Source organism: Aegilops tauschii, chromosome 1 (genome assembly GCF_002575655.3).
Source record: "Aegilops tauschii subsp. strangulata cultivar AL8/78 chromosome 1, Aet v6.0, whole genome shotgun sequence".
NCBI lineage: Eukaryota > Viridiplantae > Streptophyta > Magnoliopsida > Poales > Poaceae > Aegilops > Aegilops tauschii.
This window is the reverse complement of record NC_053035.3, coordinates 43,477,919-43,550,007: the sequence shown is the minus strand read 5'-3', so window position 1 is coordinate 43,550,007 and position 72,089 is coordinate 43,477,919. Positions and strand designations below refer to the sequence as shown.

General features: G+C 44.0%; 4 pseudogenes; 1 reads left to right on the top strand and 3 right to left on the bottom strand.

The window, feature by feature from the left end:
- The first annotated feature begins 37,070 nt into the window (after nucleotides 1-37,070).
- On the top strand, nucleotides 37,071-39,480 carry LOC109734497 (glucan endo-1,3-beta-glucosidase 11-like; annotated as a pseudogene).
- Nucleotides 39,481-43,456: 3,976 nt separating this feature from the next.
- LOC109734499 (uncharacterized) lies at nucleotides 43,457-57,264 on the bottom strand (annotated as a pseudogene).
- LOC120968184 (uncharacterized) lies at nucleotides 53,798-60,072 on the bottom strand (annotated as a pseudogene).
- Nucleotides 60,073-67,748: 7,676 nt separating this feature from the next.
- Nucleotides 67,749-72,089, bottom strand: part of LOC109734501 (uncharacterized) — a 197,000-nt pseudogene continuing 192,659 nt past the window's right edge.

The following is a 72,089-nucleotide window of genomic DNA, read 5'->3' as shown; positions in this document are numbered from 1 at the left end:
ATATAGCATCAACTGCCACTTATATAGCATCAACACAGTTAAACACTTATATAGCATCACAACCAGTTCAACACTTATATACATCAACGGCCAGTTCAACAACCAGAAATTACAAATAACTTATGTGCTTAATATACAAGCACACCTAACAAACTACTATTTTATAACTTATATGCTGAAAATCTGTATATTTCAGCATACCTAACTAGTGCAATTGCATCTTCTTCATGCCTGCTACTACATCTTCTTCATCTTCAGTTCTTCATCTTCTGGAGGCACTTCGAGCGGCGAACCTCCATGTCAACTGCCACCTTCCTCTTCTTCCTCCTCTCTGGCTGCACTGCGATGTCCACCTGTGCTTCCAGGGCCAGGACCACCTCCACCTCCTGCTTAACAATGTCAGGAACATCTAGAAGCAGCTCAACGTCAATGGGGCGGTGCTTGTCACCTTCCCTGGTGACGGGCGTCACCATCTGGACCTCCGGCTCGGGGACGACGGGCGCCGCCACCTTGACCTCTGGCTCGTCGTCAGAGAGGACAATCACCTCAGGCTCCTCCCAGCCAGTCGACCATGACAAGTCAGCGGCGTAGCCAGAGTCGTCGTCGGAGCCAGAGTCGTACTCCGATTCGTACAAGATGTACTCGGAGACGTCGTCGCGCCCGAGGAGATCGGGCTGGTAGTGGTCCCAGTAGGCCGTGTTGACAGGCGCTGGGACGGGCAGGTCAACGCTGTGGACGCGCTTCGTTCGCGAGCCAACGCGCGACGGATCCGGCTGCCGCGGCGCGGTGGCGGACCAGTACATCCACCACCGGGCTCGCTGCCCTGGGTTGTCGGAGCGCGTCTCCTGCATCGCGAAGCGGAGGATGAGCGCAGAAGGGATACCGTTGGGGTCGGTGCAGGCGCGGTGCAGCTCATCATCGGTCATGACCTTAAGGATGCCACGCGCGTGGTGACCCAGCATCCCAATGCTGGGGAACCACTTCCCGATCTCCGTCAGGTCCGCGCGCATCGCCTTGTCGTCGCCTACGAGGTCATCGATGATCCTCTGCTAGGCGGGGCTATTTTCCATGTCGTCGGCGGCGAGGGTTTTCTTGACGGCGGAGTGGGGGTTTGGTAGCAGGTGTTGGGTAACGCAGTAATTTCAAAAAAAATCCTACGCACATGCAAGATCATGGTGATGCATAGCAACGAGAGGGGAGAGTGTAGTCCATGTACCCTCGTAGACCGTAAGCGGAAGCGTTATGACAACGCGGTTGATGTAGTCGTACGTCTTCACGATCCGACCGATCCTAGTACCAAAAGGACGGCATCTCCGCGATCTGCACACGTTCGCCTCGGTGACGTCCCACGAACTCTCGATCCAGCTGAGTGTCGAGGGAGAGCTTCATCAGCACGACAGCGTGATGACGGTGATGATGAAGCTACCAGCGCAGGGCTTCGCCTAAGCACTGCAATGATATGACCGAGGTGGATTATGGTGGAGGGGGCACCGCACACGGCTAAGAGATCAATGATCAACTTGTGTGTCCTAGGGTGCCCCCCTGCCCCCATATATAAAGGAGCAAGGGGGAGGCCGGTGATACGTCTCCGTCGTATCTACTTTTCCAAACACTTTTGCCCTTGTTTTGGACTCTAACTTGCATGATTTGAATGGAACTAACCCGGACTGACGCTGTTTTCAGCAGAATTGCCATGGTGTTATTTATGTGCAGAAACAAAAGTTCTCGGAATGACCTGAAACTCCACGGAAATTATTTTTGGAAAATATTAAAAATACTGGAAGAAGAATCCACGTCAGGGGGGCCACCACCTGTCCACGAGGGTGGGGGCGCGCCTGCCCCCCTAGGCGCGCCCCCTGCCTCGTGGGCCCCCTGTTGCTCCACCGACCTCAACTCCAACTCCATATATTCATGTTCGGGGAGAAAAAAATAAGAGACAAGGATTCATCACGTTTTACGATACGGAGCCGCCGCCAAGCCCTAAACTCTCTCGGGAGGGCTGATCTGGAGTCCGTTCGGGGCTCCGGAGAGGGGAATCCGTCGCCGTCGTCATCATCAGCCATCCTCCATCACCAATTTCATGATGCTCACCGCCGTGCGTGAGTAATTCCATCGTAGGCTTGCTGGACGGTGATGGGTTGGATGAGATTTATCATGTAATTGAGTTAGTTTTGTTATGGTTTGATCCCTAGTATCCACTATGTTCTGAGATTGATGTTGCTATGACCTTGCTATGCTTAATGCTTGTCACTAGGGCCCGAGTGCCATGATTTCAGATCTGAACCTATTATGTTTTCATGAATATATTTGAGTTCTTGATCCTATCTTGCAAGTCTATAGTCACCTACTATGTGTTATGATCCGGCAACCCCGAAGTGACAATAATCGGGACCACTCCCGGTGATGACCGTAGTTTGAGGAGTTCATGTATTCACTATGTGTTAATGCTTTGGTCTGGTACTCTATTAAAAGGAGGCCTTAATATCCCTTAGTTTCCACTAGGACCCCGCTGCCACGGGAGGGTAGGACAAAAGATGTCATGCAAGTTCTTTTCCATAAGCACGTATGACTATATTCGGAATACATGCCTACATTACATTGATGAATTGGAGCTAGTTCTGTGTCACCCTATGTTATGACTGTTACATGATGAACCGCATCCGGTATAATTTTCCATCACCGATCCAATGCCTATGAGCTTTTCACATATTGTTTTTCGCTTATTTACTTTTCCGTTGTTACTGTTACAATCACTACAAAACCTAAAAATATTACTTTTGCTACCGTTACCGTTACTTCCATATTACTTTGCTAGTAAATACTTTGTTGCAGATACTAAATTATCCAGGTGTGGTTGAATTGACAACTCAACTGCTAATACTTGAAAATATTCTTTGGCTCCCCTTGTGTCGAATCAATAAATTTGGGTTGAATACTCTACCCTCGAAAACTGTTGCGATCCCCTATACTTGTGGGTTATCAAGACAATTTTCTGGCGCTGTTGCCGGGGAGCATAGCTCCATTCTTTGAGTCACTTGGGATTTATATCTGCTGGTCACTATGAGGAACTTGAAAGATGAGAAGACAAAAATTTATCCCTCAACTACGAGGGCAGGTAAGGAACTGCCATCTAGCTCTGCACTTGATTCACCTTCTGTTTTGAGTAAGCTTGCGACACCTAAACCTGCTTCGGCTATTAATTCTGATATGTCGCATGTTATCTATGATGCCACTTCTGCTATGCATGATACTTATGATGAAACTACTTCTATGCTTGATACTACTTTGCCACTTGGTGAATTTCTTGATGAACAACTTGCTAGGGCTAGAGAGAATGGAATTATTGAAACTGATAATATTGATGATAGTGATGATGAAGACTCTCCCCCTAATAAATATGAATTACCTGTTGTGCCTGAGGGCTATGTTATGGATGAAGAGACTAAAAGAGACTTTCTTGCTTGCAATGATAGAAGTGATCTTAAGAAACTATTAGCTAAGCTTAAACAAAAAACTCTGAATGCTAGAATGAAATATGATCCTGCTTATGCTACTTCACCTATCTTTGTTACTGATAAGGATTATGAATTCTCTGTTGATCCTGATATAATTACTTTGGTTGAATCTGATCCTTTTTATGGCTATGAATCTGAAACTGTTGTGGCACATCTTACTAAATTAAATGATATAGCCACCCTGTTCACTAATGATGAGAGAACTCGCTACTTTTATATCCTTAAAATATTTCCGTTCTCATTAAAGGGTGATGCTAAGATATGGTTTAATTCTCTTGATCCTGGTTGTGTGCTTAGTCCCCAGGATATGATTTATTACTTCTCTGCTAAATATTTCCCTGCTCATAAGAAACAAGCTTCTTTAAGGGATATATATATATATATAATTTTGTGCAAATTGAAGAAGAGAGTCTCCCACAAGCTTGGGGGAGGCTTCCCCAATTACTTAATGCTTTGCCTGATCATCCTCTTAAGAAAAATGAAATACTTGATATCTTTTATAATGGACTAACCGATGCTTCCAGAGACCACCTGGATAGTTGTGCTGGTTCTGTTTTCAGGGAAAGAACACCGGATGAAGCTGAAATTCTATTGAATAATATGTTGACCAATGAAAATAATTGGACACTTCCTGAACCAACTCCTAAGCCAACTCCGAAGAAGAGGGGTGTTCTATTTCTCAGTCCTGAAGATATGCAAGAGGCAAAGAAATCTATGAAAGAAAAGGGTATAAAAGCTGATGATGTTAAGAATTTACCTCCTATTGAAGAAATACATGGTCTTAATTTACCGCCTGTTGAAGAAATATATGATCCTAATCCATTACCTATTGAAGAAACTCATGGTCTCGATAACCCGACACAGGTAGTAAAGGTAAATTCTCTTTATAGATATGATAAAGCTAAAATCCCTCCTACTAAGTTTGCTAGCCAATGTTTGGATGAGTTTGATAACTTTATGGTTAAGCAAGAAGATTTTAATGCTTATTTTGGTAGACAATTAAAACAAAATGCTTATATGATTGAACACTTGGGTGATTATATGTCTAGAGTTAAAGGTGAACTTAAACTCATTAGTAAACATGCTTCTATGGTTACCACTCAAGTAGAACAAGTACTTAAGGCTCAGAATGATTTGCTCAATGAGTTAAATAGTAAGAATAATGATTATGCTGTTAGAGTGGCTACTAGAACTGGTAAAATGACTCAGGAACCTTTGTATCCTGAAGGCCATCCTAAGAGAATTGAGCAGGATTCTCAGAGAAATAATTTAGATGCACCTAGTCCTTCTAAAAAGAAGAAAAAAGAAAAAATATATGACTTTGCATGCTTCTAGTGAACCTATTGCTGAAACACCTGAGAATCCTAATGATATTTCTATTTGTGATGCTGAAACACAATCTAGTAATGAACATGAACCTAGTGATAATGTTAATGATGATGTTCATATTGATGCTCAACCTAGCAATGATAATGATGTAGAAATTGAACCTGCTGTTGATCTTGATAACCCACAATCAAAGAATCAACATTATGATAAGAGATACTTTGTTGCTAGGAAACACGGTAAAGAAAGAGAACCATGGGTTCAGAAACCCATGCCTTTTCCTCCTAAACCATCCAAGAAAAAGGATGATGAGGATTTTGAGCACTTTGCTGAAATGATTGGACCTATCTTTTTGCGTATGCGATTAACTGATATGCTCAAAATGAATCCTTATGCTAAGTACATGAAAGAAATTGTTACTAATAAAAGAAAGATACCGGAAGCTGAAATTTCCACCATGCTTGCTAATTATACTTTTAAGGGTGGAATACCTAAGAAACTAGGAGATCCAGGAGTACCCACTATACCATGCTCCATTAAAAGAAATTATGTTAAAACTGCTTTATGTGATCTTGGAGCCGGTGTTAGTGTTATGCCTCTCTCTTTATATCGTAGACTTGATTTGAATAAGTTGACACCTACTGAAATATCTTTGCAAATGGCTGATAAATCAACTGCTATACCTATTGGTATTTGTGAGGATGTGCCTGTTGTGGTTGCAAACGTTACTATTTTAACGGACTTTGTTATTCTTGATATTCACGAGGACGATAGTATGTCTATTATTCTTGGAAGACCCTTTTTGAATACTGCAGGGGATGTTATTGATTGCAACAAAGGCAATGTCACTTTTCATGTTAATGGTAATGAGCATATGGTACACTTTCCGAGGAAACAACCTCAGGTCCACAGTATCAATTCTATTGGAAAAATTCCATCGATTATTTTTGGAGGTTTTGAATTTACTCTACCTACTGTCAAGAAGAAATATGATATTCTTATTATTGGGGATGTGCATATCCCCGTTGAGGTAACATAGTGTTATTCAAAATTTCTCCGGTTTCATGCGATTCGGAATGAGTTTGTTAACAAGACCTGATGAACCTTGTTAGTGGATTCCTTTTGATGAGCATGAGATGGATGAAGTTAGGAAACACAACCTTCTGTACCCTCCTTTTACTTTCTGTTATTTAGTTCAAATAAAGTAAAAATAGTATTTTTCTTTCTGTTTTCTGAATTATCTGTGCAATATAAAAATACCCCGAAAATAAAAGTTCTCCAAATGCCCTGCCAATTTAATATGATTTTTTCTGAAATATTTGAGAATTTCTGGCACTGAGAACACAGTAGGGGGAGCAAGCACCTGGCCACGAGGGTCCAGGGCGCGCCCACCCCTACAGGGCGCGCCCCCTGCCTCGTGGGCCCACGGTGGCTCCCCTCCACTTATTCCTGCACCCACACACTTCTTCTTCCTCCCAAAAAAATCACCATCCAGCTCAAGCACGAGTTCTAGCTCATTTTGCTGCGATTTTTGATCTCCTTGCTCAAAGCACCTCTCTCAAAACTACTTTGGGGGATTGTTCCTTGGTATGTGACTCCTCCATTGGTCCAATTAGTTTTTGTTCTAGTGCTTTATTCATTGCAAATTTGTGCTGCCTAGGTGACCATGTTCTTAAGCTTGCATGTGAAATTTATATGGTTCCAAGTAGTTCTAATGCATGATATAGTCTCTAGGCACTTGTAGGAGTAGTTGCTATCAATTTTGTTGAGCTTGGTTCACTTTTGTTTGAAGTTACTAAAAATTTCAGAATTTTTCAGAAAATAATGAAGAGATTTTTGAGGGGCTCATCGAGCCGAAGCTCGAAGGAAAAGCAAAGTGAGGGAGCAGAGAGGCCCAAATATAATCTGCCTCGCACCGCGGAGGTTCGGTCGTGTGAATGGCCTTCTGATGATTTCTTGAGAGCAGCCAGGATTTATGATGATTTTTATGAATTGGCTGAGAATGCAGGCCTCACCAACTTCCTCCGTGACCAACGCGTACAGTATCTCTTACTCACCAATACTTTTGTGCAAAACTTCTACTATTATCCTAAGGAATCACCTCCTTCAGTAGAGTTTCATTTATATGATGTGGTTAAGAAGATGTCACTATATGAATTTTGCATGGTTTGCAAAATACCTTTCGAGGGTAGCTTAGAGGAACCACATCGTAAGGATGTGGACGGGTTTATTGACACTATTACTGGAGGGGAAACTAGGAAGGTTTTCGATGCAAGAATCACTAGCATACATTTTCCTGTTCTATGCTACTTTGCAATATTTGCTAGTCGTTGCTTAATTGGTCGCGGAAACTGTGGAAACTTTAGTGTTCCTGATATTATTATTTTGTTCCATGGTTTATTCTGTGATGACTCTGTTAGTATGGGCGGTATTATTGCCAAACGGTTAAGTCTGAACCGTACAAAGGGCCCCATCTTTGGAGGTGTTTATGTTTCACGCCTTCCTGCATATTATAACATACCTATTAGGCACCATGAAAAAGAAGAAAAGTTGCTGCCCACTGTTTATTTAGATTATAAGAGCATGGTAGCGCATGATTTTATTGTAAAGAATAGGGAAGGGGAGCTTAAATACAAATTGTTCTTTGATGAACATCATCCTGAGACTATTACCTTGCCTGCTCCTTCCTTGTTTGATTTATCTATAGGCCAGTATCTCGTTCCGCTGGCGGCCATTCATGCCTACTGGAACCCTACATCAGCCACAGAGCCAGAGCCGGAACCACAATTTGATCCTCCACGACAGTCTAATTACCAGTGGGATCCGGAGATGATTGCCAACCAGTGGCAATCGGAGTCCTCCTCTTCTTAGTACGACCCCAACTACAACTATGGATATCCGCCAGGCCACCCGTGGCAATAAACCAACTTAGGCCAAAAGCCTAAGCTTGGGGGAGTACGTATTTCTCACCGACGTTACATTCATGTTCACACACTCATTGCTAGTTGTCGGTGCTCATACTCTTTCACTGTAATATCCATGCTAGTTTATTTTCCTTTTTTATGTTTTCTTCTTGTATGTTTGAAAAACCTTAAGAAAAACCAAAAAAAATTAGTTGTAGCTTTTAGCTAGTTTACTTTCTTACTGTAGTAGTAATAATTAAAAGAAAACCCAGAAAGATTTCATGTTCTTCTTTTGTTTGTTGGGAGCTTTCCCGTGTAAATAGTTTTTATTTCTTTTCTTTTCTTTGGGGGTCAATAGGAGAAGACCATAATTAAATTGTTGAAGTGGCTCTTATATGCATTATTGTTGATTTAACCAAGAGCCCATATTGCCTTGTCTTCTCCTGTTTATTGAATGCTTGTAGATTCCAGCTTAGTCCAATGCACGTGCACTCTTATTATTATTCACATCGTTCGGTCGTGCAAGTGAAAGACAATTATGACGATATATGATGGACTGATTGAGATGAGAGAAGCTGGTATGAACTCGACCTCTCTTGTTTTTGTAAATATGATTAGTTCATCGTTCCTGATTCAGCCTATTATGAGTAAACATGTTTGCAATGACAATTAGAGATCATAGTTGCTCGTGCCATGCTTGATTAGCTATGAGTTATAGTGGTTTACCTTGCGTGCCAACATGCTATTAAAATGGTTGTGATGTGGTATAGTGGGGTGGTATCCTCCTTTGAATGATTTAAGTGACTCGACTTGGCACATGTTCACACATGTAGTTGAAACAAATCAACATAGCCTTCACGATATTTATGTTCATGGTGGATTATATCCTACTCATGCTTGTACTCAATGTTTATTAATTTTAATGCATGTTCATGACTGTTGTCGCTCTCTAGTTGGTCGCTTCCCAGTCTTTTGCTAGCCTTCACTTGTACTAGGCGGGAATACTGCTTGTGCGTCCAATCCCTTAAACCCCAAAGTTATTCCATATGAGTCCACTATACATTCCTATATGCGGTATCTACCTGCCGTTCCAAGTAAATTTGTATGCGCCAAACTCTAAACCTTCAAATGAAATTCTGTTTTGTATGCTCGAATAGCTCATGTATCAACTAGGGCTGTCTGTATCTTCCATGTTAGGCGGGTTATTCTCAAGAGGAGTGGACTCCGCTCCTCACTCACGAGAAAATGGCTGGTCACCGGGATGCCCAGTCCCATGCTTTATGCAAATTAAATCAAAATATTTGCAAACAAAACTCCCCCTGGGACTATTGCTAGTTGGAGGCACTCGTTGTTTCGAGCAAGCCATGGATTGATACTTGTGGAGGAGGGGGAGTATAAACTTTACCATTCTGTTTGGGAACCGCCTATAATGTGTGTAGCATGGAAGATATCGCCATCTCTTGGTTGTTATCTTGACAATGAAAGTATGTCGCTCAAAATATTATCTATCTCTGCTTTAAAACCGAGCTCTGGCACCTCTACAAATCCCTGCTTCCCTCTGCGAAGGGCCTATCTATTTACTTTTATGTTGAGTCATCACCCTCTTATTAAAAAGCACTAGCTGGAGAGCACTGCTGTCATTTGCATCCATTACTATTAATTTATATTGGGTATGACAATGACTGGATCTCTTTTACCATGAATTACAATGTTTAGTCAGTCCTTGATCTTTAAAGGTGCTCTTCATTTATGTTTTGCGGTCTCAGAAAGGGCTAGCGAGATACCATCTTGTTATATCATATCATGATTGTTTTGAGAAAGTGTTGTCATCCGAGATTTATTATTATTGCTCGCTAGTTGATTATGCCATTGATATGAGTAAACATGAGACCTAAATGTTATTGTGAATGTGGTTAGTCATAATCTTTGCTGAAAACATGAATGCTGGCTTTACAAATTTACAACAACAAGAGCAAACAGAGTTTTTAAAAGTTTTTCTTTATCACTTTCAGTTTATCAACTGAATTGCTTGAGGACAAGCAAAGGTTTAAGCTTGGGGGAGTTGATACGTCTCCGTCGTATCTACTTTTCCAAACACTTTTGCCCTTGTTTTGGACTCTAACTTGCATGATTTGAATGGAACTAACTCAGACTGACGCTGTTTTCAGCAAAATTGCCATGGTGTTATTTATGTGCAGAAACAAAAGTTCTCGGAATGACCTGAAACTCCACGGAACTTATTTTTGGAAAATATTAAAAATACTGGAAGAAGAATCCACGTCAGGGGGGCCACCACCTGTCCACGAGGGTGGGGGCGCCTGCCCCCTGGGCACGCCCCCTGGGCACGCCCCCTGCCTCATGGGCCCCTTGTTGCTCCACCGACATCAACTCCAACTCCATATATTCGTGTTCGGGGAGAAAAAATAAGAGAGAAGGATTCATCGCGTTTTACGATACGGAGCCGCCGCCAAGCCCTAAACTCTCTCGGGAGGGCTGATCTGGAGTCCATTCGGGGCTCCGGAGAGGGGAATCCGTCGCCGTCGTCATCATCAACCATCCTCCATCACCAATTTCATGATGCTCACCGCCGTGCGTGAGTAATTCCATCGTAGGCTTGCTGGACGGTGATGGGTTGGATGAGATTTATCATGTAATCGAGTTAGTTTTGTTATGGTTTGATCCCTAGTATCCACTATGTTCTGAGATTGATGTTGCTATGACCTTGCTATGCTTAATGCTTGTCACTAGGGCCCGAGTGCCATGATTTCAGATCTGAACCTATTATGTTTTCATGAATATATTTGAGTTCTTGATCCTATCTTGCAAGTCTATAGTCACCTACTATGTGTTATGATCCGGCAACCCCGAAGTGACAATAATCGGGACCACTCCCGGTGATGACCGTAGTTTGAGGAGTTCGTGTATTCACTATGTGTTAATGCTTTGGTCTGGTACTCTATTAAAAGGAGGCCTTAATATCCCTTAGTTTCCATTAGGACCCCGCTGCCACGAGAGGGTAGGACAAAAGATGTCATGCAAGTTCTTTTCCATAAGCACGTATGACTATATTCGGAATACATGCCTACATTACATTGATGAATTGGAGCTAGTTCTGTGTCACCCTATGTTATGACTGTTACATGATGAACCGCATCCGGCATAATTCTCCATCACCGATCCAATGCCTACGAGCTTTTCACATATTGTTTTTTGCTTATTTACTTTTCCGTTGTTACTGTTACAATCACTACAAAACCCAAAAATATTACTTTTGCTACCGCTACCGTTACTTCCATATTACTTTGCTACTAAATACTTTGCTGCAGATACTAAGTTATCCAGGTGTGGTTGAATTGACAACTCAACTGCTAATACTGGAGAATATTCTTTGGCTCCCCTTGTGTCGAATCAATAAATTTGGGTTGAATACTCTACCCTCGAAAACTGTTGCGATCCCCTATACTTGTGGGTTATCAGCAGGCCGGCCCTTGGGGCGCGCCAGGAGAGGAGGAGTCCTCCTCCTAGTAGGAGTAGGACTCCCCTTTCCTAGTCCTACTAGGAGGGGGAAAGGAAGGAGGAGAGGGAGAAGGAAAGGGGGCCGCCGCCCCCCTTCCCTAGTCCAATTTGGACCAGAGGGGGAGGGATTTGCGGCCTACCCTAGCTGGCCCTTTCTCTCTCCACTAAGGCCCATGTGGCCCATTATTCCCGGGGGGTTCCGGTAGCCCTCCGGCACTCCGGTTTTCTCCGAAATCACCCGGAACACTTCCGGTGTCCTAATATAGCCGTCCAATATATCAATCTTTATGTCTCAACCATTTCGAGACTCCTTGTCATGTCTGTGATCATATCCGGGACTCCGAACTACCTTCAGTACATCAAAACACATAAACTCATAATACCGATCGTCATTGGACGTTAAGCGTGCGGACCCTACGGGTTCGAGAACTATGTAGACATGACCGAGACTCATCTCCGGTCAATAACCAATAGCGGAACCTAGATGTTCATATTGGCTCCCACGTATTCTACGAAGATCTTTATCGGTCAAACCGCATAACAACATACGTTGTTCCCTTTGTCATCGGTATGTTACTTGCCCGAGATTCAATCGTCGGTATCTCAATACCTAGTTCAATCTCGTTACTGGCAAGTCTCTTTACTCGTTCCTTAATGCATCATCCCGCAACTAACTCATTAGTCACATTGCTTGCAAGGCTTATAGTGATGTGCATTAGCGAGAGGTCCCAGAGATACCTCTCCGACAATCGGAGTGACAAATCCTAATCTCGATATATCCAACTCAACAAGTACCATCGGAGACACCTGTAGAGCACCTTTATAATCACCCAGTTACGTTGTGACGTTTGGTAGCACAGAAAGTGTTTGTCCGGTATTCGGGGGTTGCATAATCTCATAGTCATAGGAACATGTATAAGTCATGAAGAAAGCAATAGCAACATACTAAAAGATCAAGTGTTAAGCTAACGGAATGGGTCAAGTCAATCACATCATTCTCTAATGATGTGATCCCGTTAATCAAATGACAACTCATGTTTATGGCTAGGAAACTTAACCATCTTTGATTCAACGAGCTAGTCAAGTAGAGGCATACTAGTGACACTCTGTTTGTCTATATATTCACACATGTACTAAGTTTCCAATTAATACAATTCTAGCATGAATAATAAACATTTATCATGATATAAGGAAATATAAATAACAACTTTATTATTGCCTCTAGGGCATATTTCCTTCAGTCTCCCACTTGCACTAGAGTCAATAATCTAGATTACACAGTAATGATTCTAACACCCATGGAGTCTTGGTGCTGATCATGTTTTGCTCATGAGAGAGGCTTAGTCAACGGGTCCGCAACATTCAGATCCGTATGTATCTTGCAAATTTCTATGTCTCCCTCCTTGACTTGATCGCAGGTGGAATTGAAGCGTCTCTTGATGTGCTTGGTTCTCTTGTGAATTGGCAAGGCAATTGCACCAGTATTGTCAAAAGATTTTCATTGGACCCGATGCACTAGGTATGACACCTAGAACGGATATGAACTCCTTCATCCAGACTCCTTCATTTGCTGCTTCCGAAGCAGCTATGTACTCCGCTTCACACGTAGATCCCGCCATGACACTTTGTTTAGAACTGCACCAACTGACAGCTCCACCGTTCAATATAAATATGTATCCGGTTTGTGACTTAGAGTCATCCGGATCAGTGTCAAAGCTTGCATCGACGTAACCATTTATGACGAGCTCTTTGTCACCTCCATAAACGAGAAACATATCCTTAAACTTTTAAGGTATTTCAGGATGTTCTTGACCGCTGTCCAGTGATCCACTCCTGGATTACTTTGGTACCTCCCTGGTAAATTAATAGCAAGGCACACATCAGGTCTGGTACACAGCATTGCATACATGATAGAGCCTATGGCTGAATCATAGGGAACAACTTTCATTTTCTCTCTATCTTCTGCAGTGGTCGGGCATTGAGTTTGACTCAACTTCACACCTTGTAACATAGGCAAGAACCCTTTCTTTGCTTGATCCATTTGAACTTCTTCAAAACTTTATCAAGGTATGTGCTTTGTGAAAGTCCAATTAAGCGTCTCGATCTATCTCTATAGATCTTGATACCCAATATATAAGCAGCTTCACCGAGGTCTTTCATTGAAAAACTCTTGTTCAAGTATCCTTTTATGCTATCCAGAAATTATATATCATTTCCAATCAACAGTATGTCAGCCACATATAATATTAGAAATGCTACAGAGCTCCCACTCACTTTCTTGTAAATACAGGCTTCTCCAAAAGTCTGTATAAAACCATATGCTTTGATCACACTATCAAAATGTTTATTCCAACTCCGAGATGCTTGCACCAGTCCATAAATGGATCGCTGGAGCTTGCACACTTTGTTAGCATGCTTTGGATCGATAAAACCTTTAGGTTGCATCATATACAACTCTTCTTCTAGAAATCCATTCAGGAATGCAGTCTTTACATCCATTTGCCAAATTTCATAATCATAAAATGCAGCAATTGCTAACATGATTTGGACGGACTTAAGTATCACTACGGGTGAGAATGTCTTATCGTAGTCAACTCCTTGAACTTGTCGAAAAGCTTTCGCAAAGTCAAGCTTTGTAGACAGTAACATTACCGTCAGCGTCAGTCTTCTTCTTGAAGATCCATTTATTCTCGATGGCTTGTCGATCATCGGGCAAGTCAACCAAAGTCCACACTTTGTTCTCATACATGGATCCCATCTCATATTTCATGGCCTCAATCCATTTCGCGGAATCTGGGCTCATCATCGCTTCCTCATAGTTCGTAGGTTCGTCATGGTCAAGTAACATGACCTCCAGAACAGGATTACCGTACCACTCTGGTGCGGATCTTACTCTGGTTGACCTACGAGGTTCAGTAGTAACTTGATCTGAAGTTACATGATCATCATCATTAGCTTCCTCACTAATTGGTGTAGTAGTCACAGGAACTGATTTCTGTGATAAACTACTTTCCAATAAGGGAGCAGGTACAGTTACCTCATCAAGTTCTACTTTCCTCCCACTCACTTCTTTCGAGAGAAACTCCTTCTCTAGAAAGGATCCATTCTTAGCAACGAATGTCTTGCCTTCGGATCTGTGATAGAAGGTGTACCCAACAGTCTCCTTTGGGTATCCTATGAAGACACATTTGTCCGATTTGGGTTCGAGCTTATCAGGTTGAAGCTTTTTCACATAAGCATCATAGCCCCAAACTTTAAGAAACGGCAACTTGGGTTTCTTGCTAAACCACGGTTCATAAGGTGTCGTCTCAACGGATTTAGATGGTGCCCTATTTAACGTGAATGCAGCCGTCTCTAAAGCATAACCCCAAAATGATAGCGGTAAATCAGTAAGAGACATCATAGATCGCACCATATCTAGTAAAGTACGATTACGATGTTCGGACACAACATTACACTGTGGTGTTCCCGGTGGCGTGAGTTGTGAAACAATTCCGCATTGTTTCAAATGAAGACCAAACTCGTAACTCAAATATTCTCCTCCACGATCAGATCGTAGAAACTTTATTTTCTTATTACGATGATTTTCCACTTCACTCTGAAATTCTTTGAACTTTTCAAATGTTTCAGACTTATGCTTCATCAAGTAGATATACCCATATCTGCTCAAATCATCTGTGAAGGTGAGAAAATAACGATACCCGTCGCGAGCCTCAACATTCACCGGACCATATACATCAGTATGTATGATTTCCAACAAATCTGTTGCTCGCTCCATTGTTCCGGACAACGGCGTTTTAGTCATCTTGCCCATGAGGCATGGTTTGCAAGTACCAAGTGATTCATAATCAAGTGATTCCAAAAGTCCATCAGAATGGAGTTTCTTCATGCGCTTTACACCAATATGACCTAAATGGCAGTGCCACAGATATGTGGCACTATCATTATCAACTCTGCATCTTTTGGCTTCAACATTAAGAATATGTGTGTCACTACTATCGAGACTCAACAAAAATAGACCACTCTTCAAGGGTGCATGACCATAAAAGATATTACTCATATAAATAGAACAACCATTATTCCCTAATTTAAATGAATAGCCGTCTCGCATCAAACAAGATCCAGATATAATGTTCATGCTTAACGTTGGTACCAAATAACAATTATTCAGGTCTAAAACTAATCCCGAAGGTAGATGTAGAGGTAGCGTGCCGATTGCGATCACATCGAATTTGGAACCATTTCCCACGTGCATCGTCACCTCGTCCTTGGCCAATCTTCGCTTAATCCATAGCCCCTATTTCGAGTTGCAAATATGAGCAACAGAACCAGTATCAAATACCCAGGCGCTACTGCGAGCATTAGTTAAGTACACATCAATAACATGTATATCAAATATACCTTTCACTTTGCCATCCTTCTTATCCGCCAAATACTTGGAACAGTTCCGCTTCCAGTGACCAGTCCCTTTGCAGTAGAAGCACTCAGTCTCAGGCTTAGGTCCAGACTTGGGCTTCTTCACTTGAGCAGCAACTTGCTTGCCGTTCTTCTTGAAGTTCCCCTTCTTCCCTTTACCCTCTTTCTTGAAACTGGTGGTCTTGTTGACCATCAACACTTGATGCTCTTTCTTGATTTCTATCTCCGCAACCTTTAGCATTGTGAAGAGCTCGGGAATTGTCTTATCCATCCCTTGCATATTATAGTTCATCACGAAGCTCTTGTAGCTTGGTGGCAGTGATTGAAGAATTCTGTCAATGACACTATCATCAGGAAGATTAACTCCCAGTTGAATCAAGTGATTGTTATACCCAGACATTTTGAGTATATGCTCACTGACAGAACTATTCTCCTCCATTTTGCAGCTGTAGAACTTATTGGAGACTTCATATCTCTCAATCCGGGCATTTGCTTGAAATATTAACTTCAACTCCTGGAACATCTCATATGCTCCATGACGTTCAAAACGTCGTTGAAGTCCCGGTTCTAAGCCGTAAAGCATGACACACTGAACTATTGAGTAGTCATCAGCTTTGCTCTGCCAGACGTTCATAACATCTGGCGTTGCTCCTGCAGCGGGTTTGGCACCGAGCGGTGCTTCCAGGACGTAATTCTTCTATGCAGCAATGAGGATAATCCTCAAGTTACGGACCCAGTCCATGTAGTTGCTACCATCATCTTTCAACTTAGCTTTCTCTAGGAACGCATTAAAATTCAGCGGAACAACAGCACGGGCCATCTATCTACAACAACATAGACATGCAAAATACTATCAGGTACTAAGTTCATGATAAATTAAAGTTTAATTAATCAAATTACTTAAGAACTCCCACTTAGATAGACATCCCTCTAATGATCTAAGTGATCACGTGATCCATATCAACTAAACCATGTCCGATCATCACGTGAGATGGAGTAGTTTTCAGTGGTGAACATCACTATGTTGATCATATCTACTATATGATTCACGCTCGACCTTTCGGTCTTAGTGTTCCGAGGCCATATATGCATATGCTAGGCTTGTCAAGTTTAACCCGAGTATTATGCGTGTGCAAAACTGGCTTGCACCCATTGTATATGAACGTAGAGCTTATCACACCCGATCATCACGTGGTGTCTCGGTACGACAAACTTTCGCAACGGTGCATACTCAGGGAGAACACTTGTACCTTGAAATTTAGTGAGAGATCATCTTATAATGCTACCGTCGAACTATGAAAAATAAGATGCATAAAGGATAAACATCACATGCAATCAATATAAGTGATATGATATGGCCATCATCATCTTGTGCCTTTGATCTCCATCTCCAAAACACCGTCATGATCACCATCGTCACCGGCTTGACACCTTGATCTCCATCGAAGCATCGTTGTCGTCTCGCCAACTATTGCTTCTATGACTATCGCTGCCGCTTAGTGATAAAGTAAAGCAATTACATGGCCATTGCATTTCATACAATAAAGCGACAACCATATGGCTCCTGCCAGTTGCCAATAACTCCGTTACAAAACATGATCATCTCATACAATAAAATTTAGCATCATGTCTTGACCATATCACATCACAACATGCCCTGCAAAAACAAGTTAGACGTCCTCTACTTTGTTGTTGCAAGTTTTACGTGGCTGCTACGGGCTGAGCAAGAACCGTTCTTACCTACGCATCAAAACCACAACGATTTTTCGTCAAGTATGTGCTGTTATAACCTTCAACAAGGACCGGGCGTAGCCACACTCGATTCAACTAAAGTTGGAGAAACTGACACCCGCCAGCCACCTGTGTGCGAAGCACGTCGGTAGAACCAGTCCCGCGTAAGCGTACGCGTAATGTCGGTCCGGGCCGCTTCATCCAGCAATACCGCCAAATCAAAGTATGACATGCTGGTAAGCAGTATGACTATTATCGCCCACAACTCACTTGTGTTCTACTCATGCATATAACATCTACGGATAGACCTGGCTCGGATGCCACTGTTGGGGAACGCATCAATTTCAAAAAAATTCCTACGCACACGCAAGATCATGGTGATGTATAGCAACGAGAGGGGAGAGTGTAGTCCACGTACCCTCGTAGACCATAAGCAGAAGCATTATGACAACACGGTTGATGTAGTCGTACGTCCTCATGATCCGACCGACCCTAGTACCGAAAGTACGGCACCTCCGCGATCTGCACACGTTCGGCTTGGTGACGTCCCACGAACTCTCGATCCAGCTGAGTGTCGAGGGAGAGCTTCGCCAGCACGACGGCGTGATGACGGTGATGATGAAGCTACCGGCGCAGGGCTTCGCCTAAGCACTGCAGCGATATGACCGAGGTGGATTATGGTTGAGGGGGCACCGCACACGGCTAAGAGATCAATGATCAACTTTTGTGTCCTAGGGTGCCCCACTGCCTCTGTATATAAAGGAGCAAGGGGGGAGGCCGGCCGGCCCTTGGGGCGCGCCAGGAGAGGAGGAGTCATCCTCCTAGTAGGAGTAGGACTCCCCTTTCCTAGTCCTACTAGGAGGGGGAAAGGGAGGAGAGGGAGAAGGAAAGGGGGCGCCCCCCCCTTCCCTAGTCCAATTCAGACCAGAGGGGGAGGGGGTACGCAGCCTGCCCTAGCTGGCCCTCTCTCTCTCTCTCCACTAAGGCCCACGTGGCCCATTAGTTCCCCAGGGGGGTTTCGGTAACCCTCCGGCACTCCGGTTTTCTTCGAAATCACCCGGAACACTTCCGGTGTCCGAATATAGCCGTCCAATATATCAATATTTATGCCTCGACCATTTCAAGACTCCTCGTCATGTCCGTGATCATATCCGGGACTCCGAACTACCTTCGGTACATCAAAACACATAAACTCATAATACCGATCGTCACCGAACGTTAAGCGTGCGGACCCTACGGGTTCGAGAACTATGTAGACATGACCGAGACTCATGTCCGGTCAATAACCAATAGCAAAACCTGGATGTTCATATTGGCTCCCACATATTCTACGAAGATCTTTATCGGTCAAACCGCATAACAACATACGTTGTTCCCTTTGTCATCGGTATGTTACTTGCCCGAGATTCGATCGTCGGTATCTCAATACCTAGTTCAATCTCGTTGCCGGCAAGTCTCTTTACTCGTTCCGTAATGCATCATCCCGCAACTAACTCATTAGTCACATTGCTTGCAAGGCTTATAGTGATGTGCATTACCGAGAGGGCCCAGAGATACCTCTCCGGCAATCGGAGTGACAAATCCTAATCTCGATATATCCAACTCAACAAGTACCATCGGAGACACCTGTAGAGCACCTTTATAATCAGCCAGTTATGTTGTGACGTTTGGTAGCACACAAAGTGTTCCTCCGGTATTCGGCAGTTGCATAATCTCATAGTCATAGGAACATGTATAAGTCATGAAGAAAGCAATAGCAACATACTAAACGATCAAGTGCTAAGCTAACGGAATGGGTCAAGTCAATCACATCATTCTCTAATGATGTGATCCCGTTACTCAAATGACAACTCATGTCTATGGCTAGGAAACTTAACCATCTTTGATTCAACGAGCTAAGCAAGTAGAGGCATACTAGTGACACTCTGTTTGTCTATGTATTCACACATGTACTAAGTTTCCAGTTAATACAATTCTAGCATGAATAATAAACATTTATCATGATATAAGGAAATATAAATAACAAATTTATTATTGCCTCTAGGGCATGTTTCCTTCAGCGGGGTAACCGAGGCGACGTGGGTGGACTGGAGGTGAGTGGAGAGTGGAGCGGTGGGTGGGCTTAAAGACCAGAGAAGGAAACCGAAAAGGCGTGGGCCATTGGGCCACTAGCAGCTACTAAATAGTTAGTTTAGTACCTGCCCTTGATCAAAGCACTACTACTTACCCCACTGACATTGTCCCGAACGTTCAATACCACAGGTCCTGGGTTCGAGACCCAGGCAAAACCCTTTTTGTGTAAAAAAATTTCTTTAATCAAAATTTGGTACAGGCATACAAATTCAGTTAACTTCAATTTCTTATCTACATTTACTTATCTGAACCCAATTTAGTTATCTGAACCCAATTTAGTTAACATTTGACTGAAAGTACAAATGACACAAATCCAGGAGGAGGTTCATGTTCATTTGACAGAAGTTACACATTCTAGGAAAGATACAAAGTCATTTTTTTACAATGACACAAATTCAATCAAATTCATTCAGCATGCCCTTCAGCTTCCTTATCTTCTCCTTGGTGGCCTCTTTGTGTTTGAATAGGTCACCAATCATGTACTCAAGCTTCCTTTTCTCATGCTTCAAATCATCCCTCTCTTGAATCACTTGGTCCCTCTCCTGCACTGCTTGGTCCCTCTCTTTCTCTGCTTTAACCCTAAAGACCTGATGAATGTTGGTTACTTACTTGTCTATCATCTTCTTATTCTCAAGTTATTCCTTTAGATCAGTCAGAGCAAGTTGTGTGCTGCCTAATTGGCTCATTGTCTGCTCCTTCTCAGCCACCATCTTAGCAAAATCAAGCTTGAAATGTCTCAACTCATTCTCCATCTTCTTCTTCTCTTCAAGAACCTTGAAGTTTTCTTCAACACTCACAACATTCTGTCTGAGCCTCTGCTTTTTCTCCTCTTCATACATGGTCCATATACTAGCTAGGCTCATCTTCAGAGCATCAGGCCACTCAGGGTCAACCCACTCAACATATCTGCATTTAGGTACCTCCTAACAATTTAGACCGAACAAAAAATTCAGTTAACTGCCAGTATTCAGTTCTATGCATGGGATGAAACTTAAAACATACTACAAATGACTTCCTGTTTAACAGTGCCAAATGCAAAAAAAATACTAACCTTCTGTGCACAAGCTAGAAACCTTCTGCCACTATCAATAGATTCAAATGCCACATGCTTCTCACACAAAGATCCATGCCCACATCTAAAGCTAGGAAGATCTGTAGCCAAGCCACTCCATTCCTCACAGGAAATTGTGGCAGATGGCTAAACAAAAGAGAGACATTTGGAATCAATTGAGCGAGAAACCCTAGCTGAGAAACCCTAGACTGGGTGGGGAGCACACTAACCTTGCTAGTCACAGAGTCATATTCAGAAGAACTGGGAAGATCATCCCAGGACACCATGGTTACTGCTAGATGAAGATGAGAAGGGGATCTATTGGTGCTATTGGACAGAGGAGAGAAGGGATCTGGTGGTGCACGAAATTGAAGATGAAAGATGAGGAAGAAGAAGGGGATCTGGTGGTGGTGGTGGACCAAAGCTACATGTAGAGTGCAAGTTGCTGGGTGGGTGTTTGCAGCAGGTGCAAGTACATGCTTGCTTTTGAGTTCAGTTGTGTTGAGAAAGGAGGCCTGGGTTGACATGAGTTACATTTATGACAACTGTTGGAAATATGCCCTAGAGGCAATAATAAAATGGTTATTATTATATTTCCTTGTTCATGATAATTGTCTATTGTTCATGCTATAATTGTGTTATCCGGAAATCGTAATACATGTGTGAATACATAGACCACAACATGTCCCTAGTGAGCCTCTAGTTGACTAGCTCGTTGATCAACAAATAGTCATGGTTTCCTGACTATGGACATTGGATGTCATTGATAACGGGATCACATCATTAGGAGAATGATGTGATGGACAAGACCCAATCCTAAGCATAGCACAAGATCGTGTAGTTTGTTTGCTAGAGCTTTTCCAAATGTCAAGTATCATTTCCTTAGACCATGAGATTGTGCAACTCCCGGATACCATAGGAGTGATTTGGGTGTGCCAAACGTCACAACGTAACTGGGTGGCTATAAAGGTGCACTACGGGTATCTCCGAAAGTGTCTGTTGGGTTGGCACGAATCAAGACTGGGATTTGTCACTCCGTATGCCGGAGAGGTATCTCTGGGCCCACTCGTTAATGCATCATCATAATGAGCTCAATGTGACCAAGTGTTTGGTCACGGGATCATGCATTACGGTACGAGTAAAGTGACTTGCCGGTAACGAGATTGAACAAGGTATTGGGATACCGACGATCGAATCTTGGGCAAGTAACGTACCGATTGACAAAGGGAATTGTATACGGGATTGATTGAATCCTCGACATCGTGGTTCATCCAATGAGATCATCGTAGAACATGTGGGAGCCAACATGGGTATCCAGGTCCCGCTGTTGGTTATTGACCGGAGAGTCGTCTCGGTCATGTCTGCATGTCTCCCGAACCCGTAGGGTCTACACACTTAAGGTTCGGTGACGCTAGGGTTGTAGAGATATTAGTATGCGGAAATCCTAAAGTTGTTCGGAGTCCCGGATGAGATCCCGGATGTCAAGAGGAGTTCCGGAATTGTCCGGAGGTGAAGAATTGTATATAGGAAGTCCAGTTTCGGCCACCGAGAAAGTTTTGGGGGTCACCGGTATTGTACCGGGACCACCGGAAGGGTCCCGGGGGGTCCACCGGGTGGGGCCACCTATCCCGGAGGGCCCCATGGGCTGAAGTGGGAGGGAACCAGCCCCTGGTGGGCTGGTGCGCCCCCTTGGGCCTCCCCCTGCGCCTAGGGTTGGAAACCCTAGGGGTGGAGGGCGCCCCACTTGGCTTGGGGGGCAAGCCACCCCCTTGGCCGCCGCCCCGCCTTGGAGATTGGATCTCCTAGGGCCACCCCCCCCCCCCAGGGGCCCTATATAAAGAGGGGGAGGGAGGGCAGCCGCACCCAAGCCCGTGGCGCCTCCCTCTCCCTCCCGTGACACCTCTCCCTCTCGCTGAGCTTGGCGAAGCCCTGCCGAGATCCCCGCTGCTTCCACCACCACGCTGTCGTGCTGCTGGATCTCCATCAACCTCTCCCTCCCCTTGCTGGATCAAGAAGGAGGAGACGTCTTCCCCAACCGTACGTGTGTTGAACGCGGAGGTGCCATCCGTTCGGCGCTCGGTCATCGGTGATTTGGATCACGACGAGTACGACTCCATCAACCCCGTTCACTTGAACGCTTTCGCTCGCGATCTACAAGGGTATGTAGATGCACTCTTTTCCCTCTCGTTGCTAGAAGACTCCATAGATTGTTCTTGGTGATGTGTAGAAAATTTTAATTTCTGCAACAATCTCCAACAGTGGCATCATGAGCTAGGTCTATGCGTAGTTTCTATGCACGAGTAGAACACAAAATTGTTGTGGGCGTAGATGTTGTCAATTTTCTTGCCACTACTAGTCTTATCTTGTTTCGGAGGCATCGTGGGATGAAGCGGCCCGAACCGACCTTACACGTACGCTTACGTGAGACAGGTTCCACCGACTGACATGCACTAGTTGCATAAGGTGGCTAGCGGGTGTCTGTCTCTCCCACTTTAGTCGAATCGGATTCTATGAAAAGGGTCCTTATGAAGGGTAAATAGAAGTTGGCATATCACATTGTGGTTTTACGTAGGTAAGAAATGTTCTTGCTAGAAACCTATAGAAGCCACGTAAAAACATGCAACAACAATTAGAGGACGTCTAACTTGTTTTTGCAGCATATGCCTTGTGATGTGATATGGCCAAAAGGATGTGATGAATGAAATATATGTGATGTATGAGATTGATCATGTTCTTGTAATAGGAATCACGACTTGCATGTCGATGAGTATGACAACCGGCGAGCCATAGGAGTTGTCTTTATTTTTTGTATGACCTGCGTGTCATTGAATAACGCCATGTAAATTACTTTACTTTATTGCTAAACACGTTAGCCATAGAAGTAGAAGTAATCGTTGGCGTGACAACTTCATGAAGACACGATGATGGAGATCATGGTGTCATGCCGGTGATGAAGATGATCATGGCGCCCCGAAGATGGAGATCAAAGGAGCAATATGATACTAGCCATATCATGTCACTATTTGATTGCATGTGATGTTTATCATGTTTTACATCTTATTTGCTTAAAACGACGGTAGCTTAAATAAGATGATCCCTCGCAATAATTTCAAGAAAGTGTTCCCCCTAACTGTGCACCGTTGCGAAGGTTCGTTGTTTCGAAGCACCACGTGATGACCGGGTGTGATAGATTCTAACGTTCGAATACAATGGGTGTAAGCCAGATTTGCACACGCAATACACTTAGGTTGACTTGACGAGCCTAGCATATACAGACATGGCCTCGGAACACGGAAGACCGAAAGGTCAAGCATGAGTCGTATAGAAGATATGATCAACATGAAGATGTTTACCGATATTGATTAGTCCGTCTCACGTGATGATCGGACACGGCCTAGTTGACTCGGATCATGTTTCACTTAGATGACTAGAGGGATGTCTATCTGAGTGGGAGTTCTTTGAATAATTTGATTAGATGAACTTAATTATCATGAACTTAGTCTAAAATCTTTACAATATGTCTTGTAGATCAAATGGCCCACGCTAATGTTGCCCTCAACTTCAACTTGTTCCTAGAGAAAACCAAGCTGAAAGATGATGGCAGCAACTATACGGATTGGGTCCGGAACCTGAGGATCATCCTCATAGCTGCCAAGAAAGATTATGTCCTAGAAGCACCACTAGGTGACGCACCCATCCCAGAGAACCAAGACGTTATGAACGCTTGGCAGCAGCGTGCTGATGATTACTCCCTCGTTCAGTGCGGCATGCTTTACAGCTTAGAACCGGGGCTCCAAAAGTGTTTTGAGCAACACGGAGCATATGAGATGTTCGAAGAGCTGAAAATGGTTTTCCAAGCTCATGCCCGGGTCGAGAGATATGAAGTCTCCGACAAGTTCTTCAGTTGTAAGATGGAGGAAAATAGTTCTGTCAGTGAGCACATACTCAAAATGTCTGGGTTACACAACCGCTTGACTCAGCTGGGAGTTAATCTCTCGGATGACGCGATGATTGACAGAATCCTTCAGTCGCTTCCACCGAGCTACAAGAGCTTTGTGATGAACTTCAATATGCAAGGGATGGAAAAGACCATTCCTGAGGTATATTCAATGCTGAAATCAGCGGAGGTGGAGATCAAAAAGGAACATCAAGTGTTGATGGTGAATAAAACCACTAAGTTCAAGAAAGGCAAGGGTAAGAAGAACTTCAAGAAGGACGACAAGGGAGTTGCCGCGCCCGGTAAGCCAGTTGCCGGAAAGAAGCCAAATAATGGACCCAAGCCTGAGACTGAGTGCTTTTTGTAGGAGATATGCCCTAGAGGCAATAATAAATGATATTATTTATCTCCGAGTTCATATTATGTTTATGTTCCATGCTATAACTGCAATGATTCTCGAGTCTGCAATATCCACGAGGCTCGGAGGAAGACTCATATGCACGTGTGGAATAATAAATGGTAAGAAGTATTCCTAGTCTAGCCTCTAAGACTAGCTCAAGTGTTGCATGATGGTTCTGTTTTCCTGATCATGGGCATGTCTATGCCAGCAACTTTGAGGGCACAATGTTAAGAGAACATTTGTGTTGAATCGACCCGGATTGATGTTATGCTATGAGATACATTCGTCACAAGTTAATGGTTTATAACACAGAGATAGTTAATGTTTGCATAATTCCTTAGACCATGAGAATATCGAGTTTCTTCATGCTTGCTTCATGAACTTTGGGGTTTGTTAAACGTCATCCGTAACTGGATGGCTATTACGGCGGCTTGCGGGTTCATGGGAAAGTATGTTAAGTAACTTGATAGCTCGAGATTGGGATTTGCTCCTCCGACGATGGAGAGATATACTTGGGCCCTCTCGGTGTTACGGTGTCCATCATCGTCTGGCCAGACACTTTGTGATTTGATCACGGGGATGCCGAAACACGAAACGAGAAAAGAGAACAAAACCGGTAACGAGGTAACTTGCATAGTGGACAAAGTGTTGGCCCACGGGGATGCAATAAATCTCACCTCAGGTGTTTGTGATATATCGTGAAGCAACAGGAATAGCTCACCTCAACTAGAGGTTCACTCGAATATTCATTCGTGTGGGTATAGGGGTCAATATGGGTGTCCACGACTCCGATGTTGATCATTGATTGGAAGGGGTTCCAGGTCATGTCTATACTTCACCGAACCTATAGGGTCACACGCTTAAGGGTCATCTATGTGCTGAATACTAGACAGGGAGTCTGAGAGAAAATCACCGAAAAAGTTTCGGACACCGAAAAGTTTCGGACAGCGGAATCGTACCGCAGAGAGAGGTCACCGGATGAGTTTCGGTGAAACCGAAAAAGTTGTTTCGGGGTATGCCATTAAGTCAAGATGGTTTCGGCACATGCCTGATAATTCTTGGAGAGTGCCAGAATCATTCTGGAAACTTTTTGGAATTTTCAGAAATAAAAACCGAAAATGTTTCGGAGCTGCCGGTACCGCTTTGGCTGTTTTTCGCAGATGAAATTCACTAGTCTGAAATTGTTTCAGAACGAATCCAAAATCATTTTAGTGGGTACTGGAATTATTCTAAGACCCATAGAAATATTTTCGGATTTAGTGGACGCAAAAAATTGTCTTCATGAATAGTGAAAACGCATTCTTGTTTGCTTTTCGCAGATGAAAATCACTAAACCGAAATTGTTTCGGAACGCGTTGAAAATTATTTTAGTGGGTACTGGAAATGTTCTGAGCCCACATAAATATTTTCAGTTCGAACGGACGCTGAAAAATGTCGTCATGAATAGTGAAAGTGCCTTTTGCTTGGCTTCTTGGAGAAGCCACCTTGAGGGCCTTTTTGGTATTTCCCCCCTTGGCTTCTTGGAGAAGCCACCCTTGGGCTTGGCCTATAAATAGGGGTGGAGGGGGCTGCCTAAAGGATCATCCCTTCTCACATACAAGTGCCATGCATGATCTGGCTTCTCTCTCCCTCCCAGCGAAATAGTTTCGTAGAGCCGAAAGGCTGTCTGGGTTCCGGTGGGAACTAGTTCTGGACGGCGAAGCCCTGCCGGATAGATGACACCGTATGTGTGCAACTCTGTAGAGAGATCGTAGTTTCGGTCTTAGTTCGTGAGTGCCTCCCGAAGGGCTGTCCGTGTGACCGTCCGAGTTTCGAAGGTCCTCCCGAAGGGCTGTCCGAGTGACCGTTCGAGTTTCGAAGGTCCTCCCGAAGGGCTGTCCGCGACACCGTCCGGGGGGGCTGTTCGACCGCCTCCCGGAGGGCTGTCTGAGGAGCAGATGAGGGTATACATCCTCGCGGTTGGGAGTTTGTAAATCCTAGCTGCGGGGATCTGCACCGCCGATCGTCATCGACTCTACTTCCCGCTGCGCTACGAGTCGGTAACGAAAAAGATCAAACCTTGTATGCAGTCTCCATAGTGGTCCTGGGCTGGTGCGTAGGTCGGAATTTTTTTTGTTTTCTGCTGCGTTACCCTACAGTGGCATCAAGAGCCGTGCTATGCGTAGATGCAGGTTTCGATCTAGAATACATGGAGATGTATGGGTATTGCATAATATAATTAGGTAGTAGATGAGATCTATTGCTGAAAATTATTTATGCGGGTGACAGATGAAATCTGTTACCCGACGTTCTTGTTGCTTCCCTAGAATTTGCGTTTGCTCAATCTCGAGACAGCATGGTGGAATTTGACAAAGTTCTGGCAATCCGTGATCCTGATTGATCATGGAAGTGCTATCAGTTCTTTGGGTTCTGCCGTAGTCAAAAGAAAGATGAAATTCGCAGATGAAAGGGCATTGCATATATTATCTGCACGGGGGTCATGCGTATGACGAAGTTTAGTATGGGGCTCGAGATTTAATTATCTCGTGTTTCATACACCCCGAGATGTTAATGTAGCAACTTGAATAATCATACTTGATGATAAAACGTTGGTAGCTACTGTTTAAGTCAAAACCTTAGAAGCCACGTAAAATAAAATTTTGCATAAACCTATTAGAGGCGTCTAACTTGGTTTTGCAGGATGTGCATGTGATGTGGTATAGCAGTGCTCATACTAATTCGATTATGTATGAGATGACTATATGATGTAATTTGATTAACATGACCTGCGTGTCATGATTCGGCATGATGGCTGGAGCCATATGATTGCACTTTAATGACCTGCGTGTCAACCTTGTTGTAATGCATTATTTTGTTAGCTATAGAGATAGCAATATTATCTGGTGCATCAACAAGGTGGTGGCAATCTTCGCGAAGGTGAACACCGACGCGAATGCCGAAGACGAAGAAATGAAATACTTCTCCGTCAGAAAGGGCTATACCATATCATGCTATTATGAATTGCCTGAGATGTTTATCCCTTATGATGCACCCTTCTTGATTGCGCGGTAGTTGCTTTTATTAGGGTGATCTCTCACTTAAAATATCAAGTAGTTAGTGTTCTCCCAAGTGTAGCACCGTCACGGCACCTATCTTTTCGGGTGCGCCATGGATGCATGGGTACGAACGATTAGAGAAGTGTGAGGCGGGTGAGGTCAGACCTCGCAGCAAGATCACTTGGTTGTCTTGACGTTCATGGTAGGATCGTCCTGAGCTCGGAACACACGCATCGAAAGATGAGCAAGAGTCACATAGAGATGTGATCGGCAAGTTGGCCTACCGATTAAAATTCCCGTTATGAGATGATGATTCTATGGCGATGAATTGAAGTCTGGATCTTGTATCACTCAAAATTAATTGTGGGAGATATTGATTTGAGTGAGAGCGCACTATTGAATTAACATGTTTAATTCTCAGTGCAATTAATTATGAACACTGTCTAAGTGTTTCTTGCATAATAGTTGTAGAATAATGGCTCGCATTTCCACCTTCCTATTAAAATTGAATAGCTGTTAAATATCTGGTTAAAACTTTACGATTGGTAACGTAATATGAGGATTGTCCTCAAAAGTGCCGAGAAGGACTTTGTCCTATCGCATGCTTTCCGTGTCCTCCCGCTAATGCTATGGATCATGTGACTCTCGTCCTTCGATCCAAAAGCTAGAATTCTGTTATGGTCAAGTGGAATATGTTTGCTTCCATGAAACCCAAACTTCGAAAGTTGGGATAGTTATATGATATTCATGGAACTGAAAATTATTTTCAGATACAAACAAAGCAATGTTTGTTTGCAAGTATTAGTAAAAGTGTTTACTATGCATTTGACTGTTGGGAAAGGGATCCAGAAGAACGCCTGTCATATAATGAAAGGTGAATAAAACAACAACTTAAAGAGAAAGGAAGTGTCCAAAGGGTGTTAGTATGACTTACACGCCTAGGAAGTCCGGGGCTAATGCCACTCTTAAGTTGGGTGCTTCTTTTTCGAGTAGGAGAAATACTAAAAGTTAAACTGTTAGAAGTATAAAGGCAGAAAGAAAGATGACTGGAATATCCAGCTCATGTATGAATGTCATACAACTTTTTGATGTATAGTAGGCTGGTCAAAGATATAGTTCTTGGGAATTATGGTTAAACATGTTAATCACTAATTCTTGGGTATTGTGAGTTAATCACAAAGATACCCGCTCGATTGCATTCTGTTGCGAATCAATGTAAGAGCTACTATGGCCTAAAAAGACTACCCAGAAATGAGGTTAAGGTATACACAGGGAACATAGTAAATGTTACTATACCTTCCATCGGTGTATTGACGTTTGTATCTATTTTCATAATTCATTTAGAGTTTTACAAACTCTAGCCCATTTGGGTGGAAATGAAAGCAGAGAGAGGTCACCGGATGAGTTTCGGTGAAACCGAAAAAGTTGTTTCGGGGTATGCCATTAAGTCAAGATGGTTTCGGCACATGCCTGATAATTCTTGGAGAGTGCCAGAATCATTCTGGAAACTTTTTGGAATTTTCAAAAATAAAAACCGAAAATGTTTCGGAGCTGCCGGTACCGCTTTGGCTTGTTTTCGCAGATGAAATTCACTAATCTGAAATTGTTTCAGAACGAATCCAAAATCATTTTAGTGGGTACTGGAATTATTCTAAGACCCATAGAAATATTTTCGGATTTAGTGGACGCAAAAAATTGTCTTCATGAATAGTGAAAACGCATTCTTGTTTGCTTTTCGCAGATGAAAATCACTAAACCGAAATTGTTTCGGAACGCGTTGAAAATTATTTTAGTGGGTACTGGAAATGTTCTGAGCCCACATAAATATTTTCAGTTCGAACGGACGCTGAAAAATGTCGTCATGAATAGTGAAAGTGCTTTTTGCTTGGCTTCTTGGAGAAGCCACCTTGAGGGCCTTTTTGGTATTTCCCCCCTTGGCTTCTTGGAGAAGCCACCCTTGGGCTTGGCCTATAAATAGGGGTGGAGGGGGCTGCCTAAAGGATCATCCCTTCTCACATACAAGTGTCATGCATGATCTGGCTTCTCTCTCCCTCCCAGCGAAATAGTTTCGTAGAGCCGAAAGGCTGTCTGGGTTCCGGTGGGAACTAGTTCTGGACGGCGAAGCCCTGCCGGATAGATGACACCGTATGTGTGCAACTCTGTAGAGAGATCGTAGTTTCGGTCTTAGTTCGTGAGTGCCTCCCGAAGGGCTGTCCGTGTGACCGTCCGAGTTTCGAAGGTCCTCCCGAAGGGCTGTCCGAGTGACCGTTCGAGTTTTGAAGGTCCTCCCGAAGGGCTGTCCGCGACACCGTCCGGGGGGGCTGTTCGACCGCCTCCCGGAGGGCTGTCTGAGGAGCAGATGAGGGTATACATCCTCGCGGTTGGGAGGTTGTAAATCCTAGCTGCGGGGATCTGCACCGCCGATCGTCATCGACTCTACTTCCCGTTGCGCTACGAGTCGGTAACGAAAAAGATCAAACCTTGTATGCAGTCTCCATAGTGGTCCTGGGCTGGTGCGTAGGTCGGAAATTTTTTTGTTTTCTGCTGCGTTACCCTACACTTTTATTGCAAGGGAAGTGGTCACTGGAAGCGGAACTGCCCCAAGTACTTGGCGGACAAGAAGGCCGGCAACACCAAAGGTATATGTGATATACATGTTATTGATGTGTACCTTACCAGCACTCATAGTAGCTCCTGGGTATTTCATACCGGTGCGGTTGCTCATATTTGTAACTCAAAGCAGGAGCTGCGGAATAAACGGAGACTGGCAAAGGACGAGGTGACGATGCGCGTCGGGAATGGTTCCAAGGTCGATGTGATCGCCATCGGCACGCTACCTCTACATTTACCTACGGGATTAGTTTTAAACCTCAATAATTGTTATTTAGTGCCAGCTTTGAGCATGAACATTGTATCAGGATCTCGTTTAATTCGAGATGGCTACTCATTTAAATCCGAGAATAATGGTTGTTCTATTTATATGAGAGATATGTTTTATGGTCATGCCCCGCTGGTTAATGGTTTATTCTTAATGAATCTCGAACGTAGTGTTACACATATTCATAGTGTGAATACCAAAAGATGTAAGGTTGATAATGATAGTCCCACATACTTGTGGCACTGCCGTCTTGGTCACATTGGTGTAAACGCATGAAGAAGCTCCATGCAGATGGACTTTTGGAGTCTCTTGATTACGAATCATTTGACACGTGCGAACCATGCCTCATGGGTAAGATGACCAAGACTCCGTTCTTCGGAACAATGGAGTGAGCAACCAACTTATTGGAAATCATACATACTGATGTGTGCGGTCCAATGAGTGTTGAGGCTCGCGGTGGCTATCGTTATGTTCTCACTCTCACTGATGACTTGAGTAGATATGGGTATGTCTACCTAATGAAACACAAGTCTGAGACCTTTGAAAAGTTCAAGGAATTTCAGAGTGAGGTTGAGAATCAACGTGACAGAAAAATAAAGTTCTTACGATCAGATCGTGGAGGGGAATATTTGAGTCACGAATTTGGCACACACTTAAGGAAATGTGGAATAGTTTCACAACTCACGCCGCCTGGAACACCTTAGCGAAATGGTGTGTCCGAACATCGTAATCGCACTCTATTGGATATGGTGCGATCTATGATGTCTCTTACCGATCTACCGCTCTCATTTTGGGGTTATGCTTTAGAGACTGCCGCATTCACTTTAAATAGGGCTCCGTCGAAATCCGTTGAGACGACACCGTATGAATTATGGTTTGGGAAGAAACCTAAGCTGTCGTTTCTAAAAGTTTGGGGATGCGATGCTTATGTCAAGAAACTTCAACCTGAAAAGCTCGAACCCAAGTCGGAGAAATGCGTCTTCATAGGATACCCTAAGGAAACCATTGGGTATACCTTCTACCTCAGATCCGAAGGCAAGATCTTTGTTGCTAAGAACGGATCCTTTCTGGAGAAGGAGTTTCTCTCGAAAGAAGTGGGAGGAAGGTAGAGCTTGATGAAGTACTGCCTCTTGAAGCGGAAAGTAGCGCAGCTCAGGAAAATGTTCCTGTGGTGCATGCACCGACTAGAGAGGAAGTTAATGATGATGATGATCAAGGTACTTCGGATCAAGCTCCTACTGAACTTCATAGGTCCACAAGGACACGTTCCGCGCCAGAGTGGTACGGCAACCCTGTCTTGGAAATCATGTTGTTAGACAACGGTGAACCTTCGAACTATGAAGAAGCAATGGCGGGCCCAGATTCCGACAAATGGCTAGAAGCCATGAAATCCGAGATAGGATCCATGTATGAAAACGAAGTATGGACTTTGACTGACTTGCCCGATGATCGGCGAGCCATAGAAAATAAATGGATCTTTAAGAACAAGACAGACGCGGATGGTAATGTGACCATCTATAAGGCTCGACTTGTCGCTAAGGGTTATCGACAAGTTCAAGGGGTTGACTATGATGAGACTTTCTCACCCGTAGCGAAGCTGAAGTCCGTCCGAATCATGTTAGCAATTGCCGCATTCTATGATTATGAGATATGGCAAATGGACGTCAAAACGGGATTCCTTAACGGCTTTCTTAAGGAAGAATTGTATATGATGCAGCCGGAAGGTTTTGTCGATCCTAAGAATGCTAACAGGTATGCAAGCTCCAGCGCTCCATCTATGGGCTGGTGCAAGCATCTCGGAGTTGGAACATTCGATTTGATGAGATGATCAAAGCGTTTGGGTTTACACAGACTTATGGAGAAGCCTGTGTTTACAAGAAAGTGAGTGGGAGCTCTGTAGCATTTCTCATATTATATGTGGATGACATACTGTTGATGGGAAATGATATAGAATTCTTGGGAAGCATAAAGGCCTACTTGAACAAGTGTTTTTCAATGAAGGACCTTGGAGAAGTTGCTTATATATTAGGCATCAAGATCTATAGAGATAGATCAAGACGCCTCATTGGTCTTTCACAAAGTACGTACCTTGACAAGATATTGAAGAAGTTCAATATGGATCAGTCCAAGAAGGGGTTCTTGCCTGTATTGCAAGGTGTGCAATTGAGCACGGCTCAATGCCCGACCACGGCAGAAGATAGAGAAAAGATGAGTGTCGTCCCCTATGCCTCGGCCATAGGGTCTATTATGTATGCCATGCTGTGTACCAGACCTGATGTAAACCTTGCCGTAAGTTTGGTAGGAAGGTACCAAAGTAATCCCGGCATGGAACATTGGACAGCGGTCAAGAATATCCTGAAGTACCTGAAGAGGACTAAGGATATGTTTCTCGTTTATGGAGGTGACGAAGAGCTCGTCGTAAAGGGTTACGTCGATGCTAGTTTCGACACAGATCTGGATGACTCTAAGTCACAAACCGGATACGTGTATATTTTGAATGGTGGGGCAGTAAGCTGGTGCAGTTGCAAGCAAAGCGTTGTGGCGGGATCTACATGTGAAGCGGAATACATGGCGGCCTCAGAGGCAGCACAAGAAGCAATCTGGGTGAAGGAGTTCATTACCGACCTAGGAGTTGTTCCCAATGCGTCGGACCCGATGACTCTCTTCTGTGACAACACTAGAGCTATTGCCCTTGCCAAGGAGCCCAGGTTTCACAGGAAGACCAGGCATATCAAGCGTCGCTTCAACTCCATTCGTGAAAATGTTCAAAATGGAGACATAGATATTTGTAAAGTACATACGGAACTGAATGTAGCAGATCCGTTGACTAAACCTCTCCCTAGAGCAAAACATGATCAACACCAGAACTCTATGGGTGTTCGATTCATCACAATGTAACTAGATTATTGACTCTAGTGCAAGTAGGAGACTGTTGGAAATATGCCCTAGAGGCAATAATAAAATGGTTATTATTATATTTCCTTGTTCATGATAATTGTCTATTGTTCATGCTATAATTGTGTTATCCGGAAATCGTAATACATGTGTGAATACATAGACCACAACATGTCCCTAGTGAGCCTCTAGTTGACTAGCTCGTTGATCAACAGATAGTCATGGTTTCCTGACTATGGACATTGGATGTCATTGATAACGGGATCACATCATTAGGAGAATGATGTGATGGACAAGACCCAATCCTAAGCATAGCACAAGATCGTGTAGTTCGTTTGCTAGAGCTTTTCCAAATGTCAAGTATCATTTCCTTAGACCATGAGATTGTGCAACTCCCGAATACCATAGGAGTGCTTTGGGTGTGCCAAACGTCACAACGTAACTGGGTGGCTATAAAGGTGCACTACGGGTATCTCCGAAAGTGTCTGTTGGGTTGGCACGAATCGAGACTAGGATTTGTCACTCCGTATGACGGAGAGGTATCTCTGGGCCCACTTGGTAATGCATCATCATAATGAGCTCAATGTGACCAAGTGTTTGGTCACGGGATCATGCATTACGGTACGAGTAAAGTGACTTGCCGGTAACGAGATTGAACAAGGTATTGGGATACCGACGATCGAATCTCGGGCAAGTAACGTACCGATTGACAAAGGGAATTGTATACGGGATTGATTGAATCCTCGACATCGTGGTTCATCCGATGAGATCATCGTGGAACATGTGGGAGCCAACATGGGTATCCAGGTCCCGCTGTTGGTTATTGACCGGAGAGTCGTCTCGGTCATGTCTGCATGTCTCCTGAATCCGTAGGGTCTACACACTTAAGGTTCGGTGACGCTGGGGTTGTAGAGATATTAGTATGCGGAAATCCGAAAGTTGTTCGGAGTCCCGGATGAGATCCCGGATGTCACGAGGAGTTCCGGAATTGTCCGGAGGTGAAGAATTGTATATAGGAAGTCTAGTTTCGGCCACCGGGAAAGTTTCGGGGGTCACCGGTATTGTACCGGGACCACCGGAAGGGTCCCGGGGGGTCCACCTGGTGGGGCCACCTATCCCGGAGGGCCCCGTGGGCTGAAGTGGGAGGGAACCAGCCCCTGGTGGGCTGGTGCGCCCCCCTTGGGCCTCCCCCTGCGCCTAGGGTTGGAAACCCTAGGGGTGGGGGGCGCCCCAGTTGGCTTGGGGGGCAAGCCACCCCCTTGGCCGCCGCCCCCCTTGGAGATTGGATCTCCTAGGGCCGGCGCCCCCCCGTAGGGGCCCTATATAAAGAGGGGGGAGGGCAGCCGCACTCAAGCCCCTGGCGCCTCCCTCTCCCTCCCGTGACACCTCTCCCTCTCGCTGAGCTTGGCGAAGCCCTGCCGAGATCCCCGCTGCTTCCACCACCATGCCGTCGTGCTGCTGGATCTCCATCAACCTCTCCCTCCCCTTGCTGGATCAAGAAGGAGGAGACGTCTTCCCCAACCGTACGTGTGTTGAACGCGGAGGTGCCGTCCATTCGGCGCTCGGTCATCGGTGATTTGGATCACGACGAGTACGACTCCATCAACCCCGTTCACTTGAACGCTTCCGCTCGCGATCTACAAGGGTATGTAGATGCACTCTTTTCCCTCTCGTTGCTAGAAGACTCCATAGATTGTTCTTGGTGATGCATAGAATTTTTTTAATTTCTGCAACGATCTCCAACAACAACAATTAGTTAACATAAGTTAGTTCAGCTATGACAGCAATTAGTTAAGTGCATTTGTGTCAGCAATTAGTTATGAAAGCATTTCTGTCAGTAATTTGAAAGCAATGAGGTTAAGTACAATTTTGACAGAATTTGAATTAGGTAAATTTCTGTCAGAATTAGTTTAACTACACTTCTGACATCAAATACATCTGTCAGTAATTTCAAAGCAATTAGGTCAAGCAGACTTCGTATTACTAACATATTATCCATTACAACAAGCATTACAACCAAGACTTCATACTGAGCAAACAAGATATCTCTACACTGGCATTTAGTATGCCCAATTTAGAACAAGAGATCTCTTAGAACACCTACACCTACTCATTTAACAACACTCCACTTCTTCATAATTAAGGTGAAACACATCACACAAAGCACTATAACAAAAGCCATCAGCAGCTTTAGCAGCAGCAATATCTCTCTGCCTAATCCTAAAAGCATAGCAATTTGCTGCTTGGTAGCATACTTATTCTCACTGCAGCTGGCATAATTAGCTCTGCCTATAGTGCCTCTTCCAGCCATGCCCCTTCTAGTTGTGCCTCTGCCTGCCATTGATTCAGTCCTCTGCCTCTCAAGCTCCTCCCTCTTGTCCTCAGCTGCACCAATTGCATCTACAGCAGCATCACCAACCAGACGCCTTGTTTCAACCAGATGCTCTACATATTCAAGCTCCCAGCGCCAGAAATCACAAGTGACTTGAGAACACAAAATTACAGAGTGACAGTAAAGTTCAGAGTGCATGAATCAATTGCAGACTAGTTAACCAACTAGTTCTGTCAGTAATTTTGCAAACAAGGACAGTCTAAACTACTGTATTAATCAGAGCAATGACTAGTTAACCAACTAATTTTGCAACCAAGGACAATCTAAACTACTGGAGAGCACCTAAAGACCATTTTAATCAGTGCACTGCTTCAATACTACAGTGAATTGACACGGCATGAATCAATCAACAAGAAGCTAGGAACTGGCACTTACAGTGTGGTTGACGCACTTGTAGAAGATCCATCCATCGTGCTCATCGGTGCTAGACCGGTAGAACCTCACCTGCTCGCCGCAATCCGGGCACCCGATCAACGGTACAGCAACGGAGCGGCCACGCAATGCAGAGCGGACGGAGCTGGAAGACGACATGACGGTGGGGACGGAGGAGGCGGAGGAGGGCGTCGGCAATGGCTGCGGCGGCGGAGGGCGTCAACGTCGGCAATGGCTGCGGCGGCGGGGACGGGAGTTGGGCTAGGGTTCGGAGGAGAGGAAGAGGAGAGCGAGGGGATAAGAGAGCTGCCGACCAGGTGCGCGGTCGGTCCGACCAGGTGCGACCAGGTACTGGCGATTTTGCAAAAATCCCCCCAGATGGAGCAGTATTGACCCCAGGCACGACCAGGTGGCGGTCAAAGCCGAGCTGGCGGCCGCTGACTCGGCCAAGTCAGCGAATACGTAGACAAAATCGTATAAATGGACCAAAGTGAACCTTGTGCGTAAGTACCTGCGTAAGTACCTGGACCGTAGTTCGGGTATTTTGAAGTAGTGGTACTAAAATGTCAACGGGCTCAAATTTTGTGATCTATAGTGAATTTTTCTCTCTAGGAAATCATGCGGTTGATTCCTAGGAGCCGCCTTTGTACAACGGTATGACAGAGCACTCGCCCAGGTGAGCACGCTCCAAGCCACCAAACCCCCAACGCTCCAGCCACTCCAAGCCAAACCCCTCCAGCTCACTCACTCCGGCCGTCCGGCGCGCAGCACACACTGCTGTGACAAGACAATGCCGCTCCTGCTCCTCCTGCTCGCGCTCCTTCTGCCGGCCGCGGCCGAGGCGACGCCGTCAGCGCTGCTGGGCATCAACTACGGCCGGGTGGGGAACAATCTCCCGCCGACGACCTCGGCCTTGCAGCTCCTCGCCGGCCTGGGCGTCGGCCGCGTCCGCCTCTACGACACCGACCCGGCCACCCTCCGCTCCTTCGCCAACACGGGCGTGGAGCTCGTCATCGGCGTCCCCGACGAGTGCCTCGCGGCCGTCTCCATCCCCTCCGGCGCCTCCTCCTGGGTCCGCTCCGTCATCCAGCCGGCGCTCCCGGCCACCAAGATCGCCGTCCTCACCGTCGGCAACGAGGTGCTCACGGGCGCCAACAGCTCCGCGCTCTCGCCGTCGCTGCTCCCGGCCATGCAGTGCATCCACGACGCGCTCGTGCAGCTCGGCCTCGACAAGCAGGTCGCGGTCACCACCGCGCACAACCTCGGCGTGCTCGCCACCTCCTACCCGCCCTCCTCGGCATACTTCCGCAAGGACCTCGTCCCGGTGCTCTGCCCGATCCTCGACTTCCACGCCCGCACCGGCTCGCCGTTCCTCGTCAACGCCTACCCCTACTTCGCCTACGCCGAGGACCCCGCCGGCGTGGAGCTCGAGTACGCCCTGCTCGAGCCCGGCCACGGCGGCGTCCCGGACCCGTCGTCCGGGCTGCGCTACCCCAACATGCTGGTGGCCCAGGTGGACGCCGTGTACCACGCGATCGCGGCGGCCAACCGCGCGGCAGCGCGCACCGTGGAGGTGCGCGTGTCGGAGACCGGGTGGCCATCGGCCGGCGACGGCAACGAGACCGGTGCGACGCCGCGGAACGCCGCGAGGTACAACGGCAACGTGATGCGGCTGGTGGGCGAGGGCAAGGGCACGCCGCTGCGGCCGGACGGGGCGCTGCGCGTCTACATGTTCGCGCTCTTCAACGAGAACATGAAGCCCGGCCCCTCGTCGGAGCGCAACTACGGCCTCTTCAAGCCCGACGGCACGCCGGTGTACGAGCTCGCCTACCGCCTGCCCAAGGACAACGCCACCACCTCGTCTGGGGCCGGCGGCACCTGAAGCATTACCGGCAGCGGCGGCGGGCCGCAGAACAACGGCTACTACAGCATCTCGGCATCATCGGCAAAGGCAAACATGGTGAGGGCTCTGCCTTTTGCTTTCTCCATGCTTTGCATCGATTCCTTTCTGAACTGAAAAAGCTCCATTTTGGACTAGTTTGCAAAGTTTTCATGGTAAAAGTGTAGGCAAGTTGAAAAGGTTGCATCATGCATGCTTGCCGATGCCTTTTGTTAGCCCCAAGGTAATATCATGGCATAAAGGAGCATGCCATTGCTTGATCCAAAACTCTGTTTCTGTGATGTAAGACATCATAACCATAGTAATTTGAAAGTACACTCGTTTCAAATTTGTATAACCAGGTAATTTGAAATATATAAGATGTTCTATCTTTTTCTGAATCCGATGTACATAGACGCGTTTTAGTGTGTTGTTCACTCGTTTCAGTCCGTATGTAGTCCATATTGAAATATCTAAAACTTCTCATAATTCGGAACAGAGAAGATACATTATAATAACATGCCACTGGACTGACACGTGGACCGTCGATACACACAACTTGCTTGTTCTGGTTGCCATAAAATACAAAACTATGAAACCATAAAGGAGGAGAACAGTGTCAAGTGACCTGTAATCATAAACGAGAAGAACAAATTCTGAGTGACCTGTTTTCATGTTGGCTCTGCTCCCATTTTGGTCACCTGCTGATGTGTCTCCTTGTGTTTGTGCTTGTTCTTGTGCTTGGTAGGGTTGGTGGACATGGACACAAGCAACCATGGCAGCATGTGAGGCTGTCCTGTTGATGATGATAGCTTTCTGATTCTGAGCAACTTCCAAGTGGTGTTTAGATGGAATGATATGTGTGGATGGAAGGAAGGAAGCCTCTGGTGTCTGAAATGGAGTCAGGGGAGTCCCTGGTTTCTAGACGCCCTGTCATGGAGAAACTATTTTGTCCTTCCGCTCCAATCTTCCATGTTAATTCAGTTGATGTGGTCCTGTAATTGGTGGCAAGCTAAGCTAATGGGTTAGTCAGTGTCATTAAACCAGGCACTATTGTTTTTGTTTACTGGTAATCATGCAATGCAAGGTCATGGATGGATATATTGATTGTCAACTCACTGGCTGTCTCCATACTACGAGAAAGCACTTCAAATTTTAGTGGCAATATTCGAGACAAGCCTAGTAAAATACATATGTTCATTCAAACACTTGTTTTGACAATATACTCCTTTTCCCAGTTTTATGTAAACAAATCTAGTAAATACAAAGATACATAATAATTTTTTGTGACAAAGTAAAAATACATCGTACAAGCGGGGTGTAGATACATTCATGTCTCATACACTAATATGTGGTAGTATATATCTCAAATATTATTAAATTTATGATTATGAAAGAGAGGCTGGCTTCTTCAATCCCCATTAATAGAAACCAAGGTCACATAATATTTCAAATGTGGATTTGTATTTGCACATATACATGAGTATTTACCTTTTTTGTGTACGGTATCTAAAAACTGGTGCATAAACTACATAGGTGGTATTATATTATATACTCCATTCACTACTGCTATGAAAATTTCCGGCGACAGATGCATTTATATAGTCCCACACAACAAACCTAATTAAGTCCCTTTTTAAGTACTAAAAGCTTGGGCACACACCAATCATAAATGGGAAGTGTTCAATTAGAAAATGAAAACGTGACTCAATTGGTCTTAGTTAGTCTTCGGGGCGGAGTGGAAGAAGGGCGGAGACTCTCGAACGAGGAAAAGGATCCCTTCGAAAGAATTGACCGAGGAGCCGTACGAGGTGAAAATCTCAGCAGAACATAGGTACTGCATCCAAAATGATCTTATTATATGGAAAGCATAGAGATGGGCTGAACTGGACCGAAGGAACATATGCTCTGATTTTTGTGTCGTCAAGGTAGAACTTTCTCCCCTGCAAGTGAAAAGGCTCATTGTAACGGTGTGTGCGCTTTCGTTTGTACCAAAGGCTCATCTGCTGCAGGAATAATTCAGCCGGGTGTAAATTGCAGCAGAAAGAGGAATGGTTCTGGGTGAACCATTGGGATGAGATGTCTGATCACTTGCCTGGATCGTGTGTGTTTTAGTCCCATATCGATGAGCATGTGTGCATTGTGTGCTATAGACTCGTATCACAGTTGGGCTAAAAAATACTTATACTACAAAGGGTATTACTTTTTCTTTGCAAGAAATCAACGCAAGGATTCAGCATAATCGAATACTACAGTTGTTCAAAACCACATGTGCTCATGCCACGCATCGGCTTTGGAGTATTATCCAAAGTGTCGAGTGGGAACAGAAAAGTACTATAACGGTCTCTGTATGATACACCTAGAACTAATTTGGCAGATAAGGGCTCTAATATGGCAAAGTTGGCTTAGTTTTGATGCTCCAATGAAAGGAAAGACTGCCAAATAGAAATAAATAGTGGGACGGGATACTCCTACTTTATGAACAAATGAACTCAGTTCGCTCATCTTACAGAGCAGCAGAGTCAGAAAGTAGAGGGCATAATGATCCAATGACGTATGTCGTCTCTTTTGTGTCTGCAATCAACATTACTTTGAAAAGACACTTAACAGAAATCGAACACGACTATGACCATAAAATTTCAAATAGCTACACAAATTAAGAAAAAATAAACAGGAAAGCATTATTCAGATGATACCTTAGCATAACTGCCCACAAAAAGGACCCTCTGTGGACCCAGTCATATCCTTACGACAACCTGACCTCAAACATCTTATGCAAGATCAGAGTAAAATACTTAAGATTAGTGCAAATAAACATCATTATGCAAGATGCGAGGAAAATATTTCAGATTAGCAGATACATTCGCATCAACATCGGCTAACAGCATTTCAGATTAGTCAAAATATTAACATTGATAGGCAGGCAAGCTCTCACTCTGCACAGCTGCCATCTCCAACAACAAAGAAACCTATAGTTAATTAGTTATACAAAATCTGATGGAAAGCCAGAGCAACTATGGGAAAATGGAGGACAATGAAATGAAGAGGGAGTCCAGTGTGCAAAGCACTCTCGTCCATGCCAACTAACTACAGATGCAAGGGGGTATATTAAGTCACGGGTTGTGCAATGTTTTATGTCTGCACAACAATGTAACTTCATTTGCACTATAGGTAATACCAAAAATGAGAATGACTAGAAAAATGGGTTCTGGTAGAAAAAATCATGGGGTGCTTTAAAGAGCTCCACTATGTGGAGGCAAAGATACTAATTGGACCTTATAAAGGGGTGAATCTTTCCCTGCTGAGGAGGAAGCTACAAAGTATGGGGGAAAGGATACTCACAAGACAGGCTGAATTATCCAAATTCAAGAGTGAGTAGCCATAGGGAAACATGTGCTCACTTTTCTTACATCTACATTCTTTAAGTTTCTTTGCAATATTCGGTGTTGACGGCCTATATGTTTTAAAAATAAATGTTTTGGAGGATTCGGCAAAGTTTACTGAACTCACAAGCAAATGCGCGCAAGAAATGCACACACAGTATGTGCTCTGATGCTTAGCTATTTTTCTTCTTATGATGCTCTCAATTTTGATTACTGATTTTCTTGTTATAATGTTCTGAATTTTAATTTCGCAAAAAAATATATTCTGAATTTTAATGAAGAAAAGAAACAAAGAAATGAACAGAAAGTGCAGGAGGGATGTGAAAGTGAAAAAGATGATTCAAGTGAAAAGGAAATTGAGGTCCCTGAGAATAGTTAATTCTAAACTATAAATACAATGGTATGAAAAAACATGAAACTATATTATATACTGGATTAATGTTGAGTGTTAGTTGTCTGGTTTCATGGTGATCAGGAAATGGCTTATACATCTGTATGTATGTAAGGATAACTTGTTTTGTTCCTACAGTTCCTCTTTGCCAAATTAAATTAGTAGTAGTTTTTCTCGAATAGAATCATGTGGAGGAAAATAAAGAGCAACCACTCAAGTGAAGGAAAATAAATAACAGAAACTTGGACTCGCTGAGTTAGTTTGCTTGGAACGACACACAAAGGCAGAGACAGAGACATGTATGTGCTAGCTATCTCATCACATGCGACAATTCGAATTACTACTACACCTCTAAAACTAGCGAACAAAGCATATGTACAATTAATTGGTAAATACTCCCTCCGTATCAAAATATAAGACGTTTTTTGGTCTAAACAGAAACCTGGCTGCTATCATGTTTCTCATGCAACTATTCCTATACAACTGAACACTACCAACAGTACACCAAATAACAGCAACGAAACATTTCTTGCATAACCATGGGCAGAACTAAATGAAGGATGCACTGGACTAGACACAACACTGCTAAAAAATCGATAAATCTTAACTTTTACAAGCTGCATACAAACAGGAGTTTGGCTGAATGCTTAGCTAGCTCTGCGACTGAACCTAGCTTTCTATGTAACCAAAGTTTCAGTAACATACAAGAATGAAGCCTTTTTCAGAGCCTTTCTAATCCACCCCAATTCCTTGCAATCTCGATTGACATCTAGGTGACGTTTTTCATCCAAGATTGAGCGAAGAACATAAGAGTGGTTCGCCTTCAACTATTTTCGGATAACACGAGGTAAAAAGAAGCTGAACTCGATAGCGGTGGCGTCGCCTCCCCGTGACCGCGAGAGTGCAGTTGTGATCTGCAATAGCACATCAGGAAGCGGAGGACCAAGAAATGAACAGGGAAGGTAAAGGTTGCAGGCTGAATTCTTGGAGCCATTACTGTTGCAGAGTAGTACCAAGAATTGAGGGAGCCAGAACTGGAGAGGTATGCACACCGCAGTGTATGAGAGCAAGAAGTTTTCGTTAAGCAAATGCTTTGGTTCCTTCTCCTCTGTCACCCAAACTACATACTAAAGCGAAAGCTCACACCGGTAAAATTCTTGGCCATATCTTTACCTACATGAGGAAAAATAGTTGAACCTTCAATGAAGTAAAGCAGAAAGACAATCATACTGGAAATACTTTTCTCACCTGAATGCAACAAGCGCCAACAGTGCAATTGACTGCAGCATATAGTATAGGAGACTTCAGCATGAGCACTAAAAATTGAAAGTAAATCCTCCGGTGCATACGTACCAGATCACTGATAATGGCATTGCTATAAATGCATTCATATGAAGGAAAGTGACTGTTCCATAGAGATTACAAAATCTCATGTGGCAGCTAGAAAAAGATTGTATACCTTCACAACCACCATCAGAAGTCATTACCCCTAAAATTCCAACTAGTTTGTGTTAGACTATTTTCTGAGGAGTTGGTATCAAGAGCAAAGTCAATTACATCCATCGAAAAATTGATACTTTGCAGGGAGCAATTTCATGTCCTCATGATATTTCCCTTTCCTTGAAAACAGAGACAACATCAATGAAATAGTTGAAGGTTCGAGTGAGATGCTCTTCCCATCAAGTTTAGACAAGTAACTTCCGGCCTTGGCAATCTCACCTATTTCCAACAACATTCTGATGATACGATTTAATAGACGGGAGCTGGGGACTATACCAGTTTTCTCCATTGATGAAAACATATTGTCTGCTTCTTCCACTGCTCCATGTTTTAGAAGATTTATTATCATTACTGCATAAGTAGATTCCTTGGGCACCAACCCACTGGCTGATATTGCAGCAAATAAATCATTGGCTTCTTCTCTTCTCTGAACCTTGTACATTGCATCGATCATGGTATTAAATATTGAAATATTGAACTTCACACTCATTGCACCTAATTTCTGGAACAGTGCGATTGCTTCATCTGTGCAGTTATTTCTACAAAGTCCCCTAAGAACTATATTGTATGTGGGGATGTCCACTGTTATTCCACTTTCGATCATCTCATGGAACATTGTCCTTGCAGCAACAGTTCTCCCAGCACGAAACAACCCATCCGACATGATGCCATATGTAACAGTGTCAGGTTTAATTCTCTTAAGCGGCATTTCTCTAAACAGAGCCAAACCATCATCGATCCTTCCATTTTTAAAATAGCCATCAAGAAGTGTACTGTAAGTAACAATATTAGGCTCAACACCAACTGATTCCATGGCATTAAGCATTCCGAATGCTTTATCCAGCTTTCGGGCTAAGCAATATCCGTCGATCAGTGAATTAAATGTAATGACATTAGGCGTCTCACCTATGTTTATAACCAAGTCAAAGACATCATGTGCATCCATAACCCTTCCTTCTTTGCACAGACTGTTTATTACTGAACTGAAGAACACAATGTTAGGACGAGGAATACCTTTGTTCATCATTTCAGAAACCAGCTTCTTCGCTTTAACCAAATCACCATGCGTACAACAACCCTGAATTAGGGAGTGATAAACAGCTGCCTTTGGTTGAATTCCCATGGCAATCATCTGATTAAAATTGTCCATAGCATCGGTCAACCTCCCCATTCTGGAAAGTGCAGCTATTACAGTGGAATAGGTGACTACATCGGGACTCACTCCTTTTTCCCACATTTCTGTAAATATCAGCATAGCTTCATCCATCATTCCACGTTTAGCATATGCATCAATTAATATGTTGAAAACTTGGCAGTTGGCTGTAATACCGTTGCTTTCCATTAAATTAAAGAGATCAATCATATCAGCAAAGCATCCTTCAGCAGCATACCCATGAAGCAAAATAGAGTATAACACAACATTAGCTCTGTGGCCTTTGGCAGTCATGGAATCAAATATTTCTCTAGCATCTTTGCTTCTTCCATGCTTGCAAAGGGAAGTCATTAACGAGCCACAAGTAACAATATCTGGTATAAGACCCCGGCTTTTCATTTCTCTGAACAATTTAGCAGCCTCTTTCCACCGCCCAGATGTGGAATATCCATGGATCATGCAATTATATGTCACTTCATTGGATTGAGCACCTTTATTGATCATGTGCTGAAGGACTATCTCTGCCTTGTCCATCGCTCTGGCCTTGCATAACGAATCAATTATTGAGGTATTTGTCACCACATTGGGCACAAGCCCTTGCTGGATCATTTCGTGGAAGAGATTGCATGCCTTGCCTGTTTCACCTTCCTTAAATAAGCCATGGATGACTGTGCTATACAGCACCACATTGAGAGAGCAGGCAGCTCCTCCTTTCGCCACCATCTGGAGCAAGTCGAGTGCCTGCTGACTCCTCCTATTGTCACATAAGCTCTTGAGAACAATGCTGTATGCGAAGGCATCAGGCACACAACCGAGCTCGGACATCCTATGAAGCAGCACGTTGACAGCCTCTTACGTACGATTGGCATAGCAGAGGCACTTGAGGAAGGTGGTGGCGCCGATCTCATTTGTCTTGAGGCCCGTCCTGAGGAAGCGGCCGAATAAGGCAAGCCCTAGTTCTGGGCGACCCGCGCGGCAGCAGCAGCCCATGAGGATGTTGTAGGTGCGAACTGTGAGCGCCACCACCCGCGGGCCGGCTTGTTCTCGGCACACACGGTTGAAGAGGGCGACGGCGAGGGCGGGACCATCTCTGATGCAGGAGGCAGAGGACGTAACACGCGCGAGGGCGGCGAGGAAGTCGTTCAGGGAGCTGCAACCTGTGTCGAGGGAAGCTACAACGCGCAACCAGCGATGTGCTTTTTGCCACAACCGACTTTGCCTTTTGCTACTTCTGGCCTTTTTTTGCTACTACTGAGGCTGACATCGGGCGGCAAGCATGGTGACCGTGGGCGACAACGACGAGCTCGCAGTTTTTTGCTACATGCTACAACCGGCGTTGCAAATTGCTACTACCGGCGTCCCATCCGGCTACAACTGCCATATTGGTTTGCTACATTGCACAACGTTGTTCTATTTATTTATTTATTTTTGCTACAATCATGTTTTGCTACAAACAAACTGCGAAAAGCTAAAACCTGCAGCATTATTGGTACACTCTGGAAGGACGAGCAACAAAGATGCTACAATGGTAGATAGTAAATGCTGCAACCACCTACACAAATTGGTACTAGCAAATAAGCACTATACTGCGACTATGGAGCGGATGCTGCAACGACGAGCGGCTTCCCGGGAACGAGGACGGTGACGCTGCGGTAGCTGTGAGGTTGCAGACGGGTTTTTTCGTGCTCGAACCGGAGAGGATTCGTGCTACAAGCTCCATGGAGCGTTTTTTTTTTTTTTGAATGCGGGTGGGGAGGTTGCGCGAGGGCGGCGGACGGCGACGAGCCTGGGTGTGCTCCGGTACCTCGAGCTCGGTCACCTGGCGCGAGGATTACGGCGGGGGTCGACGATGCTCGCTACAGCCTGTCTCGCGGCGCTATAATTTCTGCAGGAAGACTATAGAGGAGAATGACGAAGCGATGAGCAGATTTGATGGCTAGCAGTTGTTGAATCATACGGGCGTGCGGTGACCTACCCAAATTTGGGCCGGTGTATCGGCACCTAGTTGTCACCTATATTTTTTTGGTCTCCTCCACGATGTGTAGCAAAGCTAACCATTGAGTAAGTGCCGGGTTCGTGTGGAAAAGAGCCGATTTCTATTGTTTTTTCCTTTGTCTTTCATCGGTTTTTGTTCGTTTCTTTCTTCATTTTTGCTGTTTTTCGTTTTCTTTTTTTCTTCTTTCTTTATAACTTTTCTGCTTCTTATTGTTTTTTATTTTCTTTCCTTTTTGTTAATTTTACTTAGGTTTTGTTTGTGTCTTTCCCCTTTTTCATCGATTTTCCTTGTTTTCTCTAGGGTTTCACTGGTTTTCTTTACACATTTTGGTATATATCTAATGCATTATTTTAATACATGTTTATTATTTTAAATTCTTAATTAAAAATTTTAAATACATGATTAACATTTTGAATACATGGTCAACATTTTTTATATACATTTAATATTTTAAAATACAAAGTTTAGGATTTTTTTAATGCATTTTCAACATTTTTATACACGTTTTTCATTTTTAATACAAGTTTTAACATTTTTAATACATGCTCCACATTTTTTTATACACATTTAACATTTTTCAAATACTTGTTTAATATTTTTTAATACATGGTCAATATTTTTTCAAATATAAATTTAACATTTTTTCTATGCACGTTTAACATTTTTCAAATGCCTGATTAACATTTTTTAAATATTGTTAACATTTTTTAAAATGCTTGATTAACATTTTTATATACATGATCAAATGTTTCATCATTTTGTTCATATGTGGTCAACATTTGTTCTATACACATTTAAATTTTTTTAAATGCTTGATTAACATATTCCAAATAAATTTTCAAAGTTTTTTCAAATGCTTGAGTACATTTTAATATAAATGACCATTTTTTTCATACACATTGTATTTTTTCTATAAATTTGTGTATATGTGACAAACAATTTTTTTATACACACGTAACATTTTTCAAATGCTTGGAAAACATTTTCAATTTTTCATGTAGAGTTTTTTTGTAATATACTACATATTTAGAATATTTTAAAGTATAAAAAAATAAAAAATAAAGCAACAAAAACAGAAAGCAGAAAACATGAAAAAAAGAGGCGGTGGCCTTGCTGCGCCTGGGCTGGCCCATATGGGGCTCCACTTCACGCGAGGGTTCCCTAGGTCTCGCTATAAGCGAGACATAGGGGCGTCCTATTTTTTAGCCTAAAACAGTGTTTCCAATTTTAGCAATGGACCCTATTTATAGCCATATTTCTCTTTGCATTTGCATTGACACATGATTCCCATAAGTCACTAGCTCATTGTTTTCTTTTTCTGTCTTTTTTCTTTCCCTTCTATTCCCTGAGCACATCGTCAATCCGTTGCACTGTTGCTCACCTATTGCGCAACCCCTAGCTTGTTGTCGGACATGAAACATCACAGAGTTACGCGAGAAGGCCGGATGACACTGGGATACGACGTAGATCGCGCCACTTTAGGACAAGGCGGGTGGAGGAAAGCTTCATGTTGGGAAGCTAGGGTCGGGAGGCCGGATGTGGACGCCGCCATGGAGGTGCGTGTAGGGTAACGCAGCAGAAAACAAAAAATTTCCGACCTACGCACCAGCCCAGGACCACTATGGAGACTGCATACATGGTATGATCTTTTTTGTTACCGACTCGTAGCGCAGCGGGAAGTAGAGTCGATGACGATCGGCGGTGCAGATCCCCGCAGCTAGGATTTACAACCTCCCAACCGCGAGGATGTATACCCTCATCTGCTCCTCAGTCAGCCCTCCGGGAGGCGGTCGAACAGCCCCCCGGACGGTGTCGCGGACAGCCCTTCGGGAGGACCTTCGAAACTCGAACGGTCACTCGGACAGCCCTTCGGGAGGACCTTCGAAACTCGGACGGTCACACGGACAGCCCTTCGGGAGGCACTCACAAACTAAGACCGAAACTACGATCTCTCTACAGAGTTGCACACATACGGTGTCATCTATCCGGCAGGGCTTCGCCGTCCAGAACTAGTTCCCACCGGAACCCAGACAGCTTTTCGGCTCTACGAAACTATTTCGTTGGGAGGGAGAGAAAAGCCAGATCATGCATGGCACTTGTATGTCAGAAGGGATGATCCTTTAGGCAGCCCCTCCACCCCTATTTATAGGCCAAGCCCAAGGGTGGCTTCTCCAAAAAGCCAAGGGGGGAAATACCAAAAAGGCCCTCAAGGTGGCTTCTCCAAGAAGCCAAGCAAAAAAGCACTTTCACTATTCATGACGACATTTTTCAGCGTCCGTTCGAACTGAAAATATTTATGTGGGCTCAGAACATTTCCAGTACCCACTAAAATAATTTTCAACGCGTTCCGAAACAATTTCGGTTTAGTGATTTTCATCTGCGAAAAGCAAACAAGAATGCGTTTTCACTATTCATGAAGACAATTTTTCGCGTCCACTAAATCCGAAAATATTTCTGTGGGTCTTAGAATAATTCCAGTACCCACTAAAATGATTTTGGATTCGTTCTGAAACAATTTCAGATTAGTGAATTTCATCTGCGAAAAACAGCCAAAGCGGTACCGGCAGCTCCGAAACATTTTCGGTTTTTATTTCTGAAAATTCCAAAAAGTTTTCAGAATGATTCTGGCACCCTCCAAGAATTATCAGGCATGTGCCCAAACCATTTTGACTTAATGGCATACCCCGAAACAACTTTTTCGGTTTCACCGAAACTCATCCGGTGACCTCTCTCTGCGGTACGATTCCGCTGTCCGAAACTTTTCGGTGTCCGAAACTTTTTCGGTGATTTTCTCTCAGACTCCATGTCTAGTATTCAGCAGATAGATGACCCTTAAGCGTGTGACCCTATAGGTTTGGTGAAGTATAGACATGACCTAGAACCCCTTCCGATCAATGATCAACATCGGAGCCGTGGACACCCATATTGACCCCTATACCCACACGAATGAATATTCGAGTGAACCTCCAGTTGCACTGAGCTATTCCTGTTGCTTCATAATATGTCACAAACACCCGAGGTGAGATTTATTGCATGCCCATGGACGAACAATTTGTCCACCATGCAAGTTACCTCGTTACCGGTTTTGTTCTCTTCTCTCGTTTCCGTGTTCCGGCATCCCAGTGATCAAATCACACTGTGTCTGGCCAGACAATGATGGATACCGTAATACCGAGAGGGCCCGAGAATATCTCTCCATCGTCGGAGGAGCAAATCTCAATCTTGAGCTATCAAGTTACTTGACACACTTTTCCATGAACCCGTAAGCCGCCGTAATAGCCACCCATTTACGGATGACGTTTAACAAACCCCAAAGTTCATGAAGCAAGCATGAAGAAACTCGATACTCTCGTGGTCTAAGGAATCATGAAAATGTTAACCATCTCTGTGTTATGTACCATTAACTTGTGATGAATGAATCTCTTAGCATAACATCATGCCGGGTCGATTCAACACAAATGTTCTCTTAACATTGTGCCCTCAAGGTTGCTGACATAGACATGCCCATGATCAGGAAAACATAACCATCATGCAACACTTGAGCTAGTCTTAGAGGCCAGACTAGGAATACATTTTACCGTTTATTATTCCACACGTGCATATGAGTCTTCCTCCGAGCCTCGTGGTTATTGCAGACTCGAGAACCATAGCAGTTATAGCATGGAACATAAACATAATTATGAACTCGGAGATAAATAATATCATTTATTATTGCCTCTAGGGCATATCTCCTACAGTGCGCAGGGAGGCACGAAAGGTGCCGGGATTTCTAGAGGTGAATGAGGCTGTGTTTGGTGCCCAGGGGAAGAATGTTGGGGAACGTAGTATTTCAAAAAAATTCCTACGATCACGCAAGATCTATCTAGGAGAAGCATAGCAACGAGAGGGGGGTGTCCACGTACCCTCGTAGACCGAAAGCGGAAGCGTTTAGTAACGCGGTTGATGTAGTCAAACGTCTTCGCGATCCAACCGATCCAAGCACCGAATGTACGACACCTCCGTGTTCAGCACACGTTTAGCTTGACGACGTCCCTCGCACTCTTGATCCAGTTGAGGCCGAGGGAGAGTTCCGTCAGCACGACGGTGTGGTGACGGTGAGGATGATGTTACCGACGCAGGGCTTCGCCTAAGCACTACGACAATATGACCGAGGTGTGTAACTGTGGAGGGGGGCACCGCACACTGCTAAGAGAAAGACTTGGTGTGCCTTTGGGGTGCCCCCTCCCACTTATATAAAGGGGGAGGAAAGGAGGCCGGCCCAAGGGGGGGCGCGCCGAGGGGGGGAGTCCTACTTGGACTCCCGGTCCAAGTAGGATTCGGCCCCCCTTTCCTATTCCAACAAGGGGGAGAGAGGGAAGGAGGAAGAGGGGAGAAGGAAAGAGGGGGCGCCGCCCCCTCCTAGTCCAATTCGGACCAGCCCATGGGGGGGCGCGCTACCTCCCCTTTTGGCCCTTCTCTCCTTTCCACTAAGGCCCAATAAGGCCCATTACTTCCCGGGGGGTTCCGGTAACCTCCCGGTACTCCGAAACTTATCCGATACTTCCCAAAACCATTCCGGTGTCCGAATATAACGTTCCAATATATGAATCTTTACCTCTCGACCATTTCGAGACTCATCGTCATATCCGTGATCTCATCCGGGACTCCGAACAAACTTCCGTCATCAAATCACATAACTCATAATACAAATCGTCATCGAACGTTAAGCGTGCGGACCCTAGGGGTTCGAGAACTATGTAGACATGACTGAGACACATCTCCGGTCAATAACCAATAGTGGAACCTGTTGGTGTGCGCTTTGCTAGTTCCTGTCACTCTCTAATCGGTCCAGTTAGAAGTTTCTCAGAAAAATCTTTTTTTTTCTCTTTTCTCAAATGGTGAATTCATATAAATCACTGGACGTTGATCAACAAGCCAGAAAAACGAGTCAACTCGAGCTTCAGAGCAGCTCCAATTATAGCATTTCTTTGAAGAGAACGGACGTTTTGCTCTCGGCTTTCATGGAGGCCTTTTTTTGAAAGAAAAACCTAAATTCAAACTTTTTGGTTTCAAAAATATCTGAAAAAAGTGTTAAAGTAAACAAGGATGTTATGTGTATGTGTGTAAAATTTCAGAATGAAAAACGTTGAAATGCGACCTGTATAGAAAAGACAAATTCATGGCCTGAGAGGATGAATAATTAAGCCTCAGATTTGTCTTTTTGCACAGTCCTCATTTCTAAGTATTTTGCCCTGAAAATTTACACACATGTGAGTTATGCCTTCATGTATATCTGTGTTTTTTTCAAAAAAAATTAAAACATAGAAAATATGAAATTTGATGAAATTCAAAATTTTCAAAACTGAGCTCCATGGAGCTCGGCCTCCAAAGACAATATTCGTTCTTTGAAGCCCTAAAAAGTTTGATGGGGTCGTGCCTATATTTTTTAGGCAGGAGCTATATCTCGCATTAAGCGAGACGGAAGGATCTCTCGTATTACGAGTCCACATTAACAATTCAAGGTTTAACATTTTTTAATACGTGGTCAACATTTCTTATACGTGTTTATTTTTTAAAATGTAAGTTAAATATATTTTTAATACATGATCAACATTTTTATACACATTTAACATTTTTTCAAATACAAATTTAACATTTTTATTACATGAATTAACATTTTTCTATACACATTTAACATTTTCCAAATGCTTGATTAATATTTTTCAAATACTTGTTAACATTTTTTTAAATGCTTGATTAACATTTTTATATACATGATAAAATTTTTCATCATTTTGTTCATACATGGTCAACGTTTTCTCTATACACATTTAACTTTTTTCAAATGCTTGATTAACATATTTTAAATACTTGTTCAACATTTTTTCAAATGCTTGATTATATATTTAAAATAAATGACCAATTTTTTCATACACATTGTATTTTTTTCTATACATTTGTGTATACGTGACAGCCATTTTCTATACACACATGTAACATTTTTCAAATGCTTGTAAAACATTTTTCAAAATTTTATGTAGAGTGTTTTTGTAATTAATATATATATATATATATATATATATATATATATATATATATATATATATTAAAATAAAAATAAAGCAAAAAACGAAAACTGAAAACAAGGAAATAACTATTTGGGGGCATGTTTGGAGACATACTATAAAACAGTGTTTCCAATTTAGCTTAAAACAGTGATTCCATTTAGCAATGGACCCTATTTATAGCCATATTTCTCTTTGCCTTTGCGTTGACACATGTTACCCATAAGTCACTAGCCCATTGTGTTTTTTTTCTTTCCCTTCTATTCCTTGAGCACATCGTCAATCCGTTGCACCGTTGCTCATCTATCGCACAACCCCTAGCTTGTTGTCGAACATGAAACATCACAGAGTTACACAGGAAGGCCGGATGACACACATGAAACATCACATAGTTACGCGGAAGGCCGGGTGACACTAGGCTATGACGCAGATCGCGCCACTGACAAGGCGGGTGGAGCAAAGCTTCACGTTGGCAAGCTAGGGTCTGGGTGGGGGGGGGGGGTGTGGACGCCGCCATGGAGGTGCGCAGGGAGGCATGAAAGGCGTTGGGATTCTACAGGTGAATGAAGGGGCTATGGCATGGGCCGTTGTTTTCTCCGGACCTCCATATTTTAGGGTTGTAGTAGGGGATCCAGTTGGATTTTTTTCTTCTGAGCCCTAAAAACCATTTGGGGGCATGTTTAGAGACATGCTATAGTTTTCTTTTCCTTTTTTGAGACTTTGAGACATGCTAGAGTTGCTCTGAAGGTTCTCTTTAATTTGCAGAATCAAACATAAAGGGTATATGATTGTATTGTCATGTCCATAGAAATCATAGACAATTATTTTGTGTAAAAATTTGCTTGATTGCACAGAAAAAAAAGATCATCCATAGACAATTTCTTTGAAAATGTGTAGTGCAAAATTCCGCAAGATATAATCCAACAAATCAAACAACCCAAGTGGAAATAATTCTATGAAAATCATTTAAATCAAATATTTCAAGATACAACCATTATCTCTAAAAGAAAAAAAATACAGCTACGGATTGGGGTTCCTCGTTACTTGAGCAGAAATAGCATCTTCACTCATCCACATCTCATATTATCTACACAATTGCTATCTTATACTATGACACGGTTACATACTGCTCTTGCCTATCTATTTCCTTGAAATGTACATACATGCATAATAAGATTGCGGATATCTCAAAGTACAGAAGCCTGTTTGATCACCCCAAAAATGTAGCATCGTTCCAATTCCTTCCAGAATCAACCTGACAGAAGCCGTCTCAGATACTCGGTTCCATCATCGTAAGCAGGAGCAGGTTACCCTCTTTCGCATCAAAGTCTCGACGGAAATGGGCATCCTCTTGTACCTGCCTGGACGAGGTCGTGGTTGCTCATCAGCATCCACGAAATTGACCTGCAAAGGTTTGTTGGAAAGCTGCGACTATCCTAGTGAAAATAGATGTTCCTTATAGCAAAGGCATGACTACTGAGGTAAACTATGGGAGTGGCTCTTCTGTGATTACCTCAACATGCACGTGAGCACTAGGTCCATTTCTCATCATTTGTCCCTTACATGCTATTTGTATGAAAACAGAGAATCCACATGTGAAGGGTCTACTCCGCTCCTGAACTGACTTAATATGCCTGTCCAAATTGGATTCCTGGAATTCAAAATTTTGAGAATGAAAACCAGAGCAGTGTTGCAATTTATCGCAGACAGAAACAAATCCATGAAAAAGAGCCAAACATGTGAGATTGCAAATCACACCTTCGAAAATGAGCACTTGCAATCCTCAATATGGCATTTAATTCTCAGTGACAAAAGAAAAAAATGAAACACGGGGAAAAGCTTTGCCCGTTCCATTTACTAAGAAGAAGATTGATGCCCAGTTAATCACGGAAAAACGGGCGAAAACTGTACAAGGACCAAGCCCGCTTCATATCATCGATACTCACAGGGTCAAGCCCACTCTCACCGACTGCATGCCAAACGTCACAAACTCACAACAGGCGTCAAACAGACAAACACACACCAACGGAGGCCCCGCTCAGCCAACACGCCGGCCTACACCCTCGCCGGACAGAAGGCGCCGTGACTGCTATGGGGGGAGCGGACCCGGGACTCTCCCGCAAAGGTTAAAAGGCATGCACTCCACAGGAACCTCAGTGACAAATGAACCTTCATGCATTCACTGATGAAGCTTGAAGTTCTTCTTTAGCTGCTTAGTACAACAGACATCACACTGAATGATGAATGCTTAGCTAGGTATGTATACAAACAAGAATCAGTAAATGCTTAGCTAGGTATGCAACTGAACCCAGGTTTCTATGTAACCAAAATTTCAGTAACATGCAAGAATAAAGCTTGTTTCAGAGCCTTTTAATGCACCCAATTCCTTGCAAACTCAGTTGGCATCCAAGTGATGCTATTCATCCAAGAACCAAGATTGAGCAAAACAGAAGAATGGTTCGCCTTCAACTATTTTCGAATAGCGCTAGGTAGAAAGAAGCTGAGATCTGAACAAGAGGAAGAGGAGTAAGAAGGATGTGTATGGTGGAGGAACTCAAAGTTATCCTCGCTGTGTAAGTGTGTGCATGCTGGGGCGTACCTGAAGCGGAGAAGTGTGGCACATCGATACAAGGTTGACAGTGAGACCTCCCCATGATCATGCAATTTTCATCTGCAATAGCACGTCAGGCAGTGGAAGATCAAGAAATGAACAGAGAAGGTAAAGGTCGCAGCTTCGATTCTTGGAAACCTTACTGTTGCGCAGTACGGAGAACAGAGGGCACCAGAACTGGAGAGGAATGAACACCTGAGATAGTGTTAGTGTCCTCCACACTTTTCTACTGCGTCCGCACCAACACGATTTTCTTGGTGCACTCGGAACACATTGTGTTCTTTTTGCACGCTCGCTTTGTTCCCAAATAACAACTTTTTTTAGATCGTTTCCAAATAACAACTGTCACGTTAACTCGGCTCTTTGTACTAGCCCATGCAATCCACATGCCCGCACATAACTGGGCAGCTCACGGGCATCTTCTTCGCTTCGATTCCCATCACTGCCGCTACCTCTTCCACTGCCGCGAGCTCGGGACCAAACCTCTCCCATCTCACAAATGCACATGAAACAGAAGCATTCATGTCTCCTCATTACCCCATCCTCTATTATTGAAAGAGAGTGCTAGATTTAACCAAGTGGTCGCTGCTTTTGCATCTAAAAACATGTCTGTCCTGGCATCCTCCGGCATGATTTCTGATCTGCCTCTCCTCCAATGCCACTCTGGGCGTTGGGATGCTGGCCGGGCTGCGATTTCGTTGCCGGCCACCCGAACTTCCATATCGTCGACGTCAAGGAAGGCATAGACGCTGAAGTCTCCACGCACCGCTGCTCTGCTTCATGGCCGGCGGCAGCCGCGGGGATTCCGGCTCAATCATCAAAGATGACTTCCAAAGGGACTCCACCATTAGAGCTAGCACATCATCGTACCAGGTGAACACCTCCGTGCTTATCTTTGAATAACATCGTTTGCATGCTTATGTGTGGTTGGTCGGTCCAATTCTGCCTTTGTGTTCACCTTTTAGTCCCTATACTTCGCAGTCTGCAACATCTGTTCATCCATGCCGCATGCCTCGACGCTCTCCTATCCAGGCTATCAACTCCATCTGCTCCCGCATGGACTTCATGGCGATGCTCTTTCACTTGGACATAAGGTAGCAAATATCCTTTTAGATTATACAGATTTTGATCGTTTTTTCCTTTCCATTTGTCTAGCACAAGTTTTTGATTGCTAATATATGTCTCTGAATTTCTCATACCTTTCTAGAAATCGTATTGTTGTGTAACGGTATGATTCCTACCAAGGGGTTGCCAAATTTGTCAAGCAGGCTGTGTTATATATGTATTACTAAATAGTAATGCATACTTTCTTGCATCTGGATAGGAACCTCACGTAACTGACATATTCCGCAACAGGTGCATAAACAGCACCGAAGAGTGCAGACCCAGCATGGCATATTTGTTTCCAGAAGTAGATAGATCCTGCTTGTAGCCGAGCTTGAAAGCAAATGACTGCTTCATACCTGATGCCAAGTCGTTGTAGCGGAGCTTGAGTCCTGCTAAAAATTCCAGTCAGTATAAAATTGCAAATACTGCTTTTGTGGAGTACAGCATCCCATTTCTCTGCACTTGCCTTGGTGCTCACTACAGATCCTACTGACAGCAGCATAGAGTATTGGAGACTTCAGCATGAGCACTGCAAGTCTGCAAAGTAAAAGTAAACCCACAGTTTCATATGGACCTATGACCAGAGCACTAAGACTAACATTTCTAAAAATGCATTCATATGAAGGAAAGTGTCTGTTTACAAAGATTAAAAAATGTCAGGTGGCTGCTAGAAAAAGATTGTATACCTTCCAGTCGCCATCAGAAGTCCTTCCCTAAAGTTCTCCAACTAGTCTGTGTTAGACTACTTGGTCTACCTTTCCACACCCATCGAAGGTTAAAAGATTCATAGACATTTCACACTCTTGTGATTTTGACACACCGCTAAATGACCCCAATGCTACAAGCAGGCAGTTTCGACTTCTTATACGGTCATACTGGCAGGAGGGTTTATGCAAGCAAAAATTCAAGCTTCCTGAGCAGAGTCTTGTGCAAAATCAACAAAATCCATCAAAAATTGATACTTTGCAGGAAGCAATTTCATGTCCTCCCGATATTTCCCTTCTCTTGAAAAGAGAGACAACATTAATGAAGTCGTTGAAGCTTCAAGTGAGATGCTCTTCCCATCAACTTTAGACAAATAATTTCCGGCCTTGGCAATCTCATCTTTTTCCAACAACATTCTGATGATACGATTTAACAGACGGGAGCTGGGGACTATACCACTTTTCTCCATTGATGAAAACATATTTTCTGCTTCTTCCTCTGCTCCATCTTTTAGAAGATTTATATCATTACTGCATAAGTAGATTCATTGGGCACCAATCCACTGGCTGCTATTGCAGCAAATAAATCATTGGCTTCTTCTCTTCTCCGAACCTTGTACATTGCATCGATCATGGTATTAAGTATCGCAATATTGAACTTGACACTCATTGCACCTAATTTCTGGAACAGGGCGATCGCTTCATCTGTGCAGTTATTTCTACAAAGTCCTCTAAGAACTATATTGTATGTGGAGATGTCTGCTGTTATTCCACTTTCGATCATCTTATGGAACATTGTCCTTGCAGCAACAGTTCTCCCAGCATGAAACAACCCATCCAACATGATGCCATATGTAACTGTGTCAGGTTTAATTCTCTTACGCGGCATTTCTCTAAACAGAGTCAAACCATCATTGATCCTTCCATTTTTAAAATAGCCATCAAGAAGTGTACTGTAAGTAACAATATCAGGCTCAACACCAACTGATTCCATGGCATGAAGCATTCCAAATGCTTTATCCATCTTGCCGACTAAGCAATATCCGTCAATCAGTGAACTAAATGTAATGCTATCAGGCCTCTCACCAATGTCTATAACCAAGTTAAAAATATCATGTGCATCCATAACCCTTCCATCTTTGCATAAACTGTTTATTATTGAACCGAAGAACACAATGCTAGGACGAGGAATCCCTTTGTTCATCATTTCAGAAACCAGCTCCTTGGCTTTAACCAAATCACCATCGATGCAAAAACCCTGAATCAGGGACTGATAAACAGGTATGCTCGGCTGTACTCCCATTGCAATCATCTCATCAAATTTGTCCACAGCATCGGTCAACCTACCTATTCTGGAAAGTGCGGCTATTACAGTGGTATAGGTGACTACATCGGGACTCACTCCTTTTTCCCGCATTTCAGTAAATATCAGCACAGCTTCATCCATCATTCCACGTTTAGCATATGCATCAATTAATATGTTGAAAACATGGCAGTCGGCTGTAATACCGTTGCTTTCCATTGAATTAAAGAGATCAATCATATCAGCAAAGCATCCTTCACTGGCATAACCATGAAGCAAAATACCGTACGAGACGACATCAGCTCTGTGGCCTTTGGCAGTCGTGGAATCAAATATTTCTCTAGCTTCTTTGCTTCTTCCATGCTTGCAAAGGGAAGTCATTAATGAGCCGCAGGTAACAATATTTGGTGTAAGACCCCGGCTTTTCATTTCTCTGAACATTTTAGCAGCCTCTTTCAACCTCCCAGATGTGGAATACCCATGGATGATGCAATTATATGTCACTTCATTGGGTTGAGCACCATTGGCAACCATCTGCCGAAGGACTAGCTCTGCCTTGTCCATTGCTCTGGCCTTACACAACGCATCAATAATCGAGTTATACGTCCACACATTGGGCACAACACCTTGCTGCATCATTTCGTGGAACAGACTGCATGCCTTGCCTGTTTCACCTTCCTTAAAGAAGCCATGGATGACCGTGCTATGTGCCACCACATTAGGGAAGCAGCCACCTCCTTCTTTCGCCATCCTCTGGAGCAGATCGAGGCCCCGCTGACTCATGCCATTGTCGCATAAGCTCTTCAGAACAGTGTTGTATGAGAAGGCATCAGGCACACACCCGAGCTCAGGCATCCTATGAAGCAGCACGTTGACAGCCTCTTCTGTCCGTTTCGCGTAGCAGAGGCACTTGAGGAAGGTGTTGGCGACGATCTCATTTGTCTTGAGGCCCGCCCTGAGGAGGCGACCAAAGAAGGCAAGCCCTAGATCCGGGCGAGACGCGCGGCAGCAGCAGTCCATGAGGATGCCGTAGGTGTGGACTGTGATGGGCGCCACCCGCAGGCCGGCTTGTTCTCGGCACACGCGGTTGAAGAGAGCAACAGCGAGGGTGGGACCATCTCTGATGCAGGCGGCAGAGGACGTAGCACGTGCAAGGGCGGCGAGGAAGCCGTTCAGGGAGCACTCGTGACCGGGGTGGCCTGCCGCAGCAATTCGTCGAACAGGTGGTGTGCATCGTCTTGGCTGAGCGTCCCAGCGCGCACGCGCTCCGTGGCCGCGGCAAAGGCCGAATGGGGGGACCAGACGCGTGAGGGCGGCGACGTGGTGGTGGACATGGAGGAGGAGCTGCGGCGGAGGAGGCGGAGGTTTGCCATCAGCGTGGTGAAGGAGCGGCGGAGGCGAGACAACGGAGAGGTAAAGCAGTACGGGTGGCGGAGACCGGGGTCGGGATAGGTGCAGGTTGGGGAGGAGCAGCGGAGGCGGAGGGGTGGATGCAGGATGCGGAGGGAGGATGGAGATCAGCGGCGGCGGATGCGGCGGGGCATCGGCGTCGGGATTGGCCGGGGAGTTCGTACGCAGCGGGAAAAGCTTTGGAGTCACACCGTCCGTGTGTGCTTTGCTAGTTCCTGTCACTCTCTAATCGGTTCGGTTCCGTAGAAGTTTTTCAAATAAATAAATAAATAAATTGCTACTCCGTCCCAAAATAAGTCTTTTAACCTTAGTACAATTTTGTACTATAAAGTTAATACAAAATTGAGACACTTATTTTGGGACGGAGGGAGTATTTTTTTCTTTCTGGTCTTGCGACCTTCGGCTGGTCTTGCGAGCGTCGCGCGATCCCACTTGATCTAGCGTTTCTTGTTTTGCCATGTCATCACTTCTGCCCCTTTCCATGCGCCTTATCCTCTCTTGTCTTCCTTCTTCCTTGGCGAGCACGGATTTGCAGCGACGCCCCCTCCCTTTCTCTCCCTCGGCGAGCGTGCGCCTCCTCTCTCCTCCTCTTCCCCCCTCCCCCAAGCGCCGATGATGGTACATTTATTCACGCCGGAGTTGCGCCCCTCGACGCCGGCGACATTTTATTTGCTCCAACCGGCAAAGTTGCAACGAATCACCCTATGGTTTTGCTACAAACACTGACGCCAAATGCTACGACCACCTCCTTAGGAAGCTGTAACCAGTGTCGAGGGAAGCTACAACGCGCAACCAGCGATGTGCTTTTTGCTACAACCAACTTCACCTTTTGCTACTTTTGGCTTTTATTTGCTACAACTGAGGCTGACATCGGGCGGCAAGCATGGTGACCCTGGGCGGCAATGACGAGCTCGCAGTTTTTTGCTACATGCTACAACCGACGTTGCAAATTGCTACTACCGGCGTCCCATCTGGCTACAACTGCCATCTTGGTTTGCTACATCGCACAACGTTGTTCTATTTATTTATTTTTGCTATAAACAAACTGCAAAAAGCTAAAACCTCCAGCAGTACTGGCACAATCTGGAAGGACGAGCAACAAAGATGCTACAATGGTAGATAGAAAATGCTACAACCAGCTACATAAATTGATACGAGCAAATAAGCACTATACTGCGACTATGGGGCGGATGCTGCAACGACGAGCGGCTGCCCGGGAACGAGGACGGTTACGCCGCAGTAGCTGTGAGGTTGCAGACGGGTTTTTTCGTGCTCAAACCGGAGAGTATTCGTGCTACAAGCTCCATGGAGCGTTTTTTTTCGAACGCGGGTGGGGAGGTTGCGCGAGGGCGGCGGCCGCCGACGGGCCTGGGTGTGCTTCGGTACCTCGAGCTCGGTCACCTGGCGCGGGAATTACGGCGGGGGTCGACGATGCTCGCTGCAGCCTGTCTCGCGGCGCTGCAATTTCTTCAGGAAGACTATAGAGGAGAATGACAAAGCGATGAGCAGATTTGATGGCTAGCAGTTGTTGAATCGTACGGTCGCGCAGTAACCTACCCAAATTTGGGCCGATGTATCGGCGCCTAGTTGTCACCTATATTTTTTTGGTCTCCTACACGATGTGTAGCAAAGCTAACCATTGAGTAAGTGCCGGGTTCGTGTGAAAAAGAGCCGATTTCTATTGTTTTTTCCTTTGTCTTTCATCGATTTTTGTTCGTTTCTTTCTTCATTTTTGCCTTTTTTTCGTTTTCTTTTTTTCTTCTTTCTTTATTATTTTTCTGCTTCTTATTGTTTTTTATTTTCTATCCTTTTTGTTAATTTTACTTAGGTTTTGTTTGTGTCTTTCCCCTTTTTCATCGATTTTCCTTGTTTTCTCTAGGGTTTCACTGGTTTTCTTTACACATTTTGGTATATATCTAATGCATTATTATAATACATGTTTATTATTTTTAAATTCTTAATTAACATTTTAAATACATAATTAACATTTTGAATACATGGTCAACATTTGTTTATACACATTTAACATTTTAAATACAAAGTTTAGGATTTTTTAATGCATTTTCAACATTTTTATACACGTTTATCATTTTTAATACAAGTTTTAACATTTTTAATACATGCTCAACATTTTTTCTATACACATTTAACATTTTTCAAATATAAGTTTAATATTCTTTAATACATGGTCAATATTTTTTGAAATACAAATTTAACATTTTTTCTATGCATGTTTAACATTTTCCAAATGCTTGATTAACATTTTTCAAATACTTGTTAACATTTTTTAAAATGCTTGATTAACATTTTTATATACATGATCAAATGTTTCATCATTTTGTTCATACGTGGTCAACATTTGTTCTATACACATTTAATTTTTTTTAAATGCTTGATTAACATTTTCCAAATAAAATTTTAAAGTTTTTTCAAATGCTTGAGTACATTTTAATATAAATGACCATTTGTTTTCATACACATTGTATTTTTTCTATACATTTGTGTATATGTGACAACAATTTTTCTATACACACGTAACATTTTTCAAATGCTTGGAAAACATTTTCAATTTTTTATGTAGAATTTTTTGTAATATACTATATATTTAGAATATTTTAAAGTATAAAAAAATAAAAATAAAGCAACAAAAATAGAAAGCAGAAAACATGAAAAAAAAGAGGCGGTGGCCTCGCTGCGCCTGGGCTGGCCCATATGGGGCTCCACTTCACGCGAGTGTTCCCTAGGTCTCGCTATAAGCGAGACATAGGGGCGTCCTATTTTTTAGCCTAAAACAGTGTTTCCAATTTTAGCAATGGACCCTATTTATAGCCATATTTCTCTTTGCCTTTGCATTGACACATGATTCCCATAAGTCACTAGCTCATTGTTTTCTTTTTCTGTCTTTTTCTTTCCCTTCTATTCCCTGAGCACATCGTCAATCCGTTGCACTGTTGCTCACCTATTGCGCAACCCCTAGCTTATTGTCGGACATGAAACATCACAGAGTTATGCGAGAAGGCCGGATGACACTGGGATACGACGCAGATCGCCCACTTCAGGACAAGGCGGGTGGAGGAAAGCTTCATGTCGGGAAGCTAGGGTCGGGAGGCCGGACATGGACCCCGCCATGGAGGTGCGCAGGGAGGCACGAAAGGCGCCGGGATTTCTAGAGGTGAATGAGGCTGTGTTTGGTGACCAGGGGAAGAATGTTGGGGAACGTAGTGTTCAAAAAAATTCCTACGATCACGCAAGATCTATCTAGGACAAGCATAGCAACGAGAGGGGTGTGTCCACGTACCCTCGTAGACCGAAAGCCGAAGCGTTTAGTAACGCGGTTGATGTAGTCGAACGTCTTCGCGATCCAACCGATCCAAGCACCGAATGTACGGCACCTCCGTGTTCAGCACACGTTCAGCTCGATGACGCCCCTCGCACTCTTGATCCAGTTGAGGCCGAGGGAGAGTTCCGTCAGCACGACGGTGTGGTGACGGTGATGATGATGTTACCGACGCACGGCTTCGCCTAAGCACTACGACGATATGACCGAGGTGTGTAACTGTGGAGGGGGGCATCGCACACTGCTAAGAGAAGACTTGGTGTGCCTTTGGGGTGCCCCCCTCCCACGTATATAAAGGGGGGAGGAAAGGAGGCCGGCCCAAGGGGGGGCGCACCAGGTCCAAGTAGGATTCGGCCCCACCTTTCCTATTCCAACAAGGGGGAGAGAGGGAAGGAGGAAGAGGGGAGAAGGAAAGAGGGGGGCACCGCCCCCTCCTAGTCCAATTCGGACCAGCCCATGGGGGGGCGCGCTACCTCCCCTTGTGGCCCTTCTCTCCTTTCCACTAAGGCCCAATAAGGCCCATTACTTCCCGGGGGGTTCCGGTAACCTCCCGGTACTCCGAAACTTATCCGATACTTCCCGAAACCATTCCGGTGTCCGAATATAACCTTCCAATATATGAATCTTTACCTCTCGACCATTTCGAGACTCCTCGTCATGTCCGTGATCTCATCCGGGACTCCGAACAAACTTCCGTCATCAAATCACAGAATTCACAATACAAATCGTCATCGAACGTTAAGCGTGCGGACCCTATGGGTTCGAGAACTATGTAGACATGACTGAGACACATCTCCGGTCAATAACCAATAGCGGAACCTGGATGCTCATATTGGCTCCTACATATTCTACGAAGATCTTTATCGGTCAAACCGCACAACAACATACGTTGTTCCCTTTTTCATCGGTATGTTACTTGCCCGAGATTCGATCATCGGTATCATCATACCTAGTTCATTCTCATTACCGGCAAGTCCCTTTACTCGTTCCGTAATGCATCATCCCGCAACTAACTCATTAGTTACACTGCTTGCAAGGCTTATAGTGATGTGCGTTACCGAGAGGGCCCTCTGTTTTGTCTATCTATTCACACATGTACTAAATTTCCGGTTAATACAATTCTAGCATGAATAATAAACATTTATCATGATATAAGTAAATAACAACTTTATTATTGCCTCTAGGGCATATTTCCTTCAAAGAACGCCCAGGGCAGTAAATCCCAGAATGGGAATTTCAAGGGTACATGGGATCCCCTTGTTTCTGGGGGAGATCTTCTCTACGGGGGATGGTCATTTGGTGGTAGAAGGGAGGAGAAGAGGAGAGGAAAGCAAGAACGAGGCGACGGAGGGTTGCGAGTTCAGATCGCACAAGAAAAACGATGATGGGAAGATTTCCACGAGTGTTGGGGCGTGGGACCTCTACCCGGGGAAAGAGCGGGGCTCGGGAGAGCATACCCCGCCGATCTAGTCGTCAAATTTCACCCTCGTTTTCCCTGGCGACCTTCTCCACATGGGTTCCAGGCCCCAGAAAAACGTAGGGATCCCGCGGGGAATCCTTTCAACCAAATAAGCCCTGAAGGGGCTATGCTATGGCTATTGTTTTTCACGGAATTCCATATTTTAGGGTTGTAGTAGGGTATCCTGTTGGATTTTTTTCTTCTGAACCCTAAAAACCATTTGGGGGCACGTTTAGAGACATGCTATATTTTCCTTTTTCTTTTTTGAGACTTAGAGACATGCAAGAGTTGTTCTAAAGGTTCTCTTTAATTTGCAGAATCAAACATCAAAACATAAAGGGTATATGATTGTATTGTCATGTCCATAGAAATCATAGATAATTAATTTGTGTAAAAATTTGCTTGATTGCACGATACAGAAAAAAATCGTCCATAGACAATTTCTTGGAAAATGTATAGTGCAAAAATCCGCAAGATATAATCCAACAAATCAAACAACCCAAGTGGAAATAATTCTATGAAAGTCATTTAAATCAAAGATTTCAAGATACAACCATTATCTCAAAAAGAAAAAGAAAAATTACATCTACGGATTGGGGTTCCTCGTTACTTGAGCAGAAATAGCATCTTCACTCATTCACATCTCATATTATCTACACAATTGCTATCTTATACTATGACACAGTTACATACTGCTCTTTCCTATCTATTTCCTTGAAATGTACATACATGCATAATAAGATTGAGGATATCTCAAAGTACAGAAGCCTGTTTGATCAACCAAAAAATGTAGCATCGTTCCAATTCCTTCCAGAATCAACCTGACAGAAGCCGTCTCAGATACTCGGTTCCATCATTGTAAGCAGGAGCAGGTTACCCTCTTTCGCATCAAAGTCTCGACGGAAATGGGCATCCTCTTGTGCCTGCCTGGACGAGATCGTGGTTGCTCATCAGCGTCCGCGAAATTGACCTGCAAAGGTTTGTTGGAAAGTTGTGACTATCCTAGTGAAAATACATGTTCCTTATAGCAAAGGCATGGCTACAGAGGTAAACTATGTGACATGGTCATCTGGGAGTGGTTCTTTTGTGATTACCTCAACATGCACGTGAGCACTAGGTTCATTTCTCATCATTGTCACTTGCATGCTATGCTTTGTAAGGAAACAGAGAATGCGCTCAAGAACTTCCTTAACGTGCTTGTCCAAATTGGATTCCTGAAATTCAAAATGTGGAGCATGAAAAACAGAGTAGTTTTGCGATTTATTGCAGACAGAAACAAATCCATGAAAAAGAGTCAAACATGTGAGATTGCAAATCACACCTTTGAAAATGAGCACTTGTAGTCTTCAATATGGCATTTAATTCTCATTGACAAAAGAAAAATTGGAACACATGCAAAAGCTTTGCCCATTCCATTAACCAAGAAGAAGATTGATTCCCAGTTAATCACGGAAAAATAGGCGAAAACCGATACAACAAGGGCCACACCCGCTTCCAAACATCGATACTGACAGGGCCAAGCCCACTCTCGCTGACGGCATGCCAAACGTCACAACAGACGCCAAACAGATAAACACACACCAACAAAGGCCCCGCTCAGCCAACACGCCGGCCTACACCCTCGCCGGACAGAAGACACCACGACTGCTATGGGAGGAGCGGACCTGGGACTCTCCCGCAAAGGTTAAAAGGCATGCACTCCACAGGAACCTCAGTGACAAATGAACCTTCATGCATTCACTGATGAAGCTTGAAGTTCTTCTTTAGCTGCTTAGTACGACAGACATCACTGAATGATGAATTCTTAGCTAGGTATGTATACAAAGAGGAATCGCTAAATGCTTAGCTAGGTATGCAACTGAGTCCATGTTTTTATGTAGCCAAAGTTTCAGTAGCATACAAGAATGAAGCCTGTTTCAGAGCCTTTTAATCCACCCAATTCCTTTCAAACTCAGTTGACATCCAAGTAATGCTATTCAACCAAGAACCAGGATTGAGCAAAACATAAGAATGGTTTGCCTTCAACTATTTTCGAACAACGCTAGGTACAAAGAAGCTGAAATCTGAACAAGAGGAAGAGGAGCAAGAAGGATGTGTATGGTGGAGGAACTCAAACCTGTCCTCGCTGTGTAAGTGTGTCCACCCGGGGGAGTACCTGAAGCAGAGAAGTAAGCGTGGTGCATTGATGCAGTTGAGGACCAAGAAATGAACAGAGAAGGTAAAGGTTGCAGCATGGATTCTTGGAAACTTTACTGTTGCGGGGCAGTACGGAGAACAGAGGGCACGAGAACTGGAGAGGAATGCACACCACGGTGTAAGAGAGCAAGAAGTTTTCATCAAGCAAATGCTCTGATTTCTTCTCTGTCACCTGAGGTAGTGTTAGTGTCCTCCACACTGAAGTGAAAGCTTACACCGGTGAATTCTTGGCCATACATTTATATACATCCTGAGAAAAAATAGTTGAATCTTCGATGAAGTAAAGCAGAAAGAAATCACAATGGAAATAATTTCCTCACCTGTATGTGATGAGCTCCCACCAGTGCAACTGACAGCAGCATAGAGTGTAGGAGAGTCCAACATGAGCTCGTATATTTATCCACTAATTGGACATAACATGAGCAACCTCAAACATCAGCTCATGCAGGACCTTTTTGCCCAGAAAAATAAACAAAATTCTCAAACTAGTAGTAAAACAACCCTTGAGATAGCAGATCACTGACAATGACATTGCTAACAAATGCATTCATATGAAGGAAAGTGACTGCTTTAGAGAGTTTATAAAAGCTCAGGTGGCTGGTACAAATCATACTAGGAAAGATTGTATTTTTAATGCTTCTTGTGGAAGATTATATATGTATACCACCAACCCCAATCACCATCTGATTGTGAGACGCCACAACAAGAACTTGATGAAATAGTGAAGGTCTAATTTCTACCAGCAGGCACTTTGAATTTCATACACCGGCAGGAGGCTTTATGCAAGCAAAAACTCAATTGTGCTTTCTGACTCAAGCTCATATGCAAGCAAAAACTCAACTGTGCTTTCCGAGGATTTAGCCTTATATGGAAGGTATCAACTAGTCAACCAAATCCATCAAAAAATGATACTTTGTAGGCAGCAATTTCATGTCCTCCCGATATTTGCCTTTCTTTGAAAAGAAAGACAACATCAATGAAGTTGTTGATGCTTCAAGTGAGATGCTCTTCCCATCAACTTTAGACAAGTAATTTCCGGCCCTGGCAATCTCACCTATTTCCAGCAACATTCTGATGATACGATTTAACAGACGGGAGCTGGGGACTATACCAGTTTTCTCCATTGATGAAAACATATTGTCTGCTTCTTCCACTGCTCCATCTTTTAGAAGATTTATTATCATTACTGCATAAGTAGATTCCCTGGGCACCAACCCACTGGCTGATATTGCAGCAAATAAATCATTGGCTTCTTCTCTTCTCCAAACCTTGTACATTGCATCGATCATGGTATTAAGTATTGCATTATTGAAATTCACTCATTGCACCTAATTTCTGGAACAGGGCGATTGCTTCATCTGTGCAGTTCTTTCTACAAAGTCCTCTAAGAACTATATTGTATGTGGAGATGTCCGCTGTTATTCCACTTTCGATCATCTCATGGAACATTGTCCTTGCAGTAATAGTTCTCCCAGCACGAAACAACCCATCCAACATGATGCCATATGTAACAGTACCAGGTTTAATTCTCTTACGCGACATTTCTCTAAACAGATTCAAACCATCATTGATCCTTCCATTTTTAAAATAGCCATCAAGAAGTGTACTGTAAGTAACAATATCAGGTTCAACACCAACTGATTCCATGGCATTAAGCATTCCGAATGCTTTATCCATCTTGCTGACTAAGCAATATCCGTCGATCAGTGAATTAAATGTAATAGTATCAGGCCTCTCACCTATGTCTATAACCAAGTCAAAGATATCATGTGCGTCCATGACCCTTCCTTCTTTGCATAGTATGTTTATTATTGAATTGAAGAACACATTGTTAGGATGAGGAATTCCTCTGTTCACCATTTCAGAAACTAGCTCCTTGGCTTTAATCATATCACCATTTAAACAAAAGCCCTTAATTAGGGAGTGATAAACAGCTGTGTTCGGATGAATTCCCATGGCAATCATTTGATTGAACTTGTCGATAGTATCGGTGTTGTAGGGTGGAACCCTAGATGGAGATCTTTCACGAATTGGAGGGGAAATCCCCAAGAAAAAGAAGAACACAAAGGGGGAACACAAGAGGAACACTCAAATTGACTTGATCCAATCACACATGTGCTAGATCCAATCACACAAAGAGAGATACAAAGGTCCAAATCCAACACAAGAAGATACCAGAGGTAACTAGTTCATACCAATCCTATGAGGAAAGAGGTCTTGATGATCCTATGATGGGGATCCTTCTCCAAGAGGAGGCCTTGATATCCACAAGAGGATCTTCTCCCTTAGGAGGTCATGATCTCCAAGAGGAGGAAGATGAGCAAAGCTCTTCAATATCTCACGTATTCTTTGCTATCCCTAGAAATGAGCTAGATGAGGAGTACTTATAGCCTAGGGACGAAATAGGAGGAAAACGGGGGTACAAGGGTCTTTTAACCCAAAATGCGCGCAGGCATATTCGAACATGTCCGCGCACCCGGTGTAAATGTCCGGGCACCCGGGGATGCCTGGGAGGAGGAGGCCGGGCACCCGGGGTGAGCCCAGGAGGGGGGGGGGGTCCGGGCACCCGGGGGTGAAGGCCTGGGCACCAAGGGTGGTCAGGGGCACCGCACCCCACTTGGCCGGTCAGTGCGGGCACCCGGGGGTGGATGGTGCGGGCACTCGGGGTGTCTAGAGAGCCTTCGGTGCTTCGTGTCTTGGAGCTCTTTCTTCCCCTCCTCGGTTGCTTGTGACTCCCTCCTAGCTTCCTCTCGGTCATCTCCTTTGTACCTAAGAATGCATAGTATTTCCATTTGAGGTAGAACCCAACTCTCATGTGAATCCGAATGAAGCTCGAAGAGGAAAGAGTTAACCTCGGTTTCGACGGCACGTGCGTGTGCTCTTGTCATTGGTTCTGTTCGTGCTTGTGGTGGTGATGGGACGTCCATGGGGATGAGCGAGGGATGCTCCGCATCATCTCCCCCCCTTGGGAGAGATCCGTCCACGGATCGTGATCTTCATCACCGTGGAACGGAGAGGGCGTCACCTTGTAGGAGTGAACGTTCACCAAGTACTCATAGTCTTGAAGCTCAAAGTTGGCACTCTCCGATGTCGCACCTTCTCATGATTTCTTCAAAAGGAGCAAGAACAACAAACACTTGGAAAAACAAATGCGGTTAGTGTTAGTGCAAAACCAAGCATTCAAGTGGTGATTCATCGAACAAGTTTTGTCATCAAGCATATCATATGGCGTGACAAGGGATTGTGACATGTCATGTAAGCACATAAATTGAGCAAAATCAAGGACATCATGGAAACAAGAATGTAAATGTGAGGTAGCGATGTAAATATGTGTGTCAAGAGAATAAGCATCTACCTCAATGTCATAGCAAGCATGCATAAGACTCTCAATGAACGGTCTATGGTAGGCATAGGAGTCATTCACAACACCAAATGAAATGAAATGTCTAAACACATGGGGCAAGTGCAAGACAATCCAAGCATAATGTGCATAGGGTGTAGTGAAAATCGTGTGACACTCAACACAATAGAAAGAGCAATTGTTCATCATGTGTGAGGCAATCAAATCATTCAAGCTAGTAGTGCAAAGATGCAACATACTATAGGTAATCATGGCAATCATGTCATGTGAGCAAATAGTAGGCATAGGCAATGCACATGGCATATCACAAGCATGAACACAAAGCAAGATCAATGTATCATCATAGGAATGGATCATAAATGAAGCATGGCAAGAACAAGCAATATCTCCACCAAGCTTGCAAATACACATACAAGTAGTAGAATCAATCATCATGTGTAATGCAAAGCAGGGGTCACAAATGCATGGTAAATGCATATGAATAAGCATGTCATGCAAAGTGAACATGGCAAGATGGGCATATAATATGTAATGAACAATAACCCATAGCCAAGTGAGGGCCATGTAGAAGAAATGCACGAAGTCTTTGCGCGAAGAGAGCGGTGGTAAGAACAATCCATGGTATCCCAAATCATCATTGCTCTCTAGAGCTTGTTTCGTCAACTCATGGGATTGCGAGGTTGACGAGGTAGAATGTGCACCTACCCAAAAGAGACACAAACCAAAGAAATTGTGCGCGTGGTAAATGTACACATCATCCATTATAATGCGCATGTGCATGTGTTGGTTAGCACAAAATAGTCAATGCTTAAATAAATGAGTTGCATGATATAGAAACATGTCACCCATCATGAAAGAATAATTATTTTGTATAACACCATGGGGACACAAATTGATAATGCAAGTATATGGCACAAGAATAGCATGAGCATTCACTACTGCAGGATGTTGCTAACGCGACACTACGATCAGAGACCATTTCACGAAACTGTGTGCAATGCATTAATCGCAAACGGGGATGTAAAAAAACGTCAAAAATGGTGCAAAACATTTGCGATGGAGGATGCATCAAACACGTTTCAGATTTTAGTTGCGTGTGCGATGCAGGGCACACGGCTAACCCGTTCGAACTGTTTGCGATGAGGCAGAACAACAGAAACGGGCAGCCATATCAATGTCTGTGCGATATACGGCATACAGTTCGCTCCGATGAACCGTTTTCTATTAGGGAGTGCAACATAAACGGTTAGCCAGATCAAGGTGTGTGTGATATAGGGCATATGGTTCACTCGGACGAACTGTTTTCGATTAGCGAACGCAACAGAAACGGTTCAACTTAACAAGATGTGTGTGATATATGGCAAACAGCCGACTCGGATGAACTGTTTGCGATGAGAATTTACAACACAGATGGTTAATACAGTTAGTTTGTGTGCGATTCTCTGTGTACAAAAAACTTTGAAAAATGCAAACTAGTTGCTTGCAGTGGCTAGGAGTATCGCACACGATGCGTCTGCGAGTACTTGTGTGCAATGATTAGTAAGTTACACATGCATTTCCTTATGTTAACACTTGTGTGATAAATAACACGTGGCACCAGATACGGTATTCGGGTTGTGTGTGTGCTCCACTTAGTCTTCCCGCGCTCCAGCGAATGCTTCCCACGATCCACATGGGTGAATTGTAAAATCCACGCCTATTCCCTCACCGGTTTCCCGCCACCAGCTAACGGCTTGCTGCATATAACCCAGGCGG